Here is a 71886-nt window from a genome sequence, read left to right as displayed (position 1 = left end):
GAACGAATGCTGCGGCGACCTGCACTCGAGCACCAAAGCACGCACCAGTGCTTCACGGCTAAGTGACGTTGACCAAAGTTCCTCCACGCTGCATGCCCGGCCATCACAAATTGACCACGCTTCCAGACGCCCTTACACCTGCAGGCATTGCCAACGTCAACGCATGGCGCCTGCGCAAACACGGGGTAAGCGGACCGCCTTTAGTAAACCAGACCCTGGCGTTGTGCGTCTTTATCGGATGGCGCAACACTGCCCTCGAGGATTTGAAGCTAAAGAGCCACGGTCTTCCTGTAGACTCCCCATCCCGTTCTGCGCGCAGTTGATCAGTGGCGCACTGGCTGCTACTTTTTTACGGAACCTGCCCTCTGCGTACAGCGATGGCGGGAGTTGCACTTCTGGCCGGTGAGAAGCAGGACGTTCTGCCGCTCACCCAGGGCCTGCAGCGGTATCGCAATTTCACGCAATGCAAATTGCCTGTTCTTGACTATGACGCACAGCAGTCCGGTCAGCACCAGGAGCTGGTCGTTCTTCGACTGAATTCCGGGCACAGCCCTGTCCCCCGTAACCAGCGCGCTGTGGTACCCATCACATAAGTATCTAATCTTCACCAGTCTGAAGGCTATCCTACCGTGCTGCTGTTTTTCCACCATGCTTACCTCGGACACCCCCTTACTGACTCTATTCTCCATGCAGTTCACCAGATTGCACCACGAGTTGTTGGGGAACGCATGGGAGCAGAAGCCCTCCCACAGCTCATCAGAGACCTCGTCCAGGCTACTGCTGGAGAGTGCGCTCTCCCCATAGACCATGTCTTCGATGCATGTGGAGCGTTCACGCCGTCCGGCCCCCTCGGCGTCAGAGAAGACGAGGAAGAACTTGTGCACCTCCTGCTGACTCTCAGCTGGGACTCTGCCACCTGTCCTGTGATCGAGCCTACGGTGGTGCGCCTGCTGGGCGTCTACCCATACCGTAGTACGTGCCCGTCGTGATCTGGCTGCCTCGTCAAGAAAGAGTGCTGCCCTTGCGGCCAATATTTTTGTGTGGACACGGTGGGCCTTCAGTTATCGCATGTGTGATGAGGTGTGTCATGGTTGCCTACACAGAAAGGACTACCGTAGTGATATTGCACGTTTGTTATGACTTTTTTTAGCGTACATTTTTAACGCGCTGCTGTGCCTTCATCGTCTGAACCCATGGAAGGGTGCCTTCGAACCTATAAATTTAGACTTCCATGCGTTATTTTTCACTCGCAACTTTTCAGTAATATATTTAATCTCAAACCACTCTGGTAGAACCCTCACTATGGTAGCACCCTCACGCACGCAGCTATTGAGCTGCGTGCGTGTGCGTGCGCGTACGCATCTCCAACATTACTGGAGAAAATGTTTAATATTAGAAACTTATAAAGGACTGGTATGGAAATATTGAATGGAATGTCCCTTTCTCCCGACGTGTACCGAATTTTTTTTCCTTCTTAAGGTTTTGCACCGCTAGCATCGAGCAGTTGGGACTGCCATAGAAAAGCAATAGGAAACGCTTTTGACGCCAGGAAAAACGTTAATAGCAAAAAAAAATTCAAGCTGTTGACGGGAGATCTGCGGATATAATTGTCACGGTGAAATCTTGCAATATATGAAAAAAACTGCGTTCATACACTCTTTCCATTCTAAAATACTTTTGTGCAGAATTTTTGGCACATGATTACGCGCTGTTCAAAAAATAAAGCGTGCTGCATCTCATAAATGCAGTTTCTAGGTTTCGAAAACAGTCTCCTTTGACAGAAGCACCCAAAGCCACAATCATCCTTCTGCGTACCTCGTAGCTACCGCCAAGTTTCATTGGCTCTACTGTGCTCTTTTCCGCAAGAAACACAACGGGCAATGTTTCCAGGCAAAAAGCTTAAAAATAGAAGGAAAAAATCAGCAGCCGCAAATCCTCGTTAGAGAGTTTTCTGTCGCACAGGCGATTGGGGTTTCTGCTTCCATCCTGATCGGTTTGTTCGTGAATTCGCAGTCATACTTGCTTTCTCTACATCACTCATCGGAGAAAATTCTGAGATGCGTTTCTCGCGATGAAGAAGCTGGGCTAGCGAAAAATATTCCCTAGCGAAAAATTAAAATATTCCCTAGCGCTAGGGCTAGCGAAAAATTAAAATATTCCCTGAAACAGAGATAAGCCGTGAGTGCTGTTCGTGCTTTAATTTAACGAACTATCGAGAAGAAATGCGTACAGGGCGCGAAAAGCGACCTAGACGCATAGGTGCCTCGTCTGCCAATCATCACTTCGCTTGAGAAAAATACATTTGAGCATTTCAATACGATTGTCACCTCCAGAAGTGTGGTCTCGAGCCACCAGCGAATAACATAGCTATCGATTTCGATTGCCGCTTACGCCTCGTAGAGGCTGCCGTCGGCCAGCGTTGCCAGATAGTACTAAAGTCGAAGTTTTCTGCTTACATGGCCACGCTGGACCACTTTGAGTAACCAATGATCGTGCTGCGGCCCGAGGAAATGGACCTGCCGGCTCGACACGTTCGGCTACCATGTCATCCCCGCCAACTTTAACCGAGAGCACTGATGCCGCCGTAGGACCTCCGAAGTTGCTGCTCCTGCCGCCCATGAACACCTTCGCCGCCTGCTTGGACTCCGATGAACCTCGTTGCGTTGAAGGTAAGTCTTACAACTATTTCTCCAAAACTTCTGGCATATCTATAGCACCGAACAGACAAAAAGGAGCATGGGGCACGCTTTTGCCGGTAGCTGGCAGACATTTCACTCTGTGTATTCTCCCCGCGTGACATGCACTCACCACACCCTCCCTAGTCCCTTACGTTGCCACGAGGAAGAGTGCGACTTGAAATAAGCTAATTAACGGTGGAAAAACAACAGTAAGACAGACGCGGTGACACCCGCCACCGTGGCCCCGCGCAAATACCAACATACGGCCCTCCCTCTGCCTTAGCAGCCGACCGCACCATGGATGAGCACTTTATGCGGATAGACGGAGTCATCACGCGTTATAATTTGGCTCACCTGCGCCTCTCCTGACAGTCGTTTACAGCGCTGTGAAGTTTGCGGTGATCTAAGGCAATCAAAACGACGTGCGCTATAAACCGTGTTCCTCCACATCCCTTACCCAGGCACGGGGGCAGACACGGCAGCTACGCACTGTCTGGCCCCGCTGGCCACACGAAAACAGCATTGTACGTGCAGAGTGAAACAACACACGTTCTACTAAACGCGCAAACAAATTGCGACCCGGCTCTCAGCAGTGCCGGTTGCGGGATCGAAGTCTCAGCAGAGCACACAATTCTCGTTTTCTGTGTCCATACGATTCCCGAAAACAGAAGAAACAAAGTCAGCCGCACATTCCTTGATCTCAGCTTCATCGCAAGTTTAAAAAGCTCTACTGCACTCATATATGGGTTCTTCAACTCTCAGCGCATCGCATGGGATACAATAAATTCAGCCGGCAAGACAGGCATGTCAAGCAAGAAGCTTCGGAGTGTGGGCTGACAATTCTCAGCACGCCTCATTAAAACACGCCGAGGACAGACATGCCCTAAAGCAAACACTTCACCGTTTCTCACCTGGACTACGCGTGCGCAACTATTTTGGTGGTAGTTGTTGGACAATTGCATTGAAAGGGACCACTTCCCATACTCTTTCGCACCGCGGACACACCAGTACAACTAAGATGAAGTCACAACCACGCTAACTCACATCACACACCGAGACAAATACCGTGAGGTACTGGGACCGGACCCTCCCGCTAAGACCCATTTGCTATCCCAGCCGTGCGTCGCTAAGGTGAAGGCCACCACCAACCTTAAGATCTGTTCTGACCACCTTACCCTGAAAGACATCTGCTTACTCTTCCGAAAAGAAAGCGCCGAATTCTCGCCTATTACGAGTGATCTGGAAGAAAATTACGCATCACAAAATACGTTTGCGTAATGCAACACGTCACAGAATAATATACGACCCATACCACTGCATGGGAATTAGCGAATCTATTAACGAGCAAACCCAAACAACATGAATTCGGGCCTCCTCAGCTGCCTTTCTTAGCCAGTACAAGACCTACAACAAGACGGCCCGCGTGGCCCCCGAGAAGGCATCAGCCACCGTCTCCTGTATTTTTCAATGCATTCTAGATCAGCCGAAAAAGCAGACTCAAGTTTCTTCGGGAGTTCACCCTCGCTAGCTTTTCTGCGCATCCCTGTTCAGTCTGGTAACGTGGGCTCCCGCTGGTCTACGTAACGTCGCGGAGGCTATAGGAAGCTCCGCGCGGAGGTGCAGCCTGAATGACGTAACGCGGGCCCCCCGCCCCCATTGGAAAACAGATGATATGACAGGCATCGAAAATAAATATGTAGGCGCTGTATCACGCCGAGCAGACCAACCAAGTATTCTTCCCTCAGCCGTCTCGTCCACCAACACCACGTACCAGATGTATCAACCGTTCACAGGCAGCGAACCCCTTAACGGGTCATACACCATGCCCGAGCTGTAGCACGCCTTGCAGCATGCGAACGCACGCAGTACTCCCAGAACTGACCTGGTGCGCGTGGCTCCCCTGCGCAGTTTACCGCCGGAGTGCAAGTAAGCTCTCCTAGGAGAGTTTAACCGAGTCAAGGGCACAGGGGAAATACCCACCACATGAAAGTTCTCACTGGCCAAACCTATTCCAAAGCCTGCCGCCATATTCTTGTCCAACCTCAAAATAATTGACAGCATGGTCTAAGCACGCTTCACATGGCCCCTTGAAGATCACGAGATGTTAGCATCCACGCAATACGACCCTGACTGTCAACACAAGACGTGCTGCTTCGCTTCAAGGAAAACGTCCCACTCGGTCCACCCATGGGCGGTCGTCGGAGTGGACATATGCCTCTGATGGCGTCCTGCACGACGGCCTCATTCCCAAAGCTTGCGTGCTGGGGCTCGCATCAAGCATGCAATACTTATAGCGGTTTTCCTAGAAGGCCGAAGCTACCAGAACCATTACACGGCTCCCAACAAGTACGCGTTCCCCAGAGTTCGGTGATGCAACGACCCTGTTTAATACAGCTATGCTACAGTGCTCTAGAATATTCTAGAGCACTGTAGCTATGCATAGGATGCCTCAGTGCCCCCCCCCCCCCCCCCGCGCATCGAGGGACCTGTAGCTATGCAACAGCTAACACGGCGCCTGGCGGACGTACCGGGCCTTAAACATGCACTGTATATCGACGGCACCAAGTGGGCGCACCTGGGCTGTCAGACAACAGGATGATGTCCTGCAAAAAGTTCTCATTGTTATTCCCGACTATGCCCCAAATTAAAATTTACACCACCACAGATAAAGCTGAAGTGGTCGTTATCCATGGCTACCGACCAAGGAATTTTAAGCAGGAAGATAAGCGGACTTTTCAAATTAATTTCCACCGGTAAACGGCGCATCACATGGAAATTGAATATCCGAAAACTTGGAATGTACCTGAACGAGAAATGTACAGCCGGCCAAATCTTTACTGGCGTGCGCGACAGCCCCTTTTTCTGCGCTCCTGCGCTTTGTGACGAAGCAAACTTCGGGAAAGCTCAATATTAAGCAGGGGTGTAGTGAGCCTCTGCTTAAATTTGATATCTTAGCAAGCTTGCGCCGTCACAAGCTGCAGAAACACGGAAAACGCGGCCGTCATGCACGCCAGCTAAAGATTTGGCCGGCTGTACGGCGAGCACCTGGTTCCAGCGCATTTCGAAGACTAGTGAGCAAGTTCTGCTCGCTTTACGTAGAATTCGAACCGCAGCCGTGGAGTCATGGACGTGAAATGGGGCAGTTTTCACAAACCTTTTTCGTATAGGCTCCCATATCATCGCGTCAACCGCACGCAGATGCTCGCGCTCTACTGTTCCCTTAACGAGGCCAAGCGCATCGTCACCGCACCTACCCGAACACACGCCTCGGAGCGCTCAAGAGCTGCAGCAAACTGCACGATCTGTCAGTGCACCTCGATGATCGTCTTCACATCAGGAGACGAGGCTTCGTGCCACAAACACTGGGCGCCACACACTCAGGCCCCTCCGGTGGGACATCCACACACTCCCAATTTGGCCCAGTTCCACAGTGCGAAGTCGCGGCACTTAGTGAGGCGAGCTACCTGCACTCCACAATGGAACTTCACCAGCGAATTCGACGCCTGGCTTGTGCAAACCGGCTCGCTAAGGCTACGTGCTCCCTCCCCCTGAATGAACGCGACATATACACGAAAGCTGAGGTTCCGGCTGACGACACCAGTGACACTTGCTACGCCACTGCTTGGTACAACCAAGACCACTGGAAAGCAGAACCAACGCCACACAAGCTACATCGTGGTGTACATGGAATGGGCGCTCGAACATTTCTCCGAAAGTGACCAATACACCGTGTTGGCGCATGCCCAGATTGGGAATGTTCCAACGTTCTCTGCACAAACCCTGTCCTGCAGAAGGTCCTGCGTAAGTCATGGCCTGCTCCGCGAATGCTGTATCGTGGCGCACTGGCTATCTCGAAACCGGGCTCCATTTGGTAGCGTATCTGAGCCTTCGGGCTCAGGAAATACTGAAGCTTTGAAGTTTGGGAAAACGAAAACAAGCGGGTTTAGTGGCACTTTTATGAAACTTAGTTACATACTGAACTAAGGCGTCCTTCTCCGAGAAGGTCACCCCCACCCCGCGAAGGGTGACGAAATCCCGCAGGCGCTTTCTCAGCGCGGCACCGTTCTTTGGGGTAGTCGTCTGGTGAAACGGCGTGTCTCAAGCTAAGTCAATACAGCCTACTCCCCCGCCAGAAGAGTCTCGGCGGGTAGCAGTCGCCGCTGCTGCGTGAAGAGACGACTTAATTGCTTGCAGAAAAATGTCAGCAGCTCTCTGTTGCTCGCAACGTTGTCATGTTTGACGTTGACCAAATTTTTTGAGGCGTCTCTGAAAATTAAATCGCATGTCCAAGCAAGCACTCGACTCCCCTCCGAAGTAACGAGTTCAAAATAGGGATTGCTACAACCTCTTTACTATAGCTGTTGGAGAAAAGCCCAAGCTGGAAATTCTCAGGACCCACGTATGCTGAGAAAACCAAACATGCTGCGATACTCATTCACACACACTAACGCACGAAAAAAAACTTAAGTAGCAATTTTGGATACATGAAGAGCAATCCGGACTGCTTAGAAAGAACGGCTAAGTGCGTCCGCGTTTCCATTCAATTTGCCCTGCTTGTACTTTATGTCAAAATGATACTTCTGTAGAATCAGGCTCCAACTCAGAAGGCGGCTGTTCTTTGATGTCGTGGTCTGCAGCTAGAAAAGGGGACAATGGTCCGTCTCTACGATGAATTTGGCGCCTCCGAGATAGCACTGTAATTTCTGGATAGCCCAAACAATGCAAGCGCACTCTTTTTCCGACGCGCAGCACGCCATCTCTCGAGAGCTCAATTTTCGGCTCAGGTAGAGCACGAGAGGCTCGTTGCCGTTGTAATCCCTTTGGCAGCGAACGGCACCTACCCCTCGATCAATCGCATCACACTGGACTTTGAATTATCGGTCGTAATCAGGCGCTCGCAATACCGGGCGGCTAATCAGTACCGTCTTGAGTTTAAAAAGGACGCTTCCTGCTTTCCGTCCTAGACTACATTTGTCGGCTCTGTCCAGCGGAGAGCATCGGCCAGGGGGCTTGCCAAATCTTAATAAACACGGAAGTGCTGATGTCAGTCGTGGTGATGAAAGGGAGCATTTTTGAGCCCGAAGCTGATCATTGTTGGTTTATAGCTCCCCGTTGGAGTGACGACAGCTGTGGATCTGCTGGTGCGCTCAGTGAGCGGCCCTTGCCAGTATCCTCGAGTATGGTGTAGCGTAGTTACATTGGCTGCTCGACTGGCCTGTTCCACTCTCTTCTCTATATTTGAGGTAGGGTGCACTTGATCCTTGGTGAGAGCATTTAACTTCCGATAGTCTACTACAGGCCCTGGGTCTTTACTCGGAGCTTCCGCCAAGATCATAGGCGAACCGTATTTGCTTTCGGGGTGCTTGATTACCCCCAATTCCATCATGCGCTTTACCTCCCTATCAAGGACATCTCTCTGCCTAGGAAATTCCTAGAGTCGATAGCACCTTGACCGCACTGGCTCCTCGGAAGTTACCTCAATATCGTACTCAATCAAATCAGTTCTGCCTAGCCTGTCTACGAAGCAGCCATCAAACTCTGCTATCAGTTCGCCGAGAATATAGGCAACTGAGATTCTTTTAGTTGTCCTTACTTCTAAGTCCTCGTGAGGAGTTCCAGCAACCTGCTATCCTCTCCGCTTAGACAGGTAAGGTTGTCTTCCATCTCCTCAAGAAGGTTCAGCGTTAGATTTATCGCAGCTTCTATCTGCATGTAAGGTTTCATTAAGTTGCAATGGTAAGCGCGCACTTCTTTACGCTTTCTTGAGGTTTTCACCGCGTAGTTGGTGTTTGAGAGACTTCAGCAGACCCTTCCCACTGTACTTGGAGCCTACTGTATTGAGGGTTTCAGCAACGATACCTTTTCACCGATGCAAAGCTTCCATTGGCGGGCTGTTTGATCATAGTAGAACTTAGAACGAGCCTGGGCTGACTTCATGCTGGTATCAACGAGTTCCTCAGTGTTATGTAGACGATCCAGCAGAGTCAAGACGAACTCTACTGCCGTCGGATCTTCTCCGCGCCCTTCCCAGGCTTCGCGTACCATTCGCAGATGTGAACGCAGTGACGTTCCATACACCAACTCGGCGGAGCTAAATCCAGTAGATTCATGGGGAACTGACCGCAAAGCGAAAAGTGCCGCAAGTAGGCATGCGTCCCAGTCGCGCTTCTTTTCATAGCACAGTCAACTAAGAACGCGCTTTAGAAGATATGCCACCTTTCTACGCTCTTGCTCTGCGGACGATGGATTGAGCAGTGCACTACTAGAGCCGCACGGCTCTAGAAGTGAGGTGGTGAGGGCATTTCTTAAAACACTACCCTGATCACTTTGGATCTCGGAAGGGAATCGAGCTCGGACAAATACTGGTAACAGTGCATCCACAACACTCTCTGATTTTACCTCGCGCAGGGTGACAGCCTCTGGAAACTTTGTGGCAGGGCATAACATGGTGCGGATATAACGACACCCTGACTCAACTACATCTATCATCAACCGATGAAATGGCTCAGTAATGGTTGGTACTAACACCATCGGTGCTTTCCACTTACCTTGCGCCTTTCCGACCCACTGGCATGTGTCGCACGACCTTACAAAAGCTCCATGTCCTTCAAACACCCAGGCCAATAGTACTCTTGCAAAAACCTCTGCTTTGTTTTCATGATTCCCAGGTGGCTCGACCACGAATTGCCATGGGAAAGTCGCAATAAGTCTTGTAGGTACTTCTGGGGAACGACTAGTTGGTCTCGCTGCACTCCACGCTTGTCCTTGTATAAGCGATAAAGCACACCGCCTCTGATGTGGAAAGCAATGTTCTCTTTTTCTCCCTTACTCATTCTTTTGAGCTCTCTGATCTCCTGCATGGTAGGGTCATTTGTTTGCTCCGTAGCTAGTTCTCCTCGGTTTCCACTTAAGAACGTCGTTAAACTGCTAGACACTGGCGGCAAAAGGGCACTCTCGAGGATCTCCTCGCTCCGCGGTTCGTCAAGCTCACTCCCAGGTTGACCGGTCTCGGGTGCCTCGTTAGCGCGATTTTCTGAACTGTGTTCATCCGTTTCCGCCACAAGTTTAACTGCGGTTTCCTCCGCAGTGGAATTCTCAGGGCTAAGGTGTGTTGCAAATTCTCGCGCCTTCGAACGTGCTAAGGCCTGCACAATTCGGTCGCCATAAAGACTCCCTTTCTCTCGCAATAACATATCCGATTTTATTTTATTTATTTACATGATACTGCAGACCTTTTTGGTCCAAGCAGGAAGGGCAAAAGCACAAGAAATGGTTACAGAACATCTTACGTACATACATATGTTTAAAATTCATGCATGCAGATATAAAAGCACTCCGATATACATCTTCGTCACATATAAAATAGTCATAAATTCACGTTTCAGAAGGGCATTTTCAGGGGTTAAAAGACATTTGTAATGGCCTCTTTGAAGTTAGGACAAGTAAAAACCCCTTCCGGTAGTGAGTTCCAATCACTGATTGTTTTCGGAAAAAATGAAAACTTATGGGAGTTTGTTTTGAGCACTGAGCAGTGCTACTTATTGGTTCGTTGCTGCGATTCTGGGATATCGGCGAGATTGATCTGAGATCCTAACTACACAGTATAATTGTGCATATCCACGAAGGACCTGAGAATCCTTAGCGCAAGCATATGTATTCCCAATTTGTACTTTTGAACGGTGAGAGGCCCCTTCGGAGAAACGTCGCCAGCACGCTAATATCGCTGTTCTAACGAAGTCTCCGAGACTGGCGCACCATACCTGCCGCCCATTACAACAGGCATTATTGGCACGAAAACAAAACGACCTCGCAATATCCATAAGCGCTCATATGATACGAATTTATAGAACCTCCATTTGCTCATCAAGCGTCCATCAAGCGTCTCAACCGATGAAAATGCATCGATGAACGCAATCAAAATTACAGATGCATCACGACGAAACATATTACATGACACACAGGTATAATAAAAGCATCCGTCAATGGCGCCCGAAAGGGATATCCAGCGGATAGTTGTACCATTTCGGCGCGGTCAGGGGCACTTGCTTCTTTCATATTCTCTGGCAACGCAATACTCGAGGTTTGCGTTCATTTCCGTGCGTCATTTAACTTGCCACCATGACTCAGTGACTGCATGGCGAGCAGCTGCTGGGCACAAAGTGGCGGGATCGAATCTCAGCCACGTCGACCGCATTTCGATCAAGGTGAAATGCAAAACTTCCTGTGAGTTGTGCGATGGCATTGCGCGTTTAAGAACCACGCGTGATCGAAATTTTCCGAAGCCCTCCACAACGGCGTCTCTCGTAGCTATACACTCTGCTTCGGGACGTTATAACACATACGCTATACTTTGCGTTCAGTGATTGTTTAATGCTGACAATGGCGCTGCCTTGGCGTCTGTACGACTGGAATGGCAGAACAGCGACAGCTTTGTCCGCATAGTCATGGCATCAGTGCTTTTGTATCCACGCATGCATGCTGGTTTCGTTTGGTTTTATGGGGTTCATAACGACCCAAAGCGTGTCAGGCTATGAGGGGCGCAGCAGCGGAGAGCTGCGAATAACTTCGACCACCTTGGGTTCTTTAACGTGCACTGACATTGCAAATTACACGGGCCTCTAGCATTTCGCCTCCATCGAAATGCGATCGCCGCAGCCGAGATCGAACCTGTTTCCTTCGGGCAATCTTACACCGTGCCTTTGGGTCAGCAACCGAGCACCATAACAACTATAAACCACCGCAGCGGCTACATGCATGCATGTGTATAAACGCGTGTTCTTCGGCCTAGAAGTAATGCAGCAGTACTGAAGACATCTATAATGTCGCCTATTGCATTTCAGTCCCCTGCCCGCCTGCTGAAAGGAGCGGCTGACCGATCCTGTAGGCCTGAGCGCCAACCGTAGCTGTTGCAGAGGGCCACGCTGGTGGGAGAGGCCACTGGAGACCTGGACTGAATGTCCGAATCGAATCGACTTCTAAATAAAGCTTATTCCCTCTTTGCTTGCGACTGGAGCCGCATTTCGGCTTTTGGTTCCTCTCTTTTGCGGGCGTGTGACTGCTGTCGTGTTCCTCGTGAATGTTTATGACATTGCAATATGAAAAACAGACAAGCGTGTAAACTGATCAAAATAACTTTTCCTCAAATATTTTACGGCATTATTAACGCAACCGGCTGCGGGGATAGGGCACCTTCGACACCAAGCGTTCTGCTGCACCCATGAGATGCATAGAGTCCAAGCTTGAAGATAAGTTCTCGGTCTCTTTGAACATGCAGTTGTTTCGTGGAGTCTGGAATAAGCGTCGGGGCAATCATGGGCTTGCAAGGGGATGATAAGCTTTAGCGTTGAGGTTTCCTGGTCCAAATCCTTGGCTTTTCCTGCTCGAGATGTATCAGCTTATGTGGCTGAGACCCGGCCTTCTGTTCAACCTGCGAAAGCCCAGAAAAGCGTCAAACCAAGGCGTAGACTTAAGAGGTGACTCTGAGTTCTAGCAAGTGGCGCAAGGAAAAAAAATGGCACTTGAATCGATGTGCATGTAGTTTTTTCTGCATCGCGAAAAAAGAATAATATTGTGCTTGCTCACCTGTCAACGAGAAAAGAAGTCAAACGCTGGAAGGTACGCTTGTTGCTTTGTGTTCCAGGTGTGATCTTTCACCGTGTACGAAACTCTTATCATGCTAGAAACGGTCATGCCATGCCAGCAGCTGCATCACACTCTAAATACGGGCGATGAGTAACCGGTTTTGAAAAAGATGTTGAAAATCAGTCCTGAAGCATTTGCGCGTGGTAATAAAGATATCTTGCATATGAAAGAATGCGAGTGTGTGCGCCTGAGACACGTCACTTGAGCCATAACGGGACCTACTGTATACGTGGCCGATTGATGGGGTGTGGGTTTTATCTGCCTAAAGGAACGCGCTAAAGAAACAAAGACGGAAAAAACGTGGCGATGCTTTTTGTATGTGCTGTTTTTCGTTCAAAACTACGCCTCTCTTTTTTTCTAAACAGACATGAGAGAATGCGCCAGACCTTGGACTCTGCTGTGGTTATTAACACGACAGCGTAAAGGCTCGCATTCTGGAGTAAATCCGGCGTCGGCGGTGTCGTCGGCGTTGCGAGCGAAAAATCCGCTGGCCGACCAGCCACCTAGGTGATGCGTCCGTGTGACGCCATCACAACCTGTCCACCTGCTGCCGCGGTGGCGCAGTGGTTATGGCGCTCGGCTGCTGACCCGAAAGACGCGGGTTCGATCCCGGCCCCGGCTGTCGAATTTCGATGGAGGCGAAATTCTGGAGGCCCGTCTACTGTGCGATTTCAGTGCACGTTGAAGAACCCCAGGTGGCCAAAATTTCCGGAGCTCTTCCCTACGGCGTCGCTCATAGGCTGAGTCGATTTGGGACTTAAACCCCCCTAAACCATAAACCATCCTGAAAACATAGCATTTTGACTTCAAGTACAAAATGAAATCAAGCAGCAACATTGTGACACAGTTCGCGAGGTGCCAGAGAAGGGATGCACTACTGGAAAACGGGAAAAAGCTGGCGCTAAATATATCTAGTTTTTTGACCGCAACTGAATCCCCAGGATCCCTAAATGAAAACCTATGCCCCGTTATCAAGCATCTTCTTGGAATGACCACTCAATAGCTCCAAGTACGCCTGAACCCGGAACAGAAAATTATATGAGACGAAATCTGATGACTCGGAAGCCATTGTCATGAAGCAAGAACGGTACACCAAGTGACGACTGGTGCATTGAAGAGGAATCTGAACTCGTCCTTTTGCCGCGGGAACGCGATCTACACGTTCCGAGCATTCTTAGAAACTTCGACTTATTGCTCTGTGTGGCCGATTTCCCTAATTAAGTCGGATTAACGTCCGGCTCCCGCCTTTTTTTTTAATTCTCCGCGTACGGTGAGCGGAGTCGACCAACGCGTGGAGTGCCTTTCAGCCAGCCCCGTGGAGGTTTGCCGCTCTGCCATCGGCGGAGTAATACGTAGTAATCCGTAGTAGCAAACAGACCGCGCGTATTTTTGGGGGGGTTCTCTCACCTCTCCGCCACGAAAACAGCGACAGGAGTTCCTACTTTTATAGCGCCGAAATTGTCAGACGGCGTGCTGCCCGTGGAAATCCATTCTTCTTCAATCCAACGGTGCTTTTTATTGTTTGCAATATTGACGCTGCCCAGGTAGCTCGGTCAGTTGATTTCATTGACTTGCGTTCTGTTTATCCGAAGAATACCGTGGTCTAGTCGAATTCGCCCTAATAGTCAAGATGTGGAGGCAGGGGATGCCCTCCTTGCTGTGAAACGGGCCCCTTAGTGTTTTTTGAACTCAACGGTTGAAAAGGCAGGCCGCTTCATTACACCTGTTAGCTAAATTGGCCTCATACTGGAACTCGAGAGCCTCCCACCTTGTTACGCACGGCACCCGAGTGCGCACTCAGACAGAATGAAGGCTAGAAATATTTGGACTCGTGTATGATAAAAACGGCATGTCTGCAGCACCACACCAGACCGCCCCGCAGAAAATGCAGCGTCTTCATAGAGCTGACAAATTTCAGAGATCATCTTCAAGTGTCAGATGCCGTCGTGCACAAGAAATGCGAACCCCGAAGAGTTAATTCCCGCAAAATTGCTGCAGTTGGCGCCACTTTTTTTGTTATTCGCTTGACAGCGCCGATACCGCTCGGTGTTAAACATGAAACACGGTGTTAAATGCTGCTAGGCCCATGTAATGAGACATAAGTGTGCAGGCGTCAGGAAACACCAGAGACATCGATGACAGTTATCAGGCAGTCGTTGCCAGAGGTCCCGGAAAGTGGTCTAGTTCACTTGTTTTGCCACCATGTCACTCATGACAAGAAAATAATGGCTGTAATTTTTTTTTTTTAATCTATGCTTTGTAGCGTTAGTTCACTCGGTTACGGCGCGACGTATACATATGTGTGCTTGCGTAATTCTTCTTCCTGTTTTCAAAAATACAATTAGTTTCAGTACATCTCAAACTGATTCCATGTTATGGAAATAACTGATGCCTAGTTAGGTAATTTAGTACCGTTCATTAAGACACTTTTCCTCAGTACTTTTTTGGTTCCAAGAGAAATGGAGCTGCAGCCAAGGATGGGTTGCGGAGCTGTGATATTTATTTATTTATTTTAATTTATTTATTTATTCAGGTACCTACAGCGCCCGTTGAGGGCATTTTTGTAGGGGGGATATTCAGGTGTATTGTTATTGGGGTGTAGCATCATACAAAATGATCAATTATATCTAAGCACCATAATTATGAAACACGATTAGCCAACATTATTGCTCACAAAATTTGATATGTTCGTCTCAGCTATAAAAAATAGCATAGCTCCATAGTTTCGAGACCTTTCGAAACTTTCGAGGCTTTGTGGTGTATAGTAGTGCCGTAAGGGCTTCACTATACGTCCGAGAAGCAAACCCCGTCGCCTAAATAGTTTTGGAAAAGACGGTACGTGTAGATGCATTGACTTTATAAAAAAGCCTTCTGCCGTCCCAGTTTACACCCGCCTTTAGACCGTCCTCGCCACTTTGGAGCCTGCACAATCCCCGTGTGCTTCTTTCAATACCTGGCATCAGGAAGAAGGTCGACTTATCGCCTATAGAACTCAAACACACTCTTGAATATTTTCATGAGCACCATGCAAACCGGGTGCACGTTTACACCGACGGCTCACTGAACCCTATCAGTTCTTCTGGCTCCGTGGTCATCCCCGCAAGAACTACAGAAATTTTCCTCCTATGTCTTTTTTGTATTTTTTGGGTTTGCTACTATTCACAATTGCTGTTATTTGCTGATCATGTTTATCCTTCACATTGTGTCTTTGCCTTTAACACACACACAAAAACTGAACTATGTTAGTAAAAGCTACAATGTCTGTAAATGTACTCGTACAACTGTTACTACCGACACCCCGCTGTCTTGCCATGTAATGGGGCCCGAGCGCCGTCAAGTGAATTAACGTTCACTTTTTGTCTCGGGTCCCTCATTTCTTACTGAAATGGAAATAAATAAACTTCAAACTTCAAAAAAAAAAATTAGAGTTAGGCCAGCTCACCACACTTCTTCGACGGATGCAGAACTCACCGCTCTTCGTGCCGCCATTGAACACATCAGTCAGCAGCCCCCTCAGCGGTGGTCTATTTTCACCGATTCCAAATCTGCCCTACAAGGCTTACAAGCTGCTCTTCTCCGTGGAGCCCATGAACAACTGGTCGCAGAAATTCGACAACTACATCACTTTGCCATCAACAAAGGATATTACATTATCTACCAATGGCTACCAGGGCACAGCGGCATAGCAGACAATCACCGCGCGGATGAGGTCGCACGAACTGCTCACCACGATGGCGATTTTGTGTCGATCCCCCTTTCGAGATCAGACGCAGCGGGAAGGCTTCGCGCACTTGCGCGGGACATCACGCTTGCCACGTGGAATTCCGGCCAATTCTGCAATTCACGTCTAAAATCCTTGGACCCAGATCTGAAGCTTCGACTTCCATCAGGCCAACCACGAAGTGAAGAAACTTTGCTGTGTCGCCTCTGGCTTGGTGTAGCTTTCACCAACCATTACTCTTTCTTAATTGGTATGGCTGATAGCCCTGCATGTGCCATCTGCGAGTATGATGAAACAATAACCCATATTCTTTGTGACTGCCCCGCCTACAGCGCCGAAAGGCAATCCCTCAGCCGTGCGCTGGAACGCCTAGATCCACGCCCACTGACGCAAATGAAGATTCTCGGCCACTGGCCGCGGCGATCGTCGGCGGTGAAGGCCTCCAAGGCACTGCTAAGCTTCTTGCGGACTTCTGGCCCGCACGATAGGTTGTGACTTCACTGAACACTGACTCTTTAGAGTGACTTCAATTTTCTGTTACTCCCCTTTCTCTTTCATTTTATTATCCCCTCACCCCCTTCCCCCTGTGTAGGGTAGCAAACCGATTATTATTCCGGTTAATCTCCCTGCCTTTTCTTTTCTACCTCCTCCTCCTCCTCCTTACTGCGCGAGATGGCGAAGCCGTGTTAAAGTTTCAATATTTAACTTTTTCCCTCTTCCTTCCGACAAACAAGACCTACATGCCAACCAGAAAACTCAATCCCTGTTCTAAATGTAGCCGCTGGCAAAGCTGTCGTTTCTTCAGAAATTGTACTTTTGAGTCCCAAAACAGGCCTTAATTGTGCCCGTTTCTACTGGCCTCCATTGTTTAAACTTTAAGTGGTTTTAGAACAAATTTTAGGCGAAGCAGCGAGATGTCGCTGCCTCGCCGTTTTTTTTTTTTTGTTGTTGTTGTTGTTTTTAAGTCTTGCCATATGCACGAGAATAGGCGTCCGTTATCTGTAAGTACGATAAGTTGTACGAGGAAACGGAACTTTTCCCATTGAAGCGTCATAGGCTGCAAGGTGAGAGCAACGTTTTTAGATAAGGGCAGTTGAAAAACAGCGCCGGCGAGCCATAGAGCGGAGCCACTTAGGGGGTGGCACTGCAGTCGCTTTTGGATGAGCGCGTCGTCTGCTACTGCCTACTTGCGGAACGTCAGCAGATGGCGGATCGCGTGCGTACAAAAGCGTATTTGAGGAATACAAACGCAGTTCTCGCCTTCATCTATTTGTATTAATAAAACAAGACAGTTTAGTAGCATTGATAGCCATAACTTTAGCCGGGTACGTAGCCGGGTAAGTAGCCGGGTATGAAATTAAGTAGGAGTTTCAATTACTCCTGGTAATGTCAGTCAGTCAATCTTTTATTCCTTACCACAACTTTTAAAAGAAGCCAAGGGAAAATCTCCTCATATGGTGCCTTCCTGCTGCAGTCGGTGCTGCAAGGTGAGCCCTAAGAGGCCTGCACTTCACGAAATTTAGTGTTGTTACTGCGACTTCAGCCGCAGTTTTAGAGGTGTTCTAAGTGACGTGTAAGAGTTGTTACTCTTTCCATCACCAGTAAGTCAAGGAAGGTAAGCATTAACGGTCAGCAGAGATACGGCCTGCACACGGCTGACGAAGCGGACTCGCAAACTACTCTGCACAGCCGCATATTACCCCTGTGAAGAATTTTAGCAAACCAAACCAAGATTAATGGGGGGGGGACAAGCGGCACGTCGTATTTCTTCGATTTTACCGCGTGAAACCACGCAAAGAAGGGCTTTCAGTTTCGGCCCAGATTAACACCCAAAAGCTCAACCCCGAGCATCCTGCCCTCTCGCACCCCAGGCGTAGAGCGCACTCGAACTTATCAATGTGCAGACGAAATCCAAGCAGTGAACATCCATAGCGATGCGCGGCTAGAAGCAGCCGCACCCGGCGCAGACCAGCGCAGACGATGCGAGCCAGCGTGGGCCAGTAATGCAGCAAACTACCACGTAATCAAGCGCAGCCAATGGGTGTCGCAGCGGGGAAGAAAAAACCAAGAACACTAACGCGGTAATGTCACCACCCTAGAGATGGCGCTCGCGTATCGTTGAGATTATTTGAGATTAAAGCGGCCACAGAACGGAGCCGCATCCCCGGAACAAGTTTTCCAGATCTCCTTATCTCAAAATGTTACCGAATTGCTGATGACGTTCGTTGTGCTTGCGCCACCGGTCTCTGCCCCCCCCCCCCCCCCCCCAAACCAAGTTCCTCTTTGCCATATCTGCACTGATTCCCGCAAGCTCTGCGTCACTCAGCGCATAAATCACACTCAAAGCCTTTGTTCATTACACACACCCCGGCTATAAGTTTTTCCACTATAGCAGCTTAACGAATCAAGATTCACCTCCCTCCCCTTCCTGACACGCATCCCCTCTCACACCACTTTCCTTCCCCAACCCGGAGCCTTCCTCCTCGGAGCGAAGGCCCTATTTAATCCCTGCCAATGATGAACGCTTTGCCCAGACGAAGACAAGTCCCCTTGTCGAAACGTTGGCTCAAGCAACCTGAGGTTTTCCCCTCCCTTGTTCATTTTGTGACTGCAGCGAAAGGTGCGACGCGCTTCAGAAGAGACGTCCGGAAGCGTACGTGAGTTCTTTCCAGCTTCAGTGCTTATAGTTTAACTCTTTCCGCTCCTGTTCAAATCGTTTAAGCCGAACGATGGCGCAAAATGCCCCATTCTGAGTAATCCGCTTCTGGACATGTAACGCCCATCACTATGTTGCAAAAGGAGTGTAACTAAATTTGGTAATCGGTTTTTTTGTCAGCCACATGAGGGCGCATTTTTAAACTGTGGCGCTCCGACCGAAGTCTCATGGTAGAACCGTGGTTTCGGCGCCAACTCAGCGCCTTCTTCAGAGTTCAAGTGGCAGTCAGCAAAACGAGGGTTAAAAAAGCGGGTCTCCTCTTTCACAGTCAACTCTGAAGAAGGTGCTGAGTTGGCGCCGAAACGTCGGTTCTCCCATGACACTTTGGCGGGAGTGTCACAGTTTATTTTTTTAAATTCACCCCCTTACCAGGGTGAACATTTCGTGAACATTTAGGCATGTGCCGAAATGTTCACGTTCCAATTGTTAAACTTCGCACGAAGCCTGTCAACACGGTTCGATCGCGCAAGCATGGCGTCAAGGTGGCGTCCACTTCTCGCGGTGACCCTGTTTAGCAGTTATGACGTTCTCACGATTTCTCAGCGTCGTCACTTGACTGCGCAAGTGCAAGCGACAGCTTTGTGCGAAAAGGTGACGTCCATTTGTCTTATTTTATTTCGGACAGAGATTATTGCTCCTCCCAGTCCCGACTATCGACAGGTTCCCGTCTGTAATTTTCGTTTCCGCCGCCGCCGAGAAGATTCACTGCTTTCATGCACTCTCTGAAGTACCGGGCGTATTCTGAACCATTCTGTGTCACCAGCAGTGTAACGGACTCGCTTATCGGCAAGACCGCCCAGTGCCCGGGGTCCACCTTGACACTGCTCTGTGGAGTAGCCCAAAGCGCTGAGTGCGAGCAGATTTTTTTTTTTTTTTTTTTGCTGACCGGAGAGGTTAGCATGGAGAATTCTCTAGCTTTCAATACTCATTTTTGGCATAGTAATATACAAAAAGTATATTTCTTTTGGTCTCCTGTTTTCCGACTGGGTATGTTCAACATATTTTTGCGAATTTTTGTGCGAGTCTCCTTAAACGTTGCCAATCAAAGATATTTTTCTTTCGTAAGCAACACATATTGTTTTTTTCTTCGTATCATTGAAAAGAGGATTCTATTAGATACACTGCGATGCGCAGCAATAAAAAAGCTTTAAACTAAAGGGCGAAAAATTTTTACGCACACCACCGTGAAACTGCCTGTCTTCCCGCAGTAAGGAAAGAGTTAACATGAATACAAGAGCACTTACTGCGACACGCCGGCTCAAATCGGGTTCTTCAAGTGATAATTAAGCGCGCAACTGCAACGCTTCATTAGCAGCAACCGTATTCTGCAACGCGTAGTCGTGTTACTAAATAGCATCTTCAAAAACTAAGGAAAACTGGCGAGGCTGAATTCCTTACAGGCACAAGCACATAATGTGAGATATTGCACTTCGCGATACACTCTAAACACGGTAACCTTTGGGTAACCTTTGTAAAGGTGCACATTTTCACATTGAAGTATACCTATAATTTAAAGGTTACAGAATGTAACCTTTCCACTTATAACCTTTGTAAAAGTTACAAATGGCAAAAGTTACTTCTTTTTACGCATAGGTTACGCGACTTTTTTAGCGCTGTAACCTTTACAAAGGTATACATCATTGAGTTAGCCATAGGTTACGTGCTCCAAAATGTGTAACCTTTGTAAGCCGCAATGGCTGGCCTAAAAATGGCAAAAATGTCGTTCCAACTTGCTGAAGGTGATGCAATACAGAGCTCTGCTCGATTTCAATTTGAATGGAACAAAAATTGGCCAAACAAGAGAATGGTTTAGAAAGGAGATAAATGACAAATATCGGCATATGATGGGCAAATTTTTAATTGACTCCAACATCTTCAAGACTAGAGGAAATACAAAACAACAAAACTTCCCAAATATTGTCTACATTGAAGAAAAACTAAGGAATGTAACAGGTGCAGGTATGTTCAAGGCACCATTTTCGCAAACGTTTTGCAAAAAAAAAAACGAAATAAATGGGCATGCAAGGCACTAACATATGGGCCAATATTAAAGTATTACTGTTGGCATGCGAAACAGAACCACGTTGAACAAGCAACTCAATAAAGCATGCTCAGATGAAGTCTCGCTTCGAATAGAGCTTGGCTACAGCATATCACTCTTATTGCAATGTAAATAAAAACATAGGCACTGTAATTGTAGTACCAAAAAACAAAATAAAGGCTCTATTATTCAAGACCAAGTGCCAAGTCAACTTTACATTGTGTGAGGGATACAACAGACACAAAATATGAATGGCAAAAATATCAGAGAAGGCAATATTTTGATCACACATTTTACCCCACCTCTTAAAAGAGAGATTAAAATGACTATGCATTAAGAGATCGAGAAAGGTGGTCCAAGCAGTGCAGATAGCATAAGTTCCTTTAAAACTTGCGGCCACATACAAACGCAAACAACAATCAATCGATTTAAACAATTGGCTAAACAGCAACCAGAGATATACATGTACCTAACAGCTTTCAGAGGTACAGAGCATCAGCAAATTCAGCACAACTTGCCTAGATCATATAAAAAAAGCCCTTTGTGACTCCTCCAGTCACTTCATTAACAAAGATGCACTAAGACATGACCAATAACTTGCAACATTAACAGTGCTATAAGCCTGACAACACTCGCATAAGTACATCAACCTTTGTACTGCAGTTTAAAAAAAACTTGCTCAATTTAGCTGTAGAAAATATACTTCAACATATTAGAAAGTGAGCAATTGAAACACATTTCTTTCCAGAAAATTACAACAAATTATTCTTTTTCAAGAGCATGAACAAGCTCTTAAGTAGGTTCGTCAGTATAGTCCACGTGGCACTAAAGTGTCTGGCAAGGCAATCTTCTGCAGCAGGATGAGTATGGCGGAAAATAGTCGAGGTTTTCTATGTAATATGTCACCAGGCAGAAGATGAGGGCACGCTCTAGGTTGCCGTTGCTGATCGAGATTATTTATTTACTACTTTCAGCGTAAACGCTCAGCACAGGTGTATACATGAGGTGCAGTCACTTGCAACTCTTCAGGCAGTGGGATCTGTGAAATGTTAAATTAGAGCCAGTGAGCAACAATTCATACTTAAAGCATGGCTGATATTCTCACCAGAGTGAAACATGGTATACAAAGAACACCGCAGTGCCTACCGCATCGCAGCGCCGCTGCTGCGATTGCTGCGCTGTTGCTTCCGCAATTCACTCAGGATGGCCATTGGTCAAACCACAGCCAATTTTTTTTTAATGGGCCCAGTTGTATTGCCAAAATCGTATGGCGCACCGCGATCAATTGATAACCAATGAAACGACGTGCAAAGTTCCAAAATTCAGATTCAAAACAAAAGTACCGCTTCATAGTGAAAACAGCGCGGGAAAGCGAGACGAGCAAAGAAAGACACAACACACCGTCTCGTTTTCCCGTGCTGTTTTCAATATATGAATCATTACTGTTAGAGATGACCAAAATGGGAGGGGGAGCGAGTACGAACACTCGACGCTCACACAAATTTGGGAAAATAAAAAACGGATATATTGCAGTTACAACTTAATTCTTGTTAGCGCACTTCAATAGGGATCGCACTGTCTTACGCACGTCCGCTCAGATCGCTCGCGCACCACACACCCTGCTCTGCGCTTCCCGTCGCCAACGCTGATGAGTCGACGCGCCGCACTCGCGAAAAACAACCATCACAAACACAAACGTCATCCAGACGGCGCCGGGAAGAGAGGAAAGAGGATAGGCAGGCAATGCGGTAGGCACTGGGACCGACCGGCGCACCGAGCCAGATTCACAGGATCGCCACTCGAGTCGAGGAGGCGACTGCCGCCGCCTGGGCGGGAGTATAGCGCCGATGTGGAATTGCGTCATAAGATCGCTTACAATACCAACTCGCCCAAATCGCATCCTTCATTAAGAAAGTACCGTCGTGCGTTTTACGCATGCTCTTTTGTACGTATGCAAAAAAAAAGCACGCCCACGCATGCAAACGATCAAGAATTAGCGCTGGATTACCCCCGTATTATCATACCTAATGACCCCAAATGACATACAGCAACAAAATTATAAAACCAATATTCTCGACAACCAATCTTTCGGCACGAAACCCCGCGCAATAGGTGAATGAGGCACTCGAACTACTGAACCACATTTCGCTTCGAAGTGCACTCAACGAGCCTTAGGAATGAAGCTGCTCTGGCAAACGAAGAAGATACGCACTTTGACAAGCATGAAATAAATGACTTCGCAGGTCGTTATTGTGCATATGGTAAAAAAAAAAAAGGCCACTCACCCAAGTTCGTCATTCTTCCATGAACCCCAGGAACGTGATTGCAGTAGTCGCAACGTATAGCACCGGGCGCGGAGCTGTCCGCCGAGCACACAACGACGTAGCGTCTACAGTCACATTGAGGTTCGTTGCAGCTGCCGCGCAGCGTACCCCACAGGTCCCTGCTGCTTAGCGGCATTACCCCAAACTAACCACTTCAGGAACGCCACCAAAAGACGGCGTGGTTCACGAACGGTTCCAACTCTCGGTTCCAACGGTTCCAAGAACAAAGCAGTCTCCGCAACGCTGCAACGTCCGAGCCTTCCCGCCGTCCAGACTTGCCGGCGTGCAACGATGCCAAGCGTTTCAAACAGAAGCGCCGCTTTTCATTGGTTGAAGCGCCGGCCATCTGCGCATGCGCGTCTCACGCATACTGGAGCGGCCGTCATGCCATATTTTGAGTAGTTCTTTGCCAATTACTCGTTTCTTATAGGCGCCGCCGTTCCTACCGTGGGCGCATTACGTTTTGATTTGTGATATACATTTTCTACCAGAACTGATACATTGGAAGTGTATGAAGAGAGCCACATGAAAGGAAATCGAATCGCGCACTCGGCGGCCCGCAAATGCGGTTACGTCCGCTGTCGCCTTTCCAGGCGCTCCCCTTCCATATGTCTGCTTTTTAACTATTAATTGCGACCGTTGCTATCGCGTATCGATTCGAGGAAGATGAGAAATAGGCTCTATCCGAGTCATCGAGAAATTACTTGGAATTTGAAATGCTTGTTAATAAACGTATTTATTCGCGCAATAAAATCGGCACAGAACATGCTTAGAGAAGTAGCACGTTGGGTTTCTTTGTAAAACTCATGGACACGAATCGAACATTCAAGATGCGTTCTCATATACAGCCGCAAAATACTGCATTTGCATTGCATTCGCAGCCTCCTTTGGTAAATGCCGCCGCGGTGGCTCAGCGGTTATGGTGCTTGGCTGCTGATCCGAAAGACGCGGGTTCGATCCCGGCCGCGGCGGCTGGAATTTCTTTGGAGGAGAAATTCTAGAGGCCCGTGTACTGTGCGATGTCAGTGCACGTTAAAGAACCCCAGGTGGTCGAAATTTCCGGAGCCCTTCACTACGGCGTCTCTCATAGCCTCAGTCGCTTTGGGACGTTAAACCCCATAAACCAACCAACCATCCTTTGGTAAATGTGAAGGCAGATATCTGATAACGCGCGATTCAATGTGGCTGCGACCCAAGACAGCAGTATCGGGCTCATGCGATAGATTACGTTGATGTCTCCCCTTGCGGTCGAAACCGCAGCCCCATTGCATCCGAAAAGCACATTCCCGCACATAAAGCAGCATACGTCCTCTATATGTGCATATCTCCTGGCTTGACGACGCATATAGGTTACCGTGCTGCCCAAAGGTTACAGCGCAAAGGTTACTTGCCAATTTTTTCATCGTAACCTTTGAAACGGTTGACTTCTGACCGTTGTAACCTTTGGGCTCCACAAAAATAAAGAAAACACAATGAAAACATCAAAAAACATCAATTGTAACCTTTGTGACAAAAGTTACTCACGTCCAAAAGTTACTTTATAGGTTACTGTGTTTAGAGTGTACTTGTTACTTGTCATTCTGACTCTAGTCTGAAGTACTTGGAGCCCCAGTCGCATGCTCGCTTTGTCCGCGAATAGTGCGATTCGCCCATCCTAATGGAATATGTCGCGAGCTTCATTCGTAATCCGGCAGCAAAAAACACAGGAACTTACAACAACCTTATCATCCCGAAAAATACATCATGTCCATGGTATCTTATTGGATGTTTTAGAACAGCCCGCTTCAAAATCACCCAAGGGCTCAAATCGTTTTACAGCGGCTCTACCGCAAAACTAATGGTTCTCAGAGTGCCGTCATTTCTCTCTCGAGTCTGCTCAACGACTCACATCAAGCCTGCCTTGCAGTGTACCACAAGAGTTTTAGAATAGCGTCGTGGCGAATAGGGTGACCCTATCCGCATGCGCTTAGCGTTAGGGGAACGGGTTCACGTTTTCTGTCTATAGAATAGGGTCGCGGATGGTCGCTTTGCGTTGCTTGAAGGCAGCGCCATGACGGCGGGAAAGAGAAGCTTTCAGAACAAATAAGTTGATATATATGCTGCACTTTTTTTACTGTGTAAATAAAATGACGCGCAAACTGTTTCAGTTACCAATTACTAATTAGGAAAAGCGAAAAATGATGCAAATATTTTTTTATAATGCGGACATGTTCAATCCGAGCCTAGGCTATTCACACAGTAGTAATGGTTTTTTTTTAATATTTTGCATTGAATATGGAAGGTAGAAGAATTTTTTCTACCCCTGCATCTGCTATCGCTGCTGGAAGCACCTGAGCTGGGGCAGCGGAAATAAAGGATAGCAGGCAGTGTGTAGAAGTGAAAAGAAAGAGGGGAAGGAATAGTAGAAAGGACAGGGGGAGGAGTACACTGAAAATAATTATATTTACATATATACATGACAGATATAAATATATACAGGTCGCACGCGCGTGAAGGTCTGGTAAAAAATTGCAAACCTGTTTGTGGAGATCAGTAGTTCAAACCTCCCGCGCTTTCTGACGTCAGTCGACGAGTACTCGCTAAGCCTAGCAGCTCTGTAAACACGGAAGCAATCTGAAAATTAGGTGTGTTTTATCGCTAAAATTTTGTTGTTCAGGCAACTTCAGCCAAAGCGAAAGCCTCGTGCGCCTTTAGTTTGATGTGAGCGTGAGCCACAGAGCAGCGGCAACGACGAATCGGTGATGAAGCGAGAGGGCCCGCTTCGGCGAGCGCCGCCATGTTGTCCCAACGTAAAGCGGCTTAGGGGCGCACGCTATTTCGCCGATTTAGCGTTAGCGTCGCCCGCTCACCCAAACACCCAAGGGCCGATAGCGTTCTGCGCATGCGCAGTAGCATCCCGCTATTCCCCTATGACCCAAAGCGATAGGGTGACGCTATACTAAAACTCTATGTCCAAGATACGTTGGGTGCGCTGCTACGCGGACAACATCCCGCACAACGCGGTCGTGGGCGGCACCGCCAAAGGCGAGGACCTGTACGTGGGACGTGCTTGGCACAATGACGGCCTGCTCCCAGGCAAAGGGCCAGAGTAAGACGGAGGAGCGAACTTTAAGGCGCCTGCAGACAGGTACTCTACTCTGTCCTGCAATCTTAAAGCATTACGATCCTAACACGGATGGGCGATGCCCACACTGTGGGGAGACCTGTGATATCTTCCACATGGTGTGGGCATGTACTCAAAATCCCCACCTCCCCCCTTCCCCTACCCCTTCCAGAGAGGCATGGGAGACTGCCCTTCTCAACTGCTCCTCGCTTGAGTCCCAAAGGGCTCTGGTGAAACGGGCTAGAGACGGGGCATTGTCATGCGGTGTCCCGGACTAGGGACGCCGACCATGTAGCGTGGCCACTCTGTGGCTCCCAAACTCTATTTCAGAAATTAAAAGTTTTCACCACCACCACCACCCAGGCAAGGTGGTCCGTTCTCTGCAGTGCTGCTACGTTCCTTGCAACAACGGCGAACACAAGTACCAATATTACGAAGTAAGGACACTTCCGGTGGTCTTCGAAATCATATCGTGCAACCTTTCATGCCCATGCCTTAGAGTCACAATTACACGGCCGCGCGCTGATAGAGTGAATGAATGCGCCACATGTTGGGTACTAGTAGCAGTAGTAAAGGCTTTGTTTAAGACCACAAATCAATCAATTAGTATTGGGTATTTGCGAACGAACGAACGGGCACAGGCAGCGCGGGCAACATTCGTGCTTCCATGCGCTTTTTCCACGTGCGCAGTAATTTAGACCTGACCTTCGTGCAGTGTTCTTTGCAGCTGTTGTCTAAGTCGGTCGCTTGCTCCTGTGTTGGCTCAAGCAGTGGACGATTCTGTACAACCATGAGCAGTCTTCTCTGTAAGGAGAACAAGCGCTGCTGTGCGGGGCAAAGGAAACAAAAAATTAAAGCAGCTGGGTACCCGTTTTCACGCACAATACTCGCGCTTCAGCGCAGCCACAAATACACACAAAACTAAAAAGAAGTAAGCTCGAACACTTCGCCCCTCATGCAAATATTTCTGCTTTATTTGTTCCACAGGACATAGCTCCAGAGCTCTAGATAAGCCAATCCAGGCCATCAGCATGCAATGCTCCTGAATAGGGAATGTCAGGGCCTTTTACACAAGAAGTGAACATAATATGCACATTACTGTTCGTGTTTACATTGCGTCACTGCTCTGATGGCGCACGTGAATTGTGGAGGCTCTGTGTAATAGCCGTTTTGCGACACAGCCCGCGAAAACCTAAGCCAAAGCTCTTGGCTGGAAACAGGGCTGTTAAATTTAATTAAAGCCCACTGGGGCTTATCTCCTTCAGTTAAGTCGTTCCTACGCACACCGTTTTCAGTCAAAAAAAAAAAAACAGAGCATGAAAACTTCTTTAATGATCTGCCTGTATATGCGCCAATTTTTGTTGGGAAAAGCACAGTAACAATATACGCGCAGAGCTTCGCATTGTGAACAAAACATTCTCGAGTCCTGTCCACTTCCATCCGAAGCGTGTAGGCGTGGCAGATCTAGATCTCGGTTTTTTTATTCTCAGAAAAGGTTTTTATTCTCAGAACTCCCAGGGGCAGTTCTGCACGCAATGACTTCGTGCCTCCCTTTTGCAGATTCTCGTCAATGAAGGCGCTGAACTGAAGTGGATCCCGAGTTGCGATGGCTATGTGCCGGACGGAGCTATCCCAGGCGGCAAATCCGCCGCCGGCGAAATACTCTACATCGGCCGCACTCGCCACGAGGGCACGGTGACCTGCGGCAAAGTACACCCGTCTCAAGGGTTGCTTTACATTCCTTACTACCACCGCGAACATCGCTACAATGGCTACGAGGTCTTGGTGAACGCCGACGCGTGCTAAGAGGACGCTAGACGGCACCACGTATCTTCATAAATGTATTTTATGACAGAGAAGTGTCGAACGCTGAGACCCTTGTTTGTGAGCAAGTTTTGGGAAACGATCTGCACAGCACCGTTACCAGCGCGTGCGGTAGGAGCCTGTCTTTGCTAAGTTCATTTATGAAGATCTTTACGCTCATCCACTGCTGCAATTTAAAGGCACGAAATAAAACGATAAAACCAACAAGAAAGTAACCAAATCCTTTCCGCCGCTGGACCAGGACAGTTTTTTTTTCTTTTGTATGCATACGAGTGCATAATATTTCTAGGACGGCCGAGGAGAGAGAGTGGGGGGGGGGACGATTTTATCGAAAGACATTTCCGAACACTGATTTGTCATCAACCCAATCATGAGTTCCACTTGCTCCCATCTTGCGCCTACTACGGGTCAGCCCCACCATATTCCTCCAGGGAACACCTGCCGGCCCCAGCCACGGCTGGACGCTGGGAGCGGTAGTCCGGTCCTCTAGAACTGACGCGTAGCTTCCATGAGAGCTTCTGCAACCCTTCACTGTGGCCCCATTTTTTTTTTCTTCAAAAAGACTGTAGTAATCCTCGAGCATAAAAAGCTTACGTATCCTATAGCAGAGGAATTCAATCTATGAAGCCTGATGGAGGCCCCGAAATTGATGGGCTCCCTCTAATGGGCTAATAAAAGTTCTGGCCGCTACTCGACACAGCGGTGGCCTAGTGGTGTGAGCATCCGCCTCGCATGCGAAAGGTGCGGGGTTCGATCCCAGCGGTGATACAATAAGTACATGCTTCCCCTGGCCCGGTGCTCCGCTTATTCAGAGCGAAATGGGTCAGTGACCCCACCTTGCGTAAACGAAAACACCTTGTGCCATGGCGATGCACTTGCGCCATAAAAATTCACTGTCATCATCAGCTACTCGACACACTATTCATGGCCTTCATCAGCAAGTTGCTCTTCGACGTCGCGTGATTTCTTGCCTGCACTGGTCTTAGTAACTTGCTCAGAGGCCATTAACGCGTTGAGCACAAAACATTTTGTGCGTTCCGGCTGGAAACTGCCGCAAATCGCCACACCATGGGTTTACATGTCACAAATTTGCTAGAAGGTGACTGCCTCCAGCCCATCGCACATAATTTTCAAATGTAGACCCGTAAGCTATTGTTTAGCAATTTACATTTCCGCAGCTTTAATTTGATACAAATTCAACATGTCAAACTTCAAACTGAAACGACCATTCTCTGTATGAAAGGCAGAACCTTTTGGCTTCCAAATAACCATGGATACATACCAGCCTCCTCATATGAGCTGCCACTACCTTGAACGCTGAACAATTTTTAAAATACGCTCTTTAAACTTTTTGCCAGGCTAGTTGATGCTTCATTCCCTTGGGTAAAAAATTAATAGTCACTCCCTCATATATGGCCACGTAAAACCTCCCAGTAGAGCGTTCTCGCGGCCCAAAAGAACCATACCATAGACCTTCATTTGAATGCGAAAGCACTATTCCAGACGTACCAACCCCGAGCAAGAATCTTATCTAGTCTTGCAAAGTTCTCGCATAGTCCTGGACTGACTTTGGCTCTGCGGTTCTGCTTTCCTTCTTCTACTTCCTCATACCGCCAATTGGCACCCACGGCGGACGAGACGTAATTCCTGGCAGCTTAGCATAATGTTTATGGAAGCCTCCTCGTTCTGTATGCGGAACCAGGGATTTCCCACTTTTCCTGAACCGAATTCTCTGCAGACTGCTGCCGGAAATCGCTTAATGGAAAACTGTTCTTTTTAAAATCATTTTGTTCTCGTTGCTTCTACATCTTAGAAGCCAATGCGCCGCTGCGGGCGCGTGCCACGAGCGAAGACAAAGCAGAAGCTCGCACGCTCGTGGTTGATCGGCGGTTCGATCAGCAGGAGCCGCGTCTTTCTGCCCAGAGCCGCCCGGGAGGCGTCGTGAAAGAAATGGGAGACCGTCGGCGCCCATCCTCCCAGGGCCGCTATATTCCTTCAATCTTGGGAGGCCGCCTGCGGGAGAAGACTAGCAAAGTAGCGGCCAACGCAGAAAGGGCGGCCGTGACCGAGCCGTCATCACAGTCTGCCACCGTCGAACAGCCTAAGAAGTCTCCAAAGAAAGTGAAGCAAGTCTTCCATTATTACTTCACTCGCAAAAGCCGACGAAAGTCGGCTGGTTCGCCATCTCAATGTTCCGTTGTCTCGGCGATCTCGACAGCATCCGCAGAGCCCGTCCCTCAGACCTTGGAGGACTATTCGAAGGACCTAGTGATCCGCAATCCTTCCCACAAATCAACTATTGGAGCAGCGCAGAGCTCAGCGGCGGCACGCCCCGAGGCGGTGGGCGACAAAGGCGTTGGAGACCTGGTGACTTCGAGCGACGCGGCGCAGCTGGCCAAAGTTTCATCTGGAGGCAAAGTCCGGTCAGTCGTCCAGCCTTCAAAGTTATGGAAACGTTGCACGACGGGCAGCGATGATCGGCACAGGGCACCTACAAGAACCCCCAGCGTCATTATGGAGGAAGACGAGGTTCCTCCGCTGGTGTCCGAAGCTCCTAAGCATCTGCACAAGACCGCCTCAAACAAGGATCACGGAAAAATCGAACCGGAGAGAAAACTGGTTCATGGTCATTCATCGGAACCAAGTAGCAGCGCCACAGACGCAAGTAAGAACCGGTCCGTTAACACTCTTGTCGGTAACGAGGCCAAGCAAGGAAAAGACAGGCCAAGGACACCACGTGAAGAGCTAGATTTATCCCGATGCCCTTCGAGGAGTCATAATCGCGAAAAGGGCAAGCTTAATGCATCGGACGCAAAGAAAGAGACGACGCCATGCCCACCCAGATGTCCTGTTCGCGAAAAGGACAGGATTAAAAAACCGCATATAGAAGCAGATGCAACAACTTCATCGAGACGTATCAACCACGAAATAGGCAGCATTAAGACACCGGACGAAGAGACAGATATGACACCAATCTTATCGAGCGATCCCATCCGCGAGGAAGACAAGCCTAAAGCACCGCAAGAAGACATAAATGTGACACCACTCCCTCCGAGGCATCTCAGTCACGAAAAAGAGATTAACACAGCGGATCAAGAGAAGGGTGGGACACCAATCCTTTCGATATATGGCATTCGCGAAAAGGACAAACTTACAACACAGGATGGAGCGATGCATGCGACACCGTGCCCTCCACGACATGTCAGCCGCGAAAAAGCCACGATTAACACACCAGATCAAGAGAATGGTGCCACACCGATTCTCCAGAAGTATCTCAGTCGCGAAAATGACATGCTTAAAGCACCGGATGAAGAACTAGATGTGACACCGCATCCTCCAAGATATCTCAACCGCGATAAAGCCAAGGTTAACTCATTGACTCAAGAGGACGGAACGACACAGACCCTGCAGAAACATCTCAGCCACGAAAAAGCCAAGGTTAACACACCGGATGAACAGAAGGAGGAAACACCAATCGTCTTGAAATATTTAATCCGCAAAGACGACAAGCTTAAAACACAGGATGAAGAGGTAGATGTGACACCCTGCCCTCCAAGATATGACAGCCGCGAAAAACCCTTGCTTAACTCACCGGAAAAAGAGAATGGTGTGACACCGATTCTCCAGAAATATCTCACTTGCGATATAAAGCAGCTTAAAGATGCGGATGAATGGCTAGATGTGACACCATGCCCTCCGAGACATACCAGCCGCGAAAGAGCCAGGATTAACACACCGGATGAAGAGAACCGCGTGACACCAATCCTCCTGAAATATCTTAGCCGAGAAAGAGTAAAGCCTAAAGCATCAGATGAAGAGCTAGATGTGACGCCACACCCTTCAAGATATCTAAACCGAGAGAAAGAAAATCCTAACTCACCTGATGAAGACGCATATCGAACGCCTATCCCTTCGAAATATCTCATCCGAGAAAAGGACAAGCTTAAAACACAGGTTGAAGAAGTAGATGTGACACCATGCCCCCCAAAATGTGTTAATCGCCAAAAAGCCAAGATTTACACTCCGGATGAAGAGAATTCTGTGACACCTATCCTGCCGAAATACCCCAACCATGAAGTGGACACGCTTAAAGCTTCGGATGAAGATCTAGATGTGACACCATGCCCTCCGAGACATATCAGCCGCGAAAGAGCCAGGATTAACACACCGGATGAAGAGAACGATTTGACACCAATGCTCCAGAAAGACATCATCTGCGAAGAGGAAGCGCTAAAAGCATCGGATGATGGTATAGATGTGACACCACACCCTTCAAGACACATCAGTTACGAAAAGGTCAGGATTAGCACACCAAATGAAGAGGATGATAGGACACCGATCCTCCAGAAATACCTCATCCGCGAAAAGGACACGCTTAAATCATCGAATGAAGATATAGACGTGACACCATGCCTTCCAAGACATTTCAGCCGCGAAACGGCTAGGATCAACTCACCAGATGAAGAGAATGATGTGACACTGACCCTCCAGAAATACCTCACCCATGAAGAGGACGAGCTTACAGCATCGGCTGAAGAGCTGGATGCGACACCATACCCTCCGAGATACCTCAGCCGCGAAAAACACAGCATTAAGATGCCGGATGAAGAGAATGTGCCGCCATTGTTTCCGAAAGATCTCATCCGCGAAAAAGACAAGCTTAAAGCACCGGATGAAGAGCTAGATGAGACCCTATGCGCTCCGAGATATCTCACCCGCGAAAAAGCCAGCATTAACACAGCGGACGAAATGAAGGATCTGACGCCAAGCCTCCCGAGGCATCTCATCCGCGATAAAGACAAGCCCAAAACGTTGAATGAAGAGCTAGACGTGACAACACACCATGCGAGGCATTTCAGCCGCGAAAAAGCTAGCCTTAAGACACATGATCAAGAGAAGGATGTGACGCCGACGCTGCGGAAAAATCTCATCTACGGAAAAGACGGGCCTAAAAAACCGGACAAAGACCTTCCACTGACACCAGTCCCTCTAAGATGTTTTAGCCGTCAAGAAAAGACAAGAAATTGCGAGAACTCAGTTCCTGATCTTGCCCTTGATTCCGTCACGGTACCACCCGCGACAAATGACCGCCTGCCAGAAATTTCAACTCGTCCAGACTGTTCGCATCAGACAGCCCAAGTAAAGGAGACCTGCCTGCTGGAGGAAACTGGAGCTCAAGCGGAGAGCCTAACCTGCGCTGGTCAAAATGTCGATGCGGGACTTGATGGCATGAAAACTGGTCCCCCAATGCAAGGAATTAGTTTCAAGGAACCTCGGCTTATAAGCTCCGTGGAGGGTGACCAACTTAATGTGACTTTGCAATGCATGGCGTCCACAGAAAAGCTCCAGCTCGGAGACACAGATGAAGCGCAGCAGCAGATGAGTGGTGCCCGTTCTAAGGTCAGAGTTAACAAGATGCCCACTCCCGGGCTCCTGGAAGCTGCTCCTGGCTTTGAAGATTTCGTGGAGTCTTCTCGCAGGAGAGCAAGCGGATTCGCTCGACTTCGCAGACCTTTGCGAGCCGATGCAGTTGACCTCATGTCGGCTCAAACTCGACAGCACGGGACAGTGAAGTGGAAGCCAAGGTCCTACATGGACTACAGCTCATCCTCGGAGAAGCGAGACCGCAGCCCGGCGATGGGAAGCCGCGACGGGTCGGCTGCTGCACCAGAAAAGCGGGACTTCTCCACGCAGGCGGATGCAAACGACGGCTGTGCTGGATCAAGTGTGTCGACCCAGACGCTTTTCGAGCAGCCTTCGTGGATGGACACCGCCATGCGAGGATTCGAGCAAGCAGAGTGGAACCGGCGAGAGTCTAAGCAGGGGAGACGGCAGTCTCAGCAGCTCGTGATTCCGCCGTGGATTCTTCTAACGTGCGCACTGCTCCTCATGGCTCTGTCTCACTATTTTGGAGTGAAGCTGGGCAATGGAAAGCCTTGTTAAAGCATTGCATGACATGCCATGACATGACATGAAGCTCAAATGAACGCACCACTGAAGGCCCAATATCAGAGCTAATGCGAGAAATGAAGCTTTGCTTCCATCATTGATTGAAGATTTCCGGCAGACACAGCCTTCATAGCGTGTGGCTCAGCTCGGCAACTAACATTTAGCCCCACTTTTTTTTTCTCTCACCTTCAAGCTTGGTACCACTAGGGCAATTAAAGTGCATTCTTTTGTCAGTCACGTGTCATGCTTCCCTGTGATGAATTTGCTACGATTTCTTATTTTGACTCCTGAGTGTGTTCTGTACGCCAGCTGCTTGCGGAAGTGATGGCTTTATAAAGTACACGTAAGACGCCAATAGGCTCAACGGCGAAGAAATGTAGCTGTGCGGTCGCAACAACCCACTGCTGAGTATTGTGCCAACTAGCTCCGTATGCATGGATCCCTTTGCGGGTACTAAACTTTCGCTGGCGCGCGATTTTCTCTTCTGCGCATGTGCGAAAATACGAGAATATTTCTGAGAACGGGTAATAGCTCAATTAAAAGCCGCAGTTTACGTTGCTCCTGTGGGCTACTAGGAAGGAAGACTTCACCATATAGCCGATAAACACTACAAGAGCTGGAGCCTGCTCAGGTTTCTTGATGAAACGCAGCCCCGAAATAAAAAAAAGTGTTTTTTAAAGCTTAGAACGTTATCTGCAGACCGCTGATACGTAGCTTTAATTCGCTACAACGCTTAAACCAGCCTGCTTCAAGAACTGGAATGCCAACAAATTACTATGAGCGGTTACATCCTAGTTTTTTTGTTTTTTTTCATCCCTCACGTGACCTAAACCCTCCATAGGTGTCACAGTCATCGTTCGGTTGAGAAATTCAATCATAAATTATTTACCATTCGCAGGGGAATACCACATGGTGAACCATGAATTCTAATGTCTAACGGATCACTTGAAAGAAGAAAACAGGCAACAAAAATTAGGTGTCTATGGTGTTTTAAAGGGATACTGCATTAAATTTTACATGGTTTAATTTTGTACTAGAATGAAAGCTGGCGTTCCTAAGTCGACTGAAACCGCATCGTTTTTTTCGCGAAGGCAGCGGAAAGCACTTTTTCCCCTCATTTTTTCCTTGAACTGGTACACCTGGCGGCGGCCTCCCGAACTACTGCTCCTTGGAGGCTGTGACGTCACGCGTCTCCTTGCCTCCGTGCCCGGCTGGTCCGGCCGCTTCGGGTTGCGTCTGCTGCAGCTGCGTGGATAGCGTGAACGTTATGCACCACGTAGGGGACGCGCTGCGGGTGCCGCCGCTTGTGTCCGAGTCGTTTGAGCTCGAATTTGGTCCGCGCGGCTGCCATACCAGCGAAGTGGGGGGTGCCATAGTAATATTCCGCTAGGTTGTAATGGTTGGGCGGCGGGGGAAGAAACACGCCATGTTATGCCTTCCCAAAAGATGCTAAGCTCTGAAGAATGTATACCTGTGGCGCAGCTACCCTTCGCGACAAACCTTCTAGGTCCGAGTTTTTATCGCGGCAATTTAATCGACAGCGACTGAAGCTGTGGCTGCGGAAGAAGCTACGGCTTTTCCTCGTAAGTTCTCTAAATTCGCCACTTTGCTCCAGTGATGACTTCAAAGCCCTACTGTATTTTCCCTCCTTGGTCGCCGCAGCAGGCGTACCATGCCTGAAAATGCGCGTGCGCCTTCCGTCTCGTTTATTTTTTTAATCTTTCTTTCCGAAGTGTGCCATCTGTCGACTCGAACGTCGGCCGAACATGCTGCCGCTGGGATTCGGCGCCGTGTCGTCTAGGGATGTTTGCGGGCCCCGTCAGTCCCCACTTTGGCGGGCCTGGGCGGCCTAGGTACAGGTAATGTTGCCGCCAGGGGATGCTTTTTGTTGTCAATGCATTGGGAATACGAAGGGCCTCTCCTGAGTTTTCCTTCCTCCATGTTGAGCCCCGTGCTGCCTAGAGTTACTGTATATGCTACCAAAGGTAACTCTAGTGCTGCCTGCTGCCTAGGGTGCCTCGATGTCCGCGCTGGCTATCAGGCACCCTATTGCTCCAGTAAAGTTCCAGTAACTATTTAGCGCTCTCTACAGTCGCTGGATAAGTTAGTTACTCTCCGACTAGAGCAGCCAATAAGTTACGAAAGACCTTTCACATGCGCTTCGTTGTGTCTGAGCGTACGCATGCAGTGTTGGAAGCAATGCAGCTTTCCTTTCGCTAGACTCAGCGCTAGGGTGGCATGCCTGCGGGCTCAGTGCACCGACAGAACACAGCTTGTTGCGGAGCTGCGGACGGTCGGTACATGAGCGTGCGTACGCAGTCCAGAAAGCTTTAAGTACCTTTGCTTTCATCCCATGCACTCGACGCCAAAGTGACTGCTTTCGCCTGGGCGCTTATGTTTCCTCTCATCTAAGTGTGCAGCTTTGCTTGGTGGCCCAGCCTTGCCACGCTTTGTTCCCTCTTTCAAGAAGTGCGGCTAGGAAAACGAAGAGTCCGAAAACGAATAATATAGGCGAAACGCTAAAAGCGCCCGTGTGCTGTGCGATGTCAGTGCGCGTTAAAGATCCCCAGGTGGTCGAAATTATCCCGGAGACCTCCATTCCGGCACCTCTTACTCGCTTTGTTCTTACACTCCAACCTTCCTCCCTTCCCTTACGGCGCGGTTCAGGTGTCCGCCGAGATATGTGAGACAGCTAGATACTGCGCCATTTCCTTTCCTCAAAAACCAGTTCACCTAGAGAATAAAAAATTGCTTTTGCTCTGCCCATCTCTGCCCAGCGTAATGCATTTTACCAAATTGCTATAGCAGAAAAGTAATTTATTACATTCGCAAATTACTGTAAAAGTCAATAAATTACTACACTTTAATTACTGTAGTTTAATCACTGCCACGTCTAGAACACGACTCCGTCCCGGTCCACACGGATTGCTATAGCAGAAAAGTGATTCATTAGATCGCAAATTACTGTAGAAGTCATTAAACTACTACACTTCAGTTACTGTAATTTAATCGCTGCCACATCTAGAACACGGCTCCGTCCCGGTCCGCACGGACGCCCGCTGCAGCCGCGCCTGACCGTGCTCCTCACCGCAGGTAGAGTGTACAAGGTAGATATAGCATGGTAGCGAAGGCTCCATAGACGCCCATTGGTCCAAACAATGGCGGCTCATGGGAGCACCCCAGCGCCACTATTTTGGGGGGCAACCTACGTATGAATGACGTTGAATGACGTCACGCATACGTATCTTTTGGCGCGAATTATAAAGTGGCCTTTCTATAGAACCCGCATTTTCGAGCCGGTATCACTTCAAGGTTGCCTTTCAGTGCGCACCAACCTTTGCCAGTCAAATGTGCTCGATTTCCTGCTAGTTATGGCCTTGTTAATGTGCAATTGGGAACCCAATGAAAGTGACTGGCAAAGAAGCTAGCATAGAAAGGCTGCAGCACTTTCAGACGGTGGCTAAGCATGCATGATTCGTAGTGGAAACCTTGGTGAAAATACTGGTGCTAGTACCGTTGAGTATATCAAGGTACGATGCACAAAGCACAGGCTCAAGTGCACAGTTTGCAATACAGTGTACAGCAATGGTTTTCATATTCATGGTTTATTACAGCAACCAAAGAAATACAGTGATAAAGCACACGAACGAAAAAGGCGCGTCACAGGCAGCTGGAGCAGTAGATTTTTAAGCTGGCTATTTATCTCAATGGTCACAGTGCGGATAGGAAAAAGCCCTGAAGTTCCACGAACGTTGCCAGGTAGGAAATTGAAAAGTATAGAAAACAATGCTACGACAGCTTCCATTGCGGCAAACATGACATGACATAAGTAGGCGCATCAACACATTGACCATGCAGCACACAGGGATTACTCTTCACATTTCATTTCTTCAACTGAAAGAATATAGCAGCTATGTATACACCTGCATGACAATATTAAAAACAAGATTTAGCATCAACAAATCTGCACAACGCTAGAGCATTACACCATACATAGGGCCTGCGCACAACCTCGAGACCTCCTTGTCGCTAACCGAAGAAATTTGAAGCAATTCTAATCAAACTAAAATATACATGAAGTGCAGTTTAAAGAGAAGTGCAAGGACATTCAATACAGCCACTCCTTCCTCGAGTAGGCACAGCATCGAGACGCAGCCATCCTGGCCGCATATACAGAAACAGGTCGAAGTGCTTGGAAGAAACCCTCAGGTCTCGCAGCTGGCACGGCGTCTTCTGCAGGCTGAGGTTGCGGCGGAACTGCACCCACGTTTTGCACCTGGACATGACGCAGCGTCCACGTTATACAACTGCACCCAAATGAATACCATATACTCCAAACGTCAATACGCCAAGATTCCTTTAACTTAAATGCAGTACGTTATAACTATGCCAGAAAATGCTCGCGCCAAGCCTCCGCGCCTCAGAGTGCGGTTACACTCGCCTGATACTACGCGGCTAGCTGCTTTTCTATGCTCAAAGAGTGACGAGAGCGATGCAGCGAAATGAGTTTAAAACTACATTGACGGTCATGTATACGTAGAACGGCAATAACTATTGCTGGCCGAATTCAGTTAAGGCACAGTCAATGCGGCGCACATACACATGGTTGAGTTTCGATACTGTCAGTTGCGAGGGGATCCTCAAATTGGCTTCAGGGTGCTGCAAAACCCATTAATGTCATGCTCAGAGCTGTTAGGCAGCGCAGTTGGTTTTAAATTGACCATGCGGCAAGTAGAGGGCACGTGGTTGCTCATGAGAGCCCGGTATCAATTTCACGTTGGTGAGAGTTGGCTGCACGAAACTAGCTATAAATAAGACAAATGATTTGTATCTTTTGCACATCTGATGACTGCAAGTGCGTGCCCTGCAATTTACTAAAATATCCCGATAACATGAAGCCAAGTGCGTGTGAAACAGTTACAGCTACAATAGGCGCGGAAAGCCCGACAAAATCATATCTAGAGCAGACGACAAAGGCAAAAGCTCACCTGCGAAAGTCCAGAGGGAAGCGGTGTAGACTTGGTAAGACACCCACGGTACAACCCACGCTGTCAGAATGTGCCACGGAGCAAGGCTTCTTCACATGCCGCAACCTCATCTTGAAATGCAGAGCTAAGCGCTTGAAACGATGAGCGCGAAGCCTCGGGAAAAGGTTTCGCACTGGCCGTACACCGAAGGAAACGCTGCAGCGGTGCAGCGGGGTGCAGATCCTGCCTAACGGCGACAGAGAAGCGACGAGAAAGGACCACAAAAACTTCTGAAAGGGGCCATTTTGAGACCGGCGAGCTTAATTTGCACGCTTTCCAAGGCGCGCCGTAGCAGGCAGCTGGAGATAAGAAATCGCTTCGTAAGCTGCGGCCGGGTACCGTAACAAGGCCTGCAAAGTCGCGCTGCAAATGCACCGCATACTCATCAACGGAGGGCGCAACAAGAGCGTTGCAAAAAATTACAAAATTCAGCGTAATGTTTTGCAGAAATAGTTTACCTATTTTATAAACGTGGCAATAAAATATTCAATTCTTTTTGTTGTTTTGTAGCATTTTATCTGTGCTTTTGAATTTCATGTTTGGGCCGCCCAAAGTGGCTGTGCTGCAGTCGCGCTAAACCGTTTTTGGGCCCAGCCTTCGCCACCATTCTACATCCACCTTGGAGTGTACTCTACCACAGGGGCGCAATGGCGCTGCCGGCGCTGCTGCCGCGGGGACGCAGCGACAGCAGGGGGCGCTGGTCACGCGCGCGGTCTGCGCGGTCCGCGCAATTCAGTTTCACCCGGTGAACATGGCGCCGAAAGCACGCTTCCAGGATGGTAAAACTGCAAATTATATTCATTTTTCTGCCTGCGCGAATCATTTTTGATCTATTCAAATTAAAATAGAGTTGGAGTAGTTTCCTGAGGTGGCTTTGGTAGCGAAGTACGGCGCCGGTTGTATACCGGCCTTACTTGCAAGCTACATGCGCAACAGCTTTGTGTCAGTTTTCACAGACGCTAACTGTTTTAACCGAACTGTGTGTTTTACCGTGGTCATATATGTCCGAAACACCATATTTTCTTGAATAACCATGATCAGCATGAACCTATTCTGCTGCATTTCTGGTCGTAAAGGGAGCTTTACTTAACTTATAGGTGAAAAGGTGCTTTGTTTTCACGGGCCGCTTCTCTACGAAGCCAAGGTAAGCAATTTTGACATTTCTAAATGCCTTGTATCTATTTCAAGGTACAGCAGTGGCGTCTTCTCGCTTTTATTCTAGTGTATCAAGGCCCAGGTCAAAGACAAGCAAACCAAGTATTTCATCCACTACAGTGGATGGAATAAGAAGTAAGTGTCGGTCGACTAGTCTTCGTGACCACTGTTTTTTGTTCTTTTCCGAGCTTTGCCGTTTCGCATTCTGCTGGAACTTTGAGTAATCGTTGTTTGGAGTGACATGTGGCTCCATTTTAAATGCGTTGAATAGTGGTTTGATATCATTTGTCTACACTTATTCTTTCATGTTCACGACGCAGTTGGGACGAGTGGGTTCCTGAGAGTAGGGTACTCAAGTTCAACGACGCTAACCTTCAGAAGCAAAAGGAGCTCGAGAAGGCGCATTTGTAAGTTTTCATTTCTTTTGTTGTGTGCATGCAGCGTGCACATATTGTCTCATGCGGCTTCAGCATTTTTTTACTTGCTTGCCAGCAGATGCTTGTGCATGTTTGGTGGACTTGGCATACGCTAAATTGAGCAAAGAAGGCGTACAGGGATTAATACTGTTCTGTCATTTACTCCTTTGCTTCTGCTTGATAGTGCAGCTCTGCTAACATGCACCTGCTGTTGCACACCCTGCGAAGTAACCGTGTTATGCTTTTTGATGTCTGTGCATACATATTTCATTTATTCTCCACAATGCATTTCAGGGACTGATAATGGTCACAAAGGAAATAAAGTTTACAGGCGTATGGTAGGGAAAAATATGTCATGTTACTGTCGTAATTATTTTCCATAAAAGTGCTTTTCATTTCTCAAAAGTGGCACTTCTCAGACAGCTATGACACAGCAACAAAACATTTCTCTGCTGAAAATGCTCCATGTGAGTCACATCTCAGTCAATACTGCTGTTGGCTATTGCTGTTCTTAATTGCAGCACTTTTGCTGATCACATTACGATGAGCATATGCGAACACGAGCACTTGCATCTTGTCTTTATGCTGCTAGTTCTTCAGGTTGACAGCATATTCATGAACTATATTTGACTTCTCCACGAAAATTTTTTAGGATTTCTCACCTCTCTAGTAAAGACCACATTCTTTCTTGCCCTCGCCCAGGCACAGACAGCCAGGCTTCAGCCATTGGTAACTGATGGTGCTTAGGTTACGGTTGCAGGTGCGATCCATGCAAATGAGTGAACAGCAGACACAGCTCTGTTTACATGGCCGTATACGAATCGGAAAGGATCGTCCATAAGAGCTGCCAACGTGGTGCATGCACAAGACCAAGCCTTGTAGTCTCCTTGTGGTCATACCAGGAGAGCCTGAATGACTTCTGGCCCACAGATCGTAGTTTTGAGGCTGCTGCTGTAAACCATTCAAGAACATGACATTGCAGCAGTATTAGAAAGCTGCATCAACAAAAGCTGATGTGATGTATGCTTTCAGCGAAGCAGCAATTGTGAACTGGGGTTAACGGCAAAATTATTTGGCTTATGTTTGGTAAAGATGCCCTGTGAGGATATTTTCATGGAAATATTATTACAGAACTAGGTTGCTGTTAGAAATGCAAGTGGCTTTATTTGGATAACGCAAATTACAATGGGTGACATCTATAGGAGGGTTTCACTGAGGCCACATTTTCATGTGGTGTGAGCGTCGATGCATTTGTTCTGCTTGCTAGCTTACAGTGTCAAGTTCACTGCGGTTAACCGCACTGTACTGTAAGCGATCCATGACATTTTTGCATGTTGTTAAATGCACTCACATGCCTGCCCTTTTCTTTGTGGAGCTCGCAGTGCAGATTGAATTTTGCAGCAGTACTATTCTATGCCAGGGTACAACCACATAGCTTGTTTGGCATTGCTGTTTGTTGGCTACCCTTGTGCCGTGGCTTGATGAAATTGAGTGGCTGCATTATGCAAAGAACTTGATTTCCAGCTTTTCATATGCTACTCATGCAGGACGCATTGTAGTGAAACAGTGAATGGACTAAGTAATGCCCCAGTTCCAAAACTCTCACACCAGCAATGCACATATATATTCTGCAGTTGTAGTCGGCGAACTGCTCAGGCTTTTCCAGTGCTGTTCCAGCAGAGGAGCAAAGTTCTCAGCTGTGTTATTTGTGTGGCAGATCTACTGAGAATATATTTTCCCATGCTCGCAACTCTAACGGCAGACGTAACAAAAATGTTTTGCTGCTTCAAATGCACATGACCTAGAATCTAGGTTTGGTGGAACAGCAGTGTGCTGCAATTCTGCTACATTCAGTTGTAGCACATCGCTTACAGGCAAATGGAGATGGCACTTAATTTTGGTTATGTGTGGCTATGCGAACAGACTGCACATTTCTACTATTCTATTTCTAATATTTCTACTTGTTGAAACTGATATTATTAGCACAGGCTCTGGCCAACATTAAAAGAGCACGGAGAATGTTTTCTGCTTTAATACGGGGATTATAGCTGCTTTGGAAGGCTATTATTCACCCAGTGTACGTGTGCTACCTCGTGAGATTTTGCTATATGTTTTTTTGCTCTCTCACAGCAGTACTTTGTACCAGTAACGTGTCGCAAGTTGGCTAAGGTGCTGTGCACTGCAGCTTAATGGTGATGGCGGGTGGTGTTCGCTTTTTAACAAAAGGCTTCAGATTGTGCAGCAACATGTGCACATGCTTGGTAGCAGCTTTGCAAGAAGGCCGTTATTGTACAAACACACGAGCACACGAGTATAGTAGGAACTATGGGAACTTAAGTGGTGAGCCTTGTGTCAACGCAATATTTTGCCGTAGTGCTTCGTTATTAATTGCAGCTGAGCTGTGTGCGGGAAGTGTGTTTTTTGGAGTAATCTTGTTACATAATAGGTGGTAGGCACCCATTCTGGACTTGGTGTTTAAATATCCTGCCCAAGTCTCACTATGGGTGCCAACTGTGTATTAAGGGTGTGCTGAACGAGAGACCTTCCTGCAACCTCTGAAGTTTTAGTGCGTGACAGGCCAGCAGAACATCATTGTGTTGTCATCATTAAGCTGTGGTGTGCTATGTGCTGTGTCATGTCTGCTTTCATTTTTTGGGACGCTCTCACCCACACTTTGTGTGTTTGCTTTTTTGGATGGCTCAGGTCTGCAGCTTCTCACTCGCACTCAGCTTTGTAAGTACCGGCCTCATCCCCATCACTCTGAGCTGTGCCGCAGTGCCTGGCTGTCCACTTTTCCTTGCAGTAGTCTGCTGCTGGGACACTATTGCAAGCTTCCAGTTTTGTATTCTGCCATAAATGCACATAGGGGTGGCCATAATGAGATTTGGTGTGTGCATTTGCCTGCCACTTTAGCTGTGCTGTCCAAGTTGCTGCTTGTGTATCGTTTTATTGTGCACATATGGGAATTCTTTGATTTTCTCATTTAATGGCACTGGGTAATTTTGAAGGGGCTCACAACCCCAGCAGTTCGATTCTGCTTGACCGCCATTTTTCTTCTCGGCAAAACTGCTTTTCTACATCACTACCCTCTTGACCAGTCAGAAATTTGCAGTCACGCTGGTGGCAGGCTTTCCGCCAAACGGCACCTTCAGCGATATTATGTTACAGCGTAAAAGACGTAGCATGATGGCAAGTCATTGAAAAGGCGTCAGCAAAATTCAGTTTGCTTGCTTTTTATTTCACTGCTGCTTTCAGCAGTGAAATAAACTCAAAATGTCACCTGCTTTTACAAAAAATTACTTAGGGCAGCTTTAGAAGACTGCTTGCGATGCTGTTTTTATTTCCAGTCGATAAATGTGTGCTCTGCACACATGTTCTTTGGAGAAATTGCTTTTTTTTTTTAGTGCTTGCATCACATCCTTTACAGCCAATGTACCGTAAAAACCGGAATATAGGTCGGACCGGAATATAGGTCGACCCCCCCGAACTAACAAATTCTAAAAATGAAAAAAATCTTTTTCAATGGCAAAAGTACCGAAAGACACCCTTACCTTGAAACAAATTTCGACTCAACTGGTTGCACGGTAGAGAGAGGGGGAGAACACTTTATTTGATGACAAATTAAGTGCCCAGCAAGTCTTTGGACTGTCGCACCAGGACTAGTTGGCTGGCCAGCTGTGTGGACCCCAGCCAGTCACACCAGGTTAATGGTGGGGGAAGTAGGGGGATGGTAGGGTGATGGGACATTGGAAGAGGGAGTGTTATAGGTTGACGTATGCATGGGGGCTATTTGGACAGGAGAGGTCTGGGTGTGTCCAAAAGGGAAAAATTGGTTGGATAGAGGAGTGTGTTCGGTTGAATATTTGGAGAATATGGGTGGAAGTAATAAAGCAATTCAGGTAAGGGAAGGAAGTGTCTGCAAGGATTCACGCAAATGTGAGTAGTGTTGCGTGATTAGATTCATTAGGTTCTTGTAGAGGACAACTTTGTCACCGGAGGGTTGACTTGACCAGGGAATGGCAGTTACCCAGTGTAGAGTATCACGGGCACGCTGATGTGCCAGTTGCCTGTAATCCCAGTGTGGCCGGGTATCTACTTAAACGATTACCATGTCAGTTCCAAGGGAGAGGAGAGCCTTGGAGAGTTCATCGTGTGTTTCTTCAGGGAGTGAGCACAGGGAGAGCACAGACTGTGGCTATTGAGTTTGTGTATATGACTTGAAATGGAGAGGAGAGAAGCTCGGTGAATGAGATACTGGCACAAGCAATGGGTAGAAGTTAAAGGACGGTTGTGGAGGAAAGGGTTGTGTATGGTCCTGCCATGTGGATGGTGGGAGTAGGGGAGTGGAGTTCGTAGATGCAATTCATGGCTGCTCCTCTATTGCCACTCAAAGACAGGGTAGTGTTTACATAAGCAGTGGTATGGGAGGAAGGAGAGGCAGGATATCGGGAGGCGGGGGCCTGTCTGCAGCCCTCGTGTAGAGTAGGGGACATGTTTCATGGGATGTGGTCAAAGCAGAGATTCGATGGCAGAGGGGTGTCCGGAATATATTGAGGGAGGTCAGTAAGGCCAGTAAGGGTGATTTCTTGGCTGCTCCAAGAAACAGTAGCCATCACACTCCCGTCTGACGAAACGGCCTCTTGGCACATTCATCAGATGGCCACTGCTTTGACTGCTGGCTTCAAATCAGTAGTTGGGGGCCTGTTTTGTCTGCAATGGCAAATCGATATATGTGGTCCTGTGGATTGTGATTAAGCATCACTAAACTTTACATGTAATTGTTGTTTCATATGTGCCTATATTTCATAGTCAACAATAATGGCACCCATTGCACATACAAGATTTACAGGATTATCCAATGGCAGGATAGTGTGCACTCTTTCAGTTACGGTGCCTGCATTACCAGCAGTATTGTGCTTTTTAACTTGGCAGTCCTCCATAACGTTATGGATTTTTTTCTTTGGGGGCCTCGGATAAGTGTCCAGGTTGTATCTCATCGCAAGTTCATGTGCCTCATATTGGTTCGTCCAAAAAAAAAGACAGCTTCAGCGCTATTGCAGAGACCTCATTAACTTTATCCAACTCTGTCTTTGAGCTGAACAGCTGCCTATGAATAGAAATGTTTTATCGCTAAACAGAACCTTTCTCTTTTTATTTGCCTGGTGAATGCTGACTTTAAATGTATGTAGGGCGTAGAGTCTAGTGCTGCTCTCTTATACGTGGCCTCAGATTGAATAGTCATACTTACCAGCAGTGACGTCACACTATCAGTTGTGCCATCTCAAAAAATTTATCAAACTTATTCAATCCCTTTGATGAGTTTTATACTTAATGTTGCACTTCATGCATTTGTGCAATATTTTTATTGATAGCCCCCACTGTTACACACAATATACGAAATGATGTCAACCTAGCAAAACCATTTTTCTAATGTATTCATGGTGGAAGGCTGCTTGCTTCTTTTTATTTCATTGCTTCCAGTGTTCGCAGAAGCTGTATGACTTATGCCAAACTGGAAGACAATCTTAATTAAAGCTTGGGAAAATTGAAGTACTTCGCAAAATTTGGCTTTATTCCTCTCTCTGGTTGTTGTAGTAAAACTGTTTTCAGGGTCATGCACTCCCTCAAAGGATTTGAGCCTGCCTTCCCCTGAAAAATGAACAGAAAGTCAGGTTGCTTGAAGCACTCTTGCAAAAGCTTGCTATGTTGTAATAGCAGCTGTGAGTAACAGGTGCCGTTTTCATATTGTCAAGATAGGAAGTTGATCTGTTCTGTTTTCATTTTTGTTTGTTTCATGTCAGATTTGTGTCATGCATATTGTTGCATGGTTGTTTGCCCTCTTTTTTCCTTCCACGTTCTTTTCCCGCATTTTCAAGTATATAATGTTTGCTAAGGCCCGTTTAACAGAAATAACTGTTAGTACTCTCCATTACTTTCTTATTCATTAATGGAGATTCAAGAGTTGTAACTAGAGATGTAAAATTTCAAGAAATTTTGAATGGCATGAAAAATACGGGGTTTTTTTTTTCATGAAAAACTGGAAATTTTGCAGAACATGACAAAAACAGATTTATTTGCAACAGCACAACGATCAATAGTAATGCTCCAGCGTTCAGTCCAATATGCAGTTATAGATGCCATATTGTGAAACGAACTTCTTGTTCTATTGCACCGAGAAAGGGAACATGAAAACTGATCCATAAGTCACTCCACATCGGACTAGTCACTGTCGCTGGATGCGGCACTACGCGCAGCAGCATGAATCGAAGCTGTGTCCACAGCTAGGTTCGACTGCACATACACAAACTTTCGAACGCTTTCCCCTGAAAGCCTGTTGCAAATCCTTGTATGGAAGTTTCCGAAACTGGACCAGTTTTGTTCGCAGCGAGCGGATGATGGTGGTATCTGCAGCAGTCAGCAAGCCAGACGAGTTAGCGGCTGGTTGGTGCAAAGGCCTTGCCACCAGGTAGATGGGGCCACGTGCTTCGCTGAAGACCCCTGTCCTGGGCCAAATTCCTGCGGATGTCCTGTACTCTGCTACGTTGGAAATCGAGAAGCTGGGCTTGCATTTGGTTAAAACCGCTTACGTGCACAGCAGCCTATGTTATTTATGCCGTGTGTGCAGTGCTGTAGAATTTGCAGCCGTTTTGTTCTACTTCAGCCGTGAGTTCAAGTATTAGTGTGTTTTTAAGTCAAGCCTGGATCTTATATGTGACCTGGCCTTCAACTTGCGTACTCGCAGCACGAACGTTTTAAAAGCACTACCTGGAACCGGCGATGACGACTACTGTCCAATCGTTCAACAATGCACTCTGTAATGGTTTTCAAAGCAAAAACAAAAACCTAAACTAAAAGCAAGCAATCATAAAACCTTAAAATTGTGTTGTGAAATTTTCGATGTTTCTTCCCATTTTTTCTCGTCTGAAAAAAACAAAAAAAAAACTTTTTTTCCAAAATTGCGGTGCTTTTTTCAGGCCTTCACATCTCTAGTTGTAACTGGCACCCAGCTATAGCAGTAGCAGAACACAAGCTGTGTTACCAGTTCCATAGGGATTATTGTATTAAGCACCGAACATGTAATTCTCAAAGGGTCTCTGAAGTGTCATCCAGAGTTTTTATTAGTTTATAAAATGCTAATATGAAAAAGTGAATGTTTTTAAAATAATTTTTATATTTTCATACATATCTCACTTCATTTCATTAGCTCGTTATGAAAACAAGTCTCAGTGGCATTTTTTTTTTTTTTTCCAAATAACTTTGGTTTCCATCTGAGTGATGTCGGGGGGTGCTCTGACATCGTGAATAATGTTGCCATTTGCTTTGAGAGCATGGGAAATACTAAGTCATATATGGAACTGCTTTTCTGGGGGAAAATTTACCATACCTTACACTAAATTAACTGAAAATAGCACATTGATGCCAAACTTTGTTTTCAAAGCAAATGCACAGTGTATAAAGTTGTCTTTAGTGTCACTTCAGGGGAAAAGTGGCCCTCAGTTTACACCAGAACCCTGTGGGCAAGTGTTTACAAAAGGGGGTTTACTTATTCAGTGGGTTCCTTTTTTTTCTGTTTTTTTTTTTTTTGCACTAGGTATTACTTCATCTTGCACTACTTGCTGCAGAATAGTTCTTATTACTGTTTTACTTTGCAATTGGTAACACCTGATGAAAGCAAACAAAAATCGTGTCTGCTTTCTTGAAATCTTCAGTCTTGTACTGCTCGCTAACTTCACACTCTACTGGTCGTTCTGGCATTGTGGACAGAAGCAGATCTCTGTGTCTAATGTTCCTGCACAGGCAGCCACATCTTAATTGTCAGTGCATAATTAATGACTGCTAGTTGCATGGAAAATTTTTGCGAATGGTTAGAACAGGACATTTTCTCCAGCAGGGTATGTCTTTAAAAGTCTCGCAGCACTTTGAACTCGCTGTTTTTCTTTCCAGCAGTGAATGTACAGTCAGGCCAGAATGAAACGCAAGCAGTTCCTGTGTACAAAACAAAATATTTTACCTGTGTTCTTTCGTCTCCAGTATACAACTAGCCTGCTTCATGTTTTTGGATAAAGGTTCTACCCAAGTACATATTATAAATAGGTTGTAAAGGAATATCTCGTTGCAGAGTAGAAAAGTACAGCATATGCTGTACATAATTTATTTGTACTACCAGCAACGAATGAAACGCGAACATGAAAACTGAGGTCGCAACACAAAAACACCAACGTATTATCTCCTGTATTGGAAATGCAAGCGCGGTTGAATAACACTTCTAAAGAAGAGTCTTCATGCCTTCGAAATTGAAATAACAGGAGCTAGTATACAGCTTCTCCTGGCTAAGAGCTGCGCATTTTCCAGTGCGTGGTTCAATTGTCTTGTTCGCGTTTCATTTCTTGCTGATAGTACATCTTTCCCTTGCTGTTCTTTTTTTTCTTTTTTTTTTTGTGAGTCGTGTGTTTGTCTTTATGGAGATAGCAGCATTTGGCTGCAGCTAAGCACACTGGTCAAAATTGATTTGCGGTAATAAAACACCTGATTAGAGTGTGTACATCTGGTTCTACAAGCATATTAAGCAGCTGGAAGTTTGTCTTCACAGAGCACTGTGTGTGTACTTTCAGAAAGGGAAAAAAGAACAAAGCCACTAAACCAAAGAAGGAAGTTGACAAGGAGCGCTCTTCAACTCCATCCCAGGAAAGGCCACAGAAGCAGAAAGGTGTGTGTCTTTTTTGTTTTTTTTAGCTTAATTTACCCTGTCTTTGTTTCTACCAGCACAAAAGTGTACATATGACGTTTTTTTCCCCCGAGTACCCTCTTATAGTTATTAAGCTTATACTTAATATAAACTATGTGCTTAACTTTGCATTCAGCTTTTTTCTCTTAGTTTTCTTTTGCATTGCTGTCTGTGCTTCACAGAGAAAAGCATACTAGAGCAATAATTTCAAGTGGAATAATTATCCTTCAAGTAGAGTACAATAGTGCAGGGTGTTTTGCATTATACGCTGCATGTTGGTATGGATTTCCCTTTCCAGGCTAGGCCTCTAAGCAGGTTCCTAGGTTGGTTGTCTGTCGAATGCTGTCTCATTGCTAGCGGCAGTGGTGCAACCGTCAAAATACAATACAGTCTTGATGATACAATCCCGGTTCGTACGAATTTCGGGATGATATGAATTCGTAAAATGCCTTGGCCAGAGTGCATATGTGCACTGGGCAGGAATTTGGATGTTATGAACAACCCCACTGCGGGTGATACGAATGCACGAGCCGCGACCACACTCTCAAGCACCAAGTACTTGCTGCCGATACATCGCCGACGACGGGATTATCAATGTCATGGTGCACTCCGTTTCTAGTGAGCGGCAGCGCGTGGTCTGTACATCACCTACATCACGATCGTCAGTCACACGGTATGCTCTGCAAACAGCGATTGGTGCTACGTGGCCCATAATTTGCCGCTGCAAACATCAGTCGCGCGATGTGCACCACGAACAGTGAGCCGCGGCACGTGGTCGTAAGTAAACCGTGTCAGTCAGAAACAGATTTGCATAAATTCTGCATTCGAATTTTGTTAGTTTTGGATGATACGAATTTCAAATGATATGAATACTTTTGTTACTCCCATGAGATTCGTATGATTGAGATTCTACTGTTTAGGGCAGTGGGCCTGTGTATCAGGTACAAAGAACAGCTGTGACCACACCACTCGGATACAGCTAACAATGAGGCGCTGTAAACTCATTCTCAGAGTAAAAAAACTCATGCTTTCGACAAGCGCGGAGACTAAAGAGTGTCTCCCAGCCCCTGTGCCACCACCCTGGAAAGAATATGGCAACCAAAAACGCAATAAAAAGTGCAGCATTGAAACTGGAATTAACTGCCTGCAAAGCGAGCACCAAGAGACTGCAAGGTCAAGCGCAAGCAGAAGAGTGGTGGGCGAGAGATGTGGGCAGCATTGAAAGTGTTGCTGTCGGAGAGTAATCACTCATTAGCATCCACCCAAGCGCAGCCATATGGCTACAAAGGAACGTTGGATTTTCCTTTGTAGCCCGTATGGCTGCACTTAGGTGGATGCTGTTGAGTAATTACTCTCTAATTATTAATTTACTCCACTTGTTGTTGATCAATTCACTCTCTTCCTACCACCTATTAGCTGTTCTGGTTAGCTCAGTTAGTAGAGTGACTGCCCCGGACAGGCGATAGATCCAGGCTCAAACCGCGGACCAGGACACATTTTTCTTGAACTACTAACTTTCTGTGCAAGCTGTTTAGCTCTCTTTTGTAGCCATACTCGATTGGCTGCACTTGGGTGAATGCTACAGAGTAATGGCTCCCTTATTACAAATCTACAACACATTGGGGATTCCGCTAAACATTAGACCAACGCTGTTCCCACTTCGAGTTGATGATTTAGCTACTCTTGCCATACCATCTGCTAGCAGTCTTGGTTAGCGCAGTTGGTAGAGCAGGTGCCCAGACAGGTGGTGGTCCCATGTCTGAACCCTGTGCCAGGAAGAATTTTTCTTTTACTGCAAAGCTTCTGTGAAAGCGTTTTAGCTTTCCTTTGTAGCTGTATGGGTGTGCTTAGGTGGATGCTAATGAGTAATTACTCCCTTCAAATCTACTTCAACTTGGAGTTTCCGCTAAAGATTGGGCCATCAAAGTGAAGGTGCATGCCATGCATGGTCAGTGGTCAACCAGCAGTAGCAGTTTGAGACATATGGATACCAATAACGTGGTATGCCTTGCTGTCCACACAGCTGGTCACATGGTATGCATCACCTCCCCTACTGGCTCTCTACTTCCTGCGCTGCTACCATGTGTAGTTAATACCAGTGCCTCGAAATGTTCGGTATGCGCATGCACAGTGCTAGCTGCATCACTGAATGACCCAGGAGTAACAGATGATACTGTCAAATGCCCATGCAAACAGGTGCATGTGGATTTGTGGCAGCACGTCAGTGCACAGCCTGCTGGCCTTGATGTAGCCAGGGATGACTTCATTGGTGCGGATGACGCCGGTGCCATTGTGGAGCCACTAGCTGACAAAGCCATTGTACAAGAAGTGCACACATTCCCCGACTACTAGGAATCTGAATATGGTGACGAGAGGAGGCTGGACAGCTGTGAACCCTTCAAACGCAGTTTATTATAGTACTCCCCTGAGTACCATAAAAACCCACCTATAATACGGGTTTTTTTAGAATGTCAAATTTCCATCTCATTTTATATGCAGATCCAAACAATTTACGGTCAAAATCTGCACCAGACCAACAAGTTTTGCCAGGCCCACTCGTCGTGCCACTCTACTTGCTACTGTGACACATATGGGACAGATATTAAGTAGAATTGCTACTGTGACACATACGGGACAGATATTAAGAAAGCAGCATGCTGCTAGCCCTCGTTGCGTGCCACCTTCTGTCTCATCAGCGTTGCACTTGCAGTTCTTTTATTTAGCATGTTGTACCTGTGAACCCACTTAATTTCATCTCGAGAAATAATGAGCTGAAGCCAAACACAGTGGATGGTACTTCCTTTTCATTGCCTGTCTGCTGTGTACTAAGCCTTGCTCTGAATTAGTATGTATTTTGCGATTGCGTTCGGGAAAAAAGAAGCACATTTCAATAAGAAAAAAAATGTGATAGGATGATGCTTTGGCTAAACTGAAACTGTATGGTGGCCATTTTGCTCCATTAGTTTCATTTATCCAAAGTAGACCTAATTGCGCATTACCGTGTTTGTTTCTTTTATACTGGTTACAAGGATATCCTTGTGAAGTTGTTGCAAAACATTAGTTGCAGATGTTTTGTGGTTGTGTCATCTGTACAATTACAGGCACTGCAGCAGCATCTGCAGTCACCTCCCATCAGGCTACTAGTCAAGCCGCCGAGTCTAGTGGAGAAAGCCACCGGAAAAAACGCAACCGTCAGGACCCCCACATTGAGCCGGTAATTTTGTTTGCTTGCTGAATGAATATAACGAGAACTTTCGTTTGTGGAAGAGATGTATCATTATGACTAGAAGGCCAGCCTGTTGCTGTGCAATATGAAGCTGTGATGTTTTCGATAACTGGCAGTGCCTAGTTTATTCCAAATCATCTTTAAATCGCTTTACTTTTCTTGTAGGAGGAACTATTGGCGGTTCGCACAGAGGTCAGAGTGTGTATACCAGATGAGCTCAAGTCTTGGCTCGTGGAAGACTGGGACCTCGTAACTAAGCAAAAGAAGGTATGCTTAGCAACCTTGCCATGCTGTTTGAAAGACAAGACTTTTATGTGAAGTCATGGATTTGAGCACTGCTTTGCACCCTATATCTGTATAATCTTTTTCTTCATTTTTAGCCTGGTTTTCCTTTGTACGGATAACATGAGTGTGATTCTTTGTTAATATGGTCTGCTATAGTTGGATACTGGCCCTCGGTATGCATTAGGGACGATAAATGGATTGTCCGACAGCATTCTGTCTAGAAGACTGCAGGATTCGCGGATATAGTTGAAATTTGCGCAGTACTTGGTTGCACACAAAACTAAAACTCTCACATTGTGGCCCGCAGTGTATTCTGTGTTTTTCGGTTAGCCAGTAGCGATTTTCCCTCCAAGATATGTGGCTGCGCACTAAGAAAACGGCCGAGCACTGCAAAGAAGTTCCAGGGTGTTTAGCAGCCTGGAAAATCTGGAATAGTCAGGGAAATTTTGTGGACCTGGAGAAATCGGGGAATTGTCAGGGATAGCATCAAAAAGTTGCTAAGTCAGAGGAAAGGAGTGACTGAAACTACCATGATGGTCGGCAGGGATCTGCGACTACAGCGAGTGCCCAGCTCACTGTCCATGCACATTTACGTCTCATATTTTTGCTTTGCACGCATATAACCCATAATACATCTTTTTCTCATTACCCATGAATCAAGCACTGCATGCTGGTTTACTCTGCGCTGGCTGCCGCACTCCTCACTGTGTTCTTAACCCTTAACGGTCCTTAGCCGGTCCCCACCCGACAGTGCAACTTGGCCTTAGCGGTCCACTGTCGGGCACGCCCAACAAGCTTTTGAATTGCGCATGTTTTGTCTTGCTACACAGGACGCACTATCTTTTAAAACAATTAATAAACTAGAGTTTTCTTGCATTTGTATTTTTTTTAACTGGAGGGCAGCACATGCCGTATTTTCGCAATTCTAAGCACCCCCTGAATTCTAAGCCAATTCTAAGCGCCCCCCCCCTCACTTTGGGCATCGCGATAGTGAAAAAAGGGGGGTGCTTAGAATCGAGTAAATATGGTAAGTGCTTTGGAGCTTTGGCACGTGCGGGCGCTCTGTGATTCTGTTAGCAAACCGCTGGTAGCAGCCGCCGCGGTGGCTCAGTGGCTATGGTGCTCGGCTGCTGTCCTGAAAGACGCGGGTTCGATCCCGGCCGCGGAGGCTGAATTTCTTTGGAGGAGAAATTCGAGGCCCGTGTACTGTGCGATGTCAGTGCACGTTAAAGAACCCCAGGTGGTCGAAATTTCCGGAGCCCTCCACTACGGTGTCTCTCATAGCCTTAGTCGCTTTGGGACGTTAAACCCCATAAACCAACCAACCAACCAACCAAACCGCTGGTAGCAGAGCATGGCTGCGTTCTTGCCGAATGCTTGCTGCGGCAAAAATTGCCAAGCTCTCAATGAAAGTGACGATGATTTCAGTAAGGAAGACAACTATGTGCCTCCATCAGATGATGAAGACACCATTTCCACAGAATCAAGTGGCAGCATTGACGACAGCGACTGTGTTGGAGGCGATGTCTCTGGTGACACGCAAGCATAAAATGGTGGAGGAAGCTGTTTCTCTGGCTTCTGGGAGCTTCTATCATAAACAACTTATTTTGATGAGAATGCAGCAGCTCAGACAGGGCCTAAAGGAGCAGTGACCCCTTCAGTACCTTTATCGAAGAGCTTGTCGATAATGTGAGGGCCCGCGCTAAAAAGCAGGGTCCATCTGCACGTTTGGATGGCAAGGAAAGACTGAATAGCAGGCCTCACTTCATATATAAGCTTTCCAGCCTAAGCAGCAAAGATTGCGCAGTTTGCAGTGACCGAAAAACCAAAGGGGGCAGGAAGGAAACAGTGTTTTTCTGCCATACAGTCCGTTATAAAATCTGCACAGTCCTTTAAAATCCTGTACTGCGTCCAGGGGAATGCTTCGAGAGGTTTCACACGCTGCCAGATTCCATTGAGAGATTTTGGCAGGTACGGAAACCTCAAAAATAAACATTCGCTGAAGTGTTTTTGCACCCTTAACTTGCACCCTTAAAGCGTAACTTGCGTTTGGCACCTGCTTCCGTAAAACTGTCTGCCTATTTAACTCTTGTCCGTCCTAAACTTGAATATTCATGCTCAGTCTGGGACCCCCAACAAATTAACCTAGCCAAAACCCTCGAGTCCGTCCAGAGCCGCGCGATAAGATTCGTATATTCTGATTATTCATATCACACGGGCGCAACAGCATTGAAAACATAAGCTAACCTCCCCAGCCTTGAATCCCGTCAAAAAATAGCCAGACTCTGCCTTTTCCACAGGTTTTATCATTCGCCTTTTAGTCATTCCGTTATCACCCCTGCTCACCGCCTTTCACTTCTCATCAGTCATCCGAAAGCTGTTCATACACCTCGAGCATCCACTTCTGCACATCTGAAATCATTCTTTGCCCAGACCGCAAGAGATTGGAACGACCTGCCCACTGAAGCTTTCATCCATCCTGGCCTGGAATCCTTCAAATCATTCATCACTGATTTAATTAAATAATATGTTAGCCCACCCCTTATGTAATGCCCGTAGTGGTCCTTTGAGGTACTAATAAATAAATAAATTTCAATGGAGTTTAATGCAAACGGCTTGTGCTGTGCGATGTCAGTGCATGTTAAAAACCCCTAGGTCGTCTAAATTAATCAGGAGCCCTTCACTACAGTGTGTGTCGCTTCAGGGTGTTAAGCCCCACAATTTGCAATTTTATTTACAGTTGCATATGACTGCTCCCATCGAAGCAAAAGCTACTTACCTCATGGCAAATTCACCTTCGTTAACTTTTTTGTCATTCGAACAAAGGACAAATAGTTAGTCAAACTCTACTTTTGGCAAAAGCTTGTCTTGGCAATCAAGAAAAAGCTTTAGTGGTAGAGCATCTGTTAGTGTGTCGCTCCACCAGTAGTTTTGGCACGTTGCTAACTGTACTGTTTTGCTCTGCAGCTAGTGTAGCCGGCGCCATCTATGGGGTTTTCTTGTAGCCGCATGTGTCTGAACAGTTTGCTGTAACCAAAGAACTCGTTTTTGCCATGACTCTCTTATGCTGAAAATGTGCCTTAAACAATAAGTATCATGACTGTACTATATTTTAAGATAGAATATTACAGATAATGACTGTATTCCGCTGCGCAAAAAGAGAGGGTGTATTCTGGCTCTGTAGCTTTGTCTTGTTTTATCTGCAGGACAAAGTTTTTGTGGTAGAATAGTTATTTCGTTGATTGGATCTCAGTTTTATGCAATGCAGAGCCTATTAGGCCTTGTGCCTAATAGGCCTAATAGGTCGTGTGCTTGGGCTGCACAGGTGCGGCGACATGTAGTTTGAATTTAGGTGGCGGAACTGATTCATGTTCAAAGTAACTGGCTGCTTTATGCATAGACTTCAATAATGCATGAACGAGCAGAGTCTGACACTTCAAAATATACAAAAATTCAAATGAATGAAGTTAAAATTAATGAGCTTTCACTGTACCTTTTTTCTTTCTCTCCTCCACTGCAGCGCAGAAAAAAAAATGTTGAGCTGAGATATCCCCGCACATTTTTTGCAACTTCACTGTAAACTTGGCAGTGATCAGAAAGGCATGAAACTCGGCACAGTTACTATAATGTGCTCTCAGCAAGTGAATATACTCCAGTACTTCTTAACATGCATGAATGGCAGTTCCTAAAGTTGTAGCCCTTTTCTGTGCCTATGCTGCTCCCATAAAAGTTCATGTATGAAAATCGAAGCAGGCATTTGGAGGGGTGGAGAAGCCATTCTTCACACCTGAATTTTTTTTTTTTTTTTCACTGTACCACTTTATTTGAAATCATTGCCTGCCATGACAGCCATACTTTCCATCCTTTTATACTTTGATCGCACGAATTTGAAGTTCAGTATTCTAGACACATGCATTTTCTTGCAATACCCTTGTGGTCTGGACAAAACTGGACAGTGAAAGCATGACGCACCCCATGTTTCTCTGTTACAACACAGCAAGCAGACAAAGGTGAATTCATCTTGAAACAAGTGCCTCTCTGCTGTCTGCCATAAAAATGCCAAGAAGAGGCAGTTTGGGAAAAATTTAGCATTTTTGTCCTCATTTCACTTCTGAAGTAGAATCGTTTTCGCGAACAGACCATGTTTATGTCTTCAAAAAGTTTATATTTCAGAGAACGAAGTAAACTATATAACCAATGCATTTATTTGTGTGCAGCTTGTCCAGCTTCCTTGCAATGTCACGGTGGACCAGATCTTTTCTGATTATGTGAAACAAAAGACATCAGTGAAAGGCATTTCATCTAACAAGTGAGTAACATTGCATTATGTGCATTGTCACTTATTGTTCTTGGGGATCTTTTGTTTTGTATTGTTAAAAAAGAAAATGGGCTTTCTCATGTAGTTTTGTTTCGGCTTAAACTGCTGGCTGCAAAAGTATGCCAGTCAATGTGTGTTACATTTTGCTTTTGTGCAGGAAGAGTGCTATTATTGAGGTGACAAATGGGCTGAAGGAATACTTCAACGTCATGCTGGGGAGCCAGTTGTTGTACAAGTTTGAGAAACCACAGTATGCTGATGTAAGCCCCCCCTTTGCCAAAGTCTTTGTTCATTTGTGAGTGCCTGTAAATGAGAATATAATACCCCTGCTACACGGGCGTTTCGAATGCCTTCCAACCGAACGTCATTCTACTCGAATGCCAAACGTGCGCTGCTACACGACGTTTTTGAACGGCATTCGGTTGGAATGACTTTCCAGTCGAAGGAGCTCCGCGGAGACATTCCAGATTTTGGAATGCCTTCGAAACGCGAACACAGCCCGAACCAACCAATAGCCGTCGCCGCCGCCGTCTCTTCGCCCCGCCCACCGCCGCGCGACTGCTTTCGGCTCTGTGGCTGTTCATTTCGATACCCGCTACTCGCTTTTTTCTGCTGTTTGTTTAGCAAATAGTTCGTGTTCCGTCTAGGTGAGTGCTTGCAGATAATAGTACACCAATGAACATTTACCGCGTGAGCATGAAATTTCCCCAGGAGTGCGCCGATGAGGACGATTGCAGTCATACTGCTGTTTACATTGGTTTACATCGCTTCGTATGAACAGCTTGTGCTCATTTGCAAGACACAAAACGAAATATGCGCTTTAGTTCTATTAAATAATCTCTTCTCTTCTGTACCGGTTGTACGCGTGCTTGTTTTCGCAGTGCGACAATCTGTGGGAAGCGCCGACACGATCGCTCGCCTGAGAAACACTTGACAGCCGGGTTGTTGACATCGGATGATCGGCGCTTCTCGCTAATTTTCCCGGCTTCCTCCAACATGCCCAGTACTTTATTTTAAGCTACTTTATCCAGAAGTATGTTTGGTGACCGTTCGCGTTAACTGAAATGGCCTAACTTGTTAGTTACAAGCTAGCGACGGCGACAACTGCTGCTGGCCGTAAAGCACTGCTCGGCAGCTCGTGTCACACCGCCGCTTCCCGTTCATCGTATGCGCATCCTGCGATGTAAGCAATAGTTGATTTCATGTCCCTGTTGTCAAAACTACACTCGTTGACCATTTGCATTCGCTAAAACTTGTGAATTCATTCTTCACAACCACCGCAATCACCGATCCAACCCTGCGGATTCGCTAGGCCTAGTCGTCGCTGAAGGGAACGGAGTCGTCGTCGACTGAAATTAATTTTGCAAGTGGTTATCGCTATCGAGTGTCCAAGTGTGCACATGTGAAATATAGCCGTTCGTTTCGCTTATTTCCAATACGGATAATGTATAAGCGCGCATGTATTCGCACTGTCCCCTCATCAGCGTGTTTTCGCTCAGCCGCCGAACTCCCGAGGGCATATGAAGGCTGACCGTCCGCCGATCGGATTCGTCGGTGTCGTTTAGCCAAAAAACTTGTCCCACTATAATATTAAAGTGAACTGGATAGTTCACTATAATCACATGATGCTGTTCACCGTGATAGTGCCATTGTCGGACTAGTGTGACCGTCGTCGTCGTTGTACACTGAAAACGAGCCGAGAATTTCGAATGCGTTTGGAAAGTGCCGTGTAGCACCGCGGGATTCCGTCGAGTTCGAATGCCATTCCAAGTCTCGAATGCCATTCGACTCAGATGTCATTCGAAAGTACCCGTGTAGCAGCTTGTAGGTAAAATATTGTGCAAGATAAGGTGTTCGGGCCTTAAGCAGCTTTAATGAAAGCAGTGCAGGGCCAAATCTGTCATCATGAATTCTTAAAATGGCACTGGGCTTAAAGCTGTTTGTTAAAAATCATGCAGCAGTCTAAATTAGCATATTTTTTTTTACACACAGATTGTGAATGACAGACCAGATACACCAATGTCACAAATATACGGTGCCATTCATCTGCTACGACTCTTTGGTAAGTTGCAAACCTGAACATTTATCTGCCCTTCATCTCTTAATATTTTTAAATTTGAAAAGAGGTTGTTATGACAGTAGACTCTCATTAACTTCAAGTTACAAACAGCCAGTTTAATCTAACTGGTGCTTGGGTCTCGTCAACATCGGGTGTACTAAAAAGGCTCCCATTAATCCAGGCTATGCATAATTCATAGAAATTTTCAATCACCTTTGAGTTTGAATTATCGAGAGTTGACTGCTGGAAATGCATCTCTTTAGATCATGTGCAACTCTAATTAGAAGGGGAGGGGAGGGGGGGGGGGGATGCTTTAGTCTTGTATCAAATGAGATGTCATATAACATAGAAGTGAAGCAGACATTTCTGCTTGTAGTGCTGTACACAATTTCACTGACTCCTCTGCGCATGTTAGAGGCACCACACCATTCTTACCCATGCTACTAGAGTGGGGACATGAATAGAGGAAAAAAAAAAGGACTACTGTGTTTGCCCTGCAACCCAAGTGGTAGCTGTCTGCTGCACACCAAGCCACCCTTTCTGTTCTTTTTCTTTACGCTGCATTTGTTCATCACAGTTGCTTTACAGAAAAGCTGTGTTGTTAAGTGCAGCGCCTGTAATTCAAGCACCTTTTGCTAATCTGAATCCCAGGCATGAAATTTAGCTTTCCAAGTTGGACTAGCAAGTCGGCCTACTCCTTGCAGCCTAGTTGATCCAGCCTGCCCCGTTGCCTGTCTCACCTGACTAGCTAGTGTTCTCGTGAGCCTGATAACTGATTCTTCACTCAGCGTACAAGCTCAGCCTGACTCAATCAGGGTCATATGAATGCTGCAGCATGGAGGTCTAATGAGGCATTCGGTGTGTTGCCCTCCCACCAGTGGCATGTGGTTTTTCTTCTACTTTTTAATCAGTTATCTTTGAGCAATAAATTATGTACACTGTTAATCTTCTATTGACTGACACTACAAATTAAAAATTGAAACATTCCCCTATGCTCCTTGGTTTCGGTGGCTGTTGGCATCTGCTCTCATTGTTCGATAACGTTCCACATCACACGCGGTAATACAGGATGTGCTACATCCGCCGCTATGGACAAGGGTGTCGCTGGTGAACACTCTCAAGGTTAGGTTACAAGCGGCATAAATCCTGAAAGCAGAAGATTGGACAGCCATTGCCATAGGTCAGCTGGTAGAGCACTGGACATGAAATTTGGAGGTTGTGGGTTTTGATCGCACCGGCAGCATGGGGTTGTTTTTCTTCTGCTTTGTAATCAGTTATCCTCAAGCGATAAAATAATTACACTGTTAATCTCCCATTAACCAACACCTCAAATTTAAAAAAAAAAGGAACATTCCCCTATGCTCCTTGGTTTCAGTGGCTGTTGGCTTGCGCCTATTTTCCTTCCCTTGTCTACATATCACTCGTGAGACATGAGCGCATGGTGCGCACAATCTGCCTAAGGTGCTGTTCATGACTTCTGCAGTACGGTGAAACTGAGGGTTACATGCACCACGGCTTGTCAAGAATGTGCTTTGCAATCTTTACTGTGCATTGTCTGGGGCAGAGGTGCACTGCCCCACCTTCGGGAACACTGTAATTTCTACAAGGGGTCGAGCTACACAAACTTGCCGAGCGAGTAACAGCGACTTGTTTACTTAGGCGATGCCACAAGTGCCGATGCTGTGATTGCACTCGACTGTGATGAACTTGCTTGCTCACGGAGGGATTGTTATGTTCCACTGCCCATGCTTTGTCCTTTGGGAACACTGAAAAACCAGGTCGTCATGAACGTCTTCCTGCATGACCCCCATGCTCCATTCTCCTTCTCACATGCTGCTGCTCTTGGCTCACTTCTAGTTTCTGCAAGGTCTTGCCAAATGCGCTCTTGCTTAAAGGGACTCTGAAAGGGGCTCTAATAAGGTTGTGATATGCCTGGCATGCTTATTTATTTATTTATCATTTATTATGCATACTTTCAAGGTCCGAAGGCACTACGGAAAGGAGTGATGGGTTTGGTACATTAGTTGCAGAACAAAACAAACAAGAAAAAAACTGTAAGACACTTTCAACCGTGCTCTTGAAGTGAATGGCATCACAAATGGAGACTGTGGAGGCAGGAAGGCGGTTCTTGGCAAAAAGGAGGAATGGTACAAATCAGTACGGCAAGTAGGCATTTCAACTGTGTAAAGGACGCCGCTTCACAAATATCCTCCAGCAAGGATTTTTTCGATGTGCTTTGTCGAAGCTGAGCTGTCGTAATCAAAATTTGAATTTTGGGGCTAGAAGCAGGCCGGAAACAAGGCGGTAGACGACGATGGCATAGGCTCCAGGAATAGCAGGAGAGGGGAGTTCTAAGTAGAGTTCGCAGAGAGCAATAATTTACGGATCATGAATACGTTCCGCAAACGAGAGAACAGGAAGTGGATATTGAAGAGGCCCGATGGTGAGACTAAAAATGGAATAGACTTCATACTGTGCACTCACCCTGGCATCATAGAGGATGTGGAGGTCCTCGGAAAGGTGCGTTGTAGCGACCACAGAATGGTAAGGTCTCGAATTAGCCTAGATTTGAAGAGGGAACGGAGGAAACTAGTGAAGCGGTTGACTGTTAATGAGTTAGTGTTAAGAGGGATAGTAGTAGAATTCAGGACTTCGCTGCAGAACAGATTTTCTGCTTTAACTGAGGAAGACGATCTTAAATGTTCAAACAATGTACCATAATCTTGCAGCTGTCATTACGGAGTGCGCAGTAAAAGTAGGCGGTAATATGGTTGGACAGGCTACCGGCAAGCTATCTCGGGAGACGAAAGAACTGATTAAGAAACGCCAAAGCACGAGGGCGTCTAACCCTTCAGACAGAATAGGACTAGCTGAGCTATCAAAGTTAATAAGTGCAAGGTAGCCGATATAAGGAAGTTTAATATGGAGAGAATTGAGCATGCTCTGAAGAACTGAGGTAGCCTAAGAGCGGTGAAGAGGAAACTAGGCATAGGCAAAAACCAGATGTATGCGTTAAGAGACAAAGAGGGCAATGTCATTAGCAGTATGGATAGATAGTTACTGCAGCCGAAGAGTTCCACACTAATCTATACAGTAGACTATGTAATCAGAATTTGGTGAGAGAGACAGTAGCGCACTGCAGTGGGACATCCCACCAGTAATGAAAGAGGAAGTAAAGACAGCCTTAAGAGCAGTGCAGAGGGGGAAAGTAACTGGTGAGGATAGGCTAAAAACAGATCTCTTGAAGGACGGAGGGGAGATTGTGCTTGAGAAACTAGCCATTCTGTATACACAATGCCTTATGATCTCGCGCATACCAGAAGCTTGGAAGAACGCTAACATTATCTTAATTCATAAGAAAGGACACGTCAAGGACATGAAAAATTGCAGACCGATCAGCTTACTGTCCATTGCCTAAAAGGTATTTACTTAGGTAATCGCTAATAAAATCAGGACAACCTTAGACTTCAAATAATCAAGCAGGCTTTTGCAAAGAATACTCGACAATAGACCATGCTCACATTATCAGTCAGGTTAGAGAGAAATGCGCAGAATATAATCAGACCCTATATATGGCCTTCATTGATTGCGAAAAAGCATTTGACTCAGTGGAAACCTCAGCTGTCATGCAGGCATTGTGTAATCAGGATGTAACCGGGACTGTAAGTGTAAACCCATTTTTTCGGAAAACTAAGTTTCTTGGGCATGGAAAGGATCGGATGGAAATAGATTATTGAGGCGTATCACATTAGAAAAGCAGGTGGTCAGTGTGTTAGCACCGCTTCCTTGTCTCTTCTTGATAATGAACTGGCGTTTTTGGACCATTGCGATTGATTGCCACGGGACAATAGTAGCGCTGTACTTGGTTTCCGCAGTAAAATTCAGTTGGAAGTGCAGCATATGTCCTGTCGTACCTGTTTCTATTTTGTCCTCGTTTTTTCATGCTGCTACGTTTTCAAGATAGAACACCCCTATGTGAAAATACTGGAAGATATCTAACGATTGCATAGCTACCATAGTTCTCTATAAAGTCAGCAGTAAAATTCCAATAAGGAAGGGTGTCCGGCACGGAGACGTGATCTCGCCAATGCTATTCACCACCTGTTTACAGAAGGTGCTCCAAGGCCTCGATTGGGAGCAGTTGGGGATAAGAGTTAATGGAGAATACCTAAGTAAGTTACGGTTTGGTGATGACATTGCTTTGGTAAGTCATTCAGGGGATGAACTGCTAAGCATTATCAATGAGTTAGACAGGCAGAGCAGAACGGTGGGACTAAAAATCGTGCAGATAACCAAAGTAATGTAAAACAGTATCGCAAGGGAACAGTTGTTCACAATTGGTAGCAAGCTGCTGGAAGTGGTAAGGGAATATGTGTACTTAGGGCAGGTAGTGGCTGCTGATCCGGATCATGAGAGGGAAATAAGTTGAAGAATAAGAATGGAGTGGAGCGCATATGGGAGGTTCTCTCAGATCACGAATGGCAGTTTGCCAATATCCCCCAAGAGAAAAATATACAACAGCTGTATCTTACTGGTACTCGCCTATGGGGCAGAAAAGGGGAGGCTAACAAAGAGGGATCAACCTCAGTTAAAGGCAACGAAGCGAGCTATGGAAAGAAAAATGAGAGGTATAACGTTAAGAGACCGGGAGTGGCCAGAGCATGTGAGAGAACAAATGCGGGTTGATGACATCCTAGTCGAAATCAAGAGAAAGAAACTGGCTCGGGCAAGGCATGTATTGCGAATTCAAGATAACCGCTGGTCCTTAAGAGTAACTGAGTGGATTCCACGAGAAGGCAAGTGTAGCAGGGGGCGACAGAAAGTTAGGTAGGCGGTGTCCACAGCTGGCAAAGGACAGGGTTAATTGAAGAGACTTGGGAGAGGCCTTTGACCTGCAGTAGGCGTAGTCAGGCTGGTGATGAAAATTTGAATTTCAGCATCTTCGCGCCTTTCCCTCTCTTCTCGACATTGTTTGTTTGCTGGAAAGTCGGTGCTCTTGCGCCGCTTACTGGCTGCGGCCTTCGTAGCTGCCCGACGTCTGAAAGAATCTAACCAGTAGCCGTCTGTGAACTGGTATAAGCAGAAGCATACAACGGAGGAGGGTGTGAGTATAAAAAGTCGTCGGAAAGGGCTTGCGAACTCTTAAGCAGGATTGTGGGTTCTCTGCTGCGTGTAGAAGTGTGTTATTTGGCTCTGCTGTTCATGACAACACAATGAAGTGATTGAGCCAGTTGATGTGCTCTCCTCAGAAGGCGTTTCACAGTCCCTTTAATGGAACTTATCTAAAAAAAAAAGGGTTACTGAGTATCGTTAGATTGAATCCACCTCTGCAAAGCAGCATCTTTCAAACTGCTGTGTGGCTTCATCATATGTTTCCTGTGAGCAAAGCTTATACGTGTTGATGGCACTGAAACTGAAAGTGCTTGCAGTGTTAGAAGTGAAAAGGGGTCTCTGGTTAAAGGCATGCATATGAGTGATCAGGTCATTGGTGCAACACTTACAGTATTTTATTCTTTCTTGAATTGTAGAATGTGACAGTTTCACTTGTGGGAAAGGAGTGCATGCGAGGGTGTTCCATTTTCTCTAAAGTACTTAGGCGCAGTGCAAACAGAGCATGTAGGGCAAAGAAAAAAAAAGAAAAGCACTTGTCATTTTTGTTCATGGTGCCTTATGCACCTTCTACTGACATGCCCACATTGGCTGGACAGTAACTGCTGCAGAGCAATCTTCACATTGCATGAGTGTCCATGGCTGTGCTAGTAGTATCTGAGAGAAAAATTCTCTCATTCAAAAGAAAAATTCACTGCTGCCTTTCAGCAGTAGTTCAAGGTGACTATAACGATTTTTCTTTCTTTTCAGTCAGGTTTGGGGGCATGCTATCTTACACGCCGTTTGATGAAAAGTGCACCCAGCTTCTGCTGACTGAGACTCATGAGTTTCTCAAGTGAGTGAGTTGCTTTTCCCTTCACCAAAGGTCTGGAGTTATGAACATTACGTAAGAAAAGGCAGCTTAAATCAAGGCACCAAATAAGTATCTGTTGTGTGCTATGATGCAAAGTCTTTGTTAATTTAGTAGGTTTGTTTACTAGCACATTGTTTAGAAGCAGCTCCACTTTAGAAAGCGAAAATTTGAGATACAGCCTGCAGGAGCTCTACTGTTGACATCTAGTGTATTGCTGATTTATTTTTTTCTTTGTGCAGTCAGTGAAGACAATGACAGGCTTAGTGTTTGTCAGACAGGATGTTACTGCTGGCATGCTTGCTAACTGGCACTGGGACATTCCATGGTTAGGTGCACAGAATTCTACTATTCTGTGATAGTAAAGGCACTTATCTCATGCTATTTTTAAAATGCCAGTTAGGAGTGTGCGAATAGTACTTTTCATCACCAAATTGAATATTTACATGATTATTCGCTACTTGTATGAATATTCGTACAAAAACAACTACTAATTCAAAAACAGCAAAGTGTAAGTGGCAACGTTAAAGCTCGTTGCGCTAAAGCTCCTGCTGTCGAAAGGCTCAGCACTGATCTCCACTTGGGGGGCATGCAGCACAAAAACTTAACTGTCACGTCCCTACTGTTACGGTGTGGGTCGGCACAAGAAGACAGCGAAACCCGGTCTTTTGCCACTCGTTCTCTCAAACAAGCGCTCGCCCCCGCACTTTGTCCTCATGCCACTCCTGCGGTGGCACAGCCTCTTCCTCTTTTTCCGTTTACAATATGCACGGGAAAATTACCTTTTGATGCTGATGATGACAGCGAACAAATCAGCACCACATCTTGGTTCACAAGAGAGATGAGAGTTATAAGCCCTGGCCTACAAGATTGGGCACTAAGGCAGGACTTGCAGAACTGGCTGCACCTTGCCACGTCGCCTAATCTTGGAGGCCATATGTGTGAGCATTATGAATGCTGTTATACGAATGGATTGCAACACGATGCTGAAACCTCCTTTCCGTGCAGACCACTGATCTCCACCTTGGGAAGATCAGTGGCACAGATTGATCGTGGCAGCATGCTCCGAGGCGTTGGAGTGGGTCCTGTTTTCGAAACAGTTGTTGAAGAAAACTATGGCGTGCCATATACGAATTTCATGCCAATTATTTGAAAACTATTGGAAACAGGAGAATGTATTCGATTCGTTTCTAATAGTTTTGAGTATGTACTATTTGATTTGTGCAGTGAATCAGATGGGAAAATATTCAATTCGCTATATGAAAATTTCGAATGTTCGCATACCCCTTATGTCAATCTTTCAAGCCATGCATGTTCTGTTACGGAGTTCACTATGAAAACCTTTTTTTGTTTGTTTTTGATCGGTCATTTGTTTAAAACTCCTCAAGAGGCTTGCTTAGAAAACAGCTAAGAGTGTTTATCAAGGACTATAAAAGGAATGGAGTAAGGTTACTTTTTTATATATTACACTATTTTTATTACCAATTTTGTGGCGGAAATCAAAAATTTTTTAGATGTGTGATAATTTTGAAGAAAGCAGAATTCCTTTCTTCTGCCTTATCTTTAGTTATCTCATATCTAAAAGAATCCCTGAATTGGTGTCCTGTCAACAAAAGCCGAATAAAATTAGTATTAAAAAATTTGCATCAGTCCATGCTACGCCTACTACCCCGATGCATGAATGCATAGGTACAGGGCCGTGTTTTGTTGCCATGTATAGACACTGTACATTGTCAGTAAAAAAAAAAGAAAAAACCTTTATGCATAGGTTTCGTTGTGCTTGTCTTTGGTGCCGTCGCCCTGGACGGCAACCAAGAGGTCAAGGTCAACTTCAAGCATAACCTCAACCTTTTCCAGCAGTAAAACTTCCTCAGGCCGCCGCGGTGGCTCAGTGGCTATGGTGCTCGGCTACTGACCCGAAAGACGCGGGTTCGATCCCGGCCGCGGCGGCTAGAATTTCTTTGGAGGAGAAATTCTAGAGGCCCGTGTACTGTGCGATGTCAGTGCACGTTAAAGAACCCCAGGTGGTCGAAATTTCCGGAGCCCTCCACTACGGCGTCTCTCATAGCCTTAGTCGCTTTGGGACGTTAAACCACATAAACCATAACCACTTCCTCATCCACCGCCAAGTTTCCAAGGGCGTCGGGAAGATCTAGCTACACTCCGTGCTAGAGACGCCACTGTATAATATGTTCCTCACTTCTTCTTTCTTGCCAAGCTGCTTGTAAAGGCAATACCACTGTCGCTTTGCTGCATTTATGTCTTGGCTGCATTTCTTGTTTCTGAGCACTGCTTTTCTGCCGTGAAGGTGTTGTATCATGATGCCCTCGCTCTCGCTATCAAAGCAGCTGTCATATTATCCCCTGGCATGCATGGCGTTCCTGTCCAACTCATCCACCTTTGTTGTTTCGACAGGACACGCGTCTTTCAGCTCCTTTTTTTAAACTCCCTTCTATCTGTACATGCCAGTGACATTGGCTTATTTGGTGCCAGTTGAATGGCTTGTGCACTGTCCTCTTTCTTCATTCTGCCACACACTGCCACTTGGGTTTGTTTTTTTGCACGCAGCATTTTACATCGCGCGTTTTCCTCCGCCATGCCAGCAAAGTAAAAGCAGTGTATGGATGCATACAAAAACAGAAACGTGGAGTGAAAATTTGGGCTGTAAGCCAGCATTCGAATTTTTCTGCTGCTTTTTTTTATTATTATTATTTCTGTTTTTTTATTATTGTTATTATTCTATAAACCTTTGCAATAAGGGCTCCCTGGGCGCTGCCTTATTGTTTGCTGGATTGTCGTGTGCTCCTCGTGCTAGCGCGGTTGAAGTAGGAGCGAAACCAGTTTCCAACAGTCCAGTGAGGAAGCGTTTCGACAACTTCCTCACCCGATGTAAGGGTGTATTTGGCGCTGTGGGGTTTTAAATCTGCATGGAGGAATATATGTGTATATTCTCCGCTCGTCTACGCCTGACAGTCAGGCCATTACCCCACCCCGCTAGCGCCGCAGCGCATAAGCTGACCACGGCGGGCAGTGCCCTTGAGAACAGAGGAATACGACAATGTGCTGACACAAGTGGCATTTATTGCTCGAGAAACAATAAACATCAGCTACCAATAAAATGAGAGGATGGTCTTCGGAAGGGCTTGACTAGAGAGTCAAGGATGTCTTACTCGCCAGTTTAATTATGGGCAGATGTTCATACAGTCCAGGGCTAGGCGACACCGATGCCAGATGGAGGGAGCTCGCGAGACTCGTTCCCACAAAGCTGCATTCTGCCAACGAAGAGCGGTGTTGCGCTTGGGCATCCGCGTTCTTCCAGTTACTCAAGCCAATGACCCCAGTTCATCTTTCTCCCATGCCAGCATGGTGCTGGCACCATACGCGGCGCTCGCTATGTGGGCACAGGTGCCCTACATTGCTAGCTAGCATAGCTAAGCAAAGAAAAACAGGAGTATTGTGGGTGGGTTGTGGGGGTAAGCTCGGCTGCAAAGGACGGACGCCTGACAAGCCCCCACAGTGCTTACTGTGTCACCACTACTAACAAATTTGCAAAGCACTTACACTCGGCAACATGAACTTTTTTTACATACACAGACGAATTGAGAGAGCGTCAAGCACAGTGGAGTGGGGGAACAGGTTTGGTGCCAGTGGCTTAAGTAAAGTATTGCTAGTACTGAAGTGACTGAAGCAGAACACTGCAACACCATCTGATGTCCATTATAAAAAACACTTCAATATGGCGATGCAAAAGATGCATTGGAGGGTGCATAAACCATGATGAAATATAACAAACTATTTCAGATTAGATGTACAGCGCCTGCTAAATTGCGAATGGTCGCAGCAGCCTTGTGGAGATAGCCGTGTGGTTAGAGGCACTGAGTGGCTCCTAAGAGGTGTCTCTTTGAACCTCACTGAAACATATACCTTTCCACATCTTTTATTTTCTCAATTTTTCTCGTGGTATGGATGGATGGACGGACAAATATTTGCAGACAAAGAAGTGAAAATGTAGCCATTAAATACTTTCATGAATTAAAGTTAACATTCCCCTATGCTGTCCATGGCCACAGAGGTTGTTGGCTGCTTTCTAAACGTATAACAAGCCCTTCAACTGCCCTCTTCATGTTTGCTCAAGGGACTTTTATGAAAGCACTTGTTTTTTTTTTGTTTTTTTTTTGTTTGTGCTGGTTATGAGCAGCCATGTTGCTTAAAAGGAAACTGCATAGGTTTTAGAAATCAGCGAGCTTAAAAGGGCCGAATGTGTGGAACTTGCAGGTAAAGCATGCGAAGTCTTTTTGGGCTAGCACTTGGAATAGTGAAGTAATCGCCGATTAAAATCCGGACGCCCTTCAAACTTCTCCACAGTGCACAATGCCAAGTGGGGGCGCCATGATGACGTCATCGAAGGTATTGGTACATTTCCGAAACACAAACACCTGCTTGGAAGGAAAAAAAACAACGCCACGGAAGGTAAACCCTGCCGAGAGTTGTTTGGCAGCGTCTAACGAGTCGGGGCAGGGTGGGGCTGACGACAGCGGTAGTTTGAAATCATACCTTCCGTGGCATCACGCTGAATTTCCCTGCACTCCTCCGGTGCATTGAGGAAAAGCGCGAAATTCAATTGTCTATTACGTCACTATTTTGAATTATAGTGCAAAAACACTTGGCATGCTTCACCTACAGGCTATATAGATTTGAATCCATGAATATCGTGAAATTCTCAGAAACGTGCTGCAGTTGCCCTTTAAGGCTTCAGTCTGAGTACTATTGGAGACAGCATTGAATTTGTTGCCTTTTTGCTTTTCATTTTCGAGGCAAAGAGAAAAAAAGACTGACTGCATTCTTTTTCTTCTAGGTACATGGCTAAGAACTCTCAGCTGTTCAATCTCAGTGACTATGCCATCGCACCTCCAGACTACCAGCGAAAAGCCACTTGAAGACCAAGCTTCTGCTGCCATGCATCTTTAATTTCTTACCACATCACTGTCTTTCCTTCTTCATTCCTTCGCAACTGCAGCGAAGATATCAAATGTTTTATATGGCAGTTTTATTTATTTCACAAGAACAGTAATGCTGCTTGCATAAGTTATGCAAGCCAGAGTTCAGAGGTTGCAATGCCTGGTTCTGGAGTTTTTTTTTTTTTAAATCATGTTTTAAGGCAAATGGAATGGTTGCCGTTACATGGAACTGTATGTGTTCACTGTAAAAAAGATGTGGTAATGAACATTTCATGTTTTCACCCTTTTCGTGTGGGTGTTTTCTCAATTACATGCATTACATGCCACACCACTACAGCATTTCGGAGCATGGTGTGATCAGTAGTACTATCTTTAGTGAACGCATGACATTGGTTTATGATTTCGAGAACAAATTTTATGCACACTGCATTAAGTGAGGCAGGACCAAGAAAGGCTAAGGCAAAAATGAACAATAAGCCTTTGTTAATATATCTTGCATGCACCCATTGGGCAGAATAACATACACGAGTGGACTGTCAGCGGGCCTCGCTCGGGAAAAGAGCATGAACAGTGTCGGATAGCGTGATGCAGTGGCTTGGGCTTCTGGCGAGCATCGGATGCATGCTCACATTCCCTCAGTATGTGCAGTTAATGCGTGTTGGCTGGTTTTACGATGGCCAAAATAGCATTGGCATGGACCAAAATATTAGATACGGCAGTGCGCACAGCAGGCACGTATCCAAGGGTGAGCCACAAAGGGCCCCCCTCCCAAAATCAAGCTCAGTTCCTCCCCTCATTCAACTCTCTTAGGCTTCTCTGGCCCACAGCAATAATTTTAATTCACACTGGAGTAATGCAAGCAGATGCAGATATATTGTGCTGAAACAACGCCCAAAATGATATCCTTGTGATATCTTGTATTGGACGTCCCAGTTTAGGACATCCATAGCATGTCCCTAACAAGTGCGGTACCAGAGCATCGGGAGCTTTTTGGGGTATCCCTAGGGGAAGGTGTTTTCAGTGGGATTAATTATTAATTTCCAGATTAATGTGTGGTGCAGTGTTAAGTCTGACTGTTGGTTGTCCAGTTATCAAGCCCCTTCAGATGCCAGTCACCGTTTCTACTGAAAAGGAAATAAAATCCTCACAAATAGTTTTTGATGATGATGGATTTTTACAGCAGCGCAAGGGCATCTGTGGCCAAAGAGCACCATGGCACAAGGTGTTTTCTTGAAAAGGTGGAGTCAAAGACCCACTTCCCAAGCATTTCACCCAGATAAGATAAAGCACCAGGCAGGAGAAAGCTTGTGCCCATTGTATCACCGGTGGGTACCCGGTGGCACTGGGGATCGAACCCCGCACCTCCCGCATGCGAGGCGGATGCTCAGACCACAAGGCCACCACTGCGGTCACAGATGATTTATGCAGGTTTAGAGAAAACTTAGTAACTTGTGCGATAAACGCCCACTGTTTATTTTCTACATGTGTAGGTAATTGTGTCAAAAGTGTCATGACTATAGAACTGGGACATGCTTTTGACAAATAAAAGGAGACAGTTACTATAACTTCTGCCAGGGAGGTAATCTTGCAAGATACTGTCGATTGATCTCTGGGCAACTCAGATTATCTATGTGTCTAGGATCTGAAGATTATGGTTAATAGCCTATTTGGTTACGCCTCTTTGTTCACCCGTGGTGGTGGTGAAAAGCTGTCACTTTAGCAGTCTGCTGAAGAAAAGCCATATCACATAGGGTAGAGTA

The 71886-nt window shown here is 46.6% G+C and overlaps 1 protein-coding gene and 2 pseudogenes across 7 annotated transcripts; all 3 read left to right on the top strand.

The window, feature by feature from the left end:
* The first annotated feature begins 377 nt into the window (after positions 1 to 377).
* LOC149350191 (uncharacterized) lies at positions 378 to 1076 on the top strand (annotated as a pseudogene).
* A 24994-nt stretch (positions 1077 to 26070) lies between these two features.
* Positions 26071 to 28187, top strand: LOC149350190 (pfs47 receptor pseudogene; annotated as a pseudogene). Its single transcript, XR_016289323.1, has 3 exons — positions 26071 to 26197; positions 26589 to 26662; positions 27786 to 28187. The product of XR_016289323.1 is annotated as a pfs47 receptor pseudogene (transcript).
* Positions 28188 to 39678: 11491 nt separating this feature from the next.
* LOC149350189 (mortality factor 4-like protein 1) lies at positions 39679 to 70414 on the top strand. 6 transcript variants are annotated; one of them, XM_089579159.1, is made up of 13 exons: positions 39679 to 39804; positions 40123 to 40169; positions 40248 to 40315; positions 40501 to 40587; positions 43300 to 43329; positions 49209 to 49303; positions 52423 to 52535; positions 52713 to 52814; positions 57050 to 57141; positions 57308 to 57410; positions 59143 to 59212; positions 65069 to 65153; positions 70024 to 70414. In XM_089579159.1, the coding sequence occupies exons 1-13, from the start codon at positions 39777 to 39779 to the stop codon at positions 70103 to 70105; spliced, it is 1002 nt and encodes a 333-aa protein (XP_089435285.1). In that variant the 5' UTR covers positions 39679 to 39776; the 3' UTR covers positions 70106 to 70414. The 6 variants fall into 6 exon arrangements, with proteins under 6 accessions (XP_089435285.1, XP_089435289.1, XP_089435286.1 ...); XM_089579163.1 differs by having other exon boundaries at positions 65069 to 65157; XM_089579160.1 differs by lacking the exon at positions 43300 to 43329.
* The last annotated feature ends 1472 nt before the right edge of the window (positions 70415 to 71886 follow it).

The sequence above is a fragment of the Amblyomma mixtum genome, chromosome 3, assembly GCF_055824585.1.
Source record: "Amblyomma mixtum isolate Tamu chromosome 3, ASM5582458v1, whole genome shotgun sequence".
Taxonomy (NCBI): domain Eukaryota; kingdom Metazoa; phylum Arthropoda; class Arachnida; order Ixodida; family Ixodidae; genus Amblyomma; species Amblyomma mixtum.
The sequence above is the reverse complement of the archived record's forward strand: the minus strand, read 5'-3'. Positions and strand labels throughout refer to the sequence as shown.

Bases quoted from the DNA above. Each gene is read 5' to 3' on its own strand.
- LOC149350189 (XM_089579159.1), top strand. From the start codon at position 39,777: ATGGCGCCGAAAGCACGCTTCCAGGATG. The intron at 49,304-52,422 runs GTGTGTGTCTTT...GTACAATTACAG, and splicing joins AAGGCCACAGAAGCAGAAAG to GCACTGCAGCAGCATCTGCA. The intron at 59,213-65,068 runs GTAAGTTGCAAA...CTTTCTTTTCAG, and splicing joins TCATCTGCTACGACTCTTTG to TCAGGTTTGGGGGCATGCTA.